Source organism: Cyanistes caeruleus, chromosome 1 (assembly GCF_971803275.1).
Source record: "Cyanistes caeruleus chromosome 1, bCyaCae1.hap1.1, whole genome shotgun sequence".
Lineage (NCBI taxonomy): Eukaryota > Metazoa > Chordata > Aves > Passeriformes > Paridae > Cyanistes > Cyanistes caeruleus.
In genome coordinates, this window is record NC_141701.1 from 38467325 (window position 1) to 38539413 (window position 72089).

The following is a 72089-nucleotide window of genomic DNA, read 5'->3' on the forward strand; positions in this document are numbered from 1 at the left end:
AAGTCCAGATTGTCACTTCAGGTAAAATAAGGAATGGCTCTGGAGATCCTGAGCCTTTACCACCTGAAGAATGGAACATCATCTACAGCCACCTCTGCATGGCTGAGGTGAGAGAAACACACTTACCACATAGGAGTGGGGAAAATGCTAAATAGAAAAATTGTGAAACAGTTTCATCTTATTCAGAAAGCCTTCCTTTTTTTATTTTTTTTTTTAATTTTTAGAGATTAAACAAGGCAGATGTGATATATCTCAGCCCATATACCACAGCCAGTTACTTTCCCTTCCTAATTTCCTCTTATACCTATTGGAGGGCTTTCAAGCAACAGAGGCAATATTTTGTGAGATGAGAACAGTCACTTAGGTCCCATTGCAGTTTCTGCAGTCATGAGTAGAAGAAGAATAATCCAGAACAGGATCTGAGCCCAATATGGTTTTATGTCTTTTTGTCTCAGGATTACAGCAAGCAAGTCACAAAAACTCTGGCTCTTTTTATTTTATGAATGATACTTCATAGCTGCTATTGTAAAAATTCAATATGTTGTCTGAACACACCAAAAATATGCATGATACAATCATGTATGTTACATTTTTTAGGTAAAGTAGCTGTAACAATCTTTTAAAAAAACAACAGTACATGTTGGTGGAAAAGAAGGAAACTGAGACATGAATTGCTCTGGTCAGGAAGGGTTTCTTGTCTATCCTGCACTGTAGCACATTTTTTAGTTAATTTTAAGGACATTTGCAGGGCCTGTGTGTTTCCATCTTTTCTCACTGTCTCCAGAAACTTTAATATCCTGGCCTGAGGATATAGCCCTGGATGAAACCAGAAACCTTAGGGAGCCAGTTGAAAACAGACTAAACAGGGAAATCACTTTCCCAAGCACACATTTCCTTTTATTTAGCCACAAAAACTTCACTTTTAATAGCTTCCCTGAATGCACATGTAACCCTCTCTTCACTTAGGCTGGACATACAAGCCAGTAATTTGATTTGTTTAGCTAACATTTGCAACCTTCACTCCCTGTGGCTCTCTATAAGACAGGCTATAGAATAACACTTCCTAGACAGGGGAGGGATGAGCTCTGGTAACTGAAGGAAGGAACTGGATGAGCAACATGCAGCCTCCAGGGATAAAGAGAGATGGGAACCTTCCTGATCTACCTCTCAAAAGGGAACAAAGTATAAAATCCCTATTATAGCAGGTTTCCTGAGTCAGGCTCTTGGGATAAAGCTGAAAGATTAATCTCCCACCACCTGCCTGCTGAGAAACTGCTCTGAAGTGTAAATTATGTGCTACCCATCCCCATTGCACAGTTATATCATGTTATGTTAATCATTCAGGGGAAGGACTAGAATCCATCTTTCCTCAGCTTCAGGTGATACCTCTAATTCATAAGCCAAAAGATTGCTCTTTCCTCTGTAGTGAATATTTTTTCTTATTACTTGTGAGCAGAGAGCTGAGAGTGCACCTGAGGATGCAGACCCATCCTGGGAATTAAGACTATTGCCAGGGGAGGCAGCATGGATTGCTGGGGTTCTATGCAAGAGGAGTACTTATCCTAAAGGTGGGCAAAAACCCTCTCCTTCCCTTTTGAAGTGGTGGGAAATATTTTCTCTCTTTGAAACAAAAAATAAATCTAGGCCTTCAATTTGGATCTGAGGTCTAAACAGCAGTGGTAAGTATGTCCCTATCTCAGAATAAAGTACAGAAATTTATAAGAAGAAAATTCTCTGCTTAGTTTAGCTTTAGGTCCCTTGTCTGTCTCTGTTATTTGCTGTGTACCTCACAGGAAACATTCACGTTTGACTCTGAGCCCCTTTCAATGCCAAGGGCGCTCTTATAGTCTCCTCCATGTCAAATGCAAATACTGAAACACTCAAGATAACCAGTTAGGGAGTTTCTCCCCCCCTGCAGAAGAGCTCCCCCATCTGTGGTGCACATATACACCCATTTGCAGATCTGATATGGAAGATTTCATATTCAGACATATCAGCAAGCACACTATGGGTATCCCACAGGATGTATGTCAGTGCTTCTGATAGCAGCGTTAGGTCCAAAGGGTCTTACAACATTTTCCTTGCTATTGGGAAAGCATAAAAATTAAATGAAATTACATATGTGCACACGAGAATGCAGAGGCAGCAATCATTCATGCATTGGAAAGTGGTCAAAAAAAGTTGTCCTCATTTCCTGCACACATGCCATTTCCAAACACAATTGCACGTTCTGAAGTCCTTGCTGTAAAGAGCCTGGCACAAGCTGAAGTCAGATAAATCACAAGATGTTAGATTATTTTTTTTTTCTCCTTACAATAGTGGTGAAACCTAAGAGATGCTCAGGTCCTTCAGGCCCAACCCTAGTGCTGTTTTCAACTGCACTATCAGACGACATAAACATAATGATACCGAATCTTCCTGTCTGCAGTATTTGCACTCCATTAGTGCCTGAACATGCAGCAGTTTCAGTCTAGTAAAAGAGATCCTGCCTGAGAAATTTTTAGTCTAAATAAACAAAGATGGAGGAGCTATTTCAAGGGACCTTGCTGAGGGATTAAGGGATGTCAGACTTTCTGGCAGGAAGCCTGTGGGAGGTCAGGGAACCAAACTGAGGGCTGCAAACCCCCAGCAGCATCAGTCTCCAAATTGCTCTTTACCTGGCAGCTGCCTGCCAGAGAGATCTGGTGGTTGCTAAATGAAAAGCAGATGGAGTTAAGTTTAGTTAAAGTAGACAGCCATAACAACAAAGGGCTCTCATCTAATCACCCAGCAGTAGTAGGGCTGAAAATGTAATCAAGTTGTTTTCAATAAATCATTTTCACAAGATAAGAGGCCTGGCTATACAGCATGGCTCACTAAGTATTTGCACTGTAAACTTTCCTGCCCTCAGCACCACCCCTTTGCTCTGAATTATTGCTTTAATGAATTTAATCATGAAATGTAACAGTTGGATAATAAGAACCCTGTAAACTTCCCCCTCCTTTCCTTTTAAATTAAATTATATACTGGTAGTAAAAACATGATTATTTGAAGGTTGCGTTTATGAGAATTCTTGCCCTCTGAGGAGGGTGGTGAGGAAAAAAGAAAGAATTAAAGTTTTTACTTACAAGAGAAAACAGCTTGTGGAAATAATTACACAACTTGTGAGCCCTGCACAGCATCTGTATTTAACTTTTTACTCAAGCCTTTAGAAACAGGCAAGTAGTCTGCATTTTAGTCTGTCTTTTAGACAGTTGAATATATAAAGTGTCTCGGTTATTGTGCTATTTTACTAATGTATTGCTGAGATAAAGTGGTTGAATCTTCTGAAGAGGAGGGGGAGGACACTGATAATGTCTATTGTAATGAGGAACAATAATGGGCATAAAAGTTTATTAACTCCACAGGTCACTGCACAGCAACAGCGGAGAAGCAGTAGAAGGGAAATTCAGCCGTGTTCTGTTGGAGCCCACAGCGTGCACTGAACCTCCTCATTAGGTGGGTTCACAGTCCTGCAAGCGGGAAAGGTCGCTAGCAGATGGGAGAGTAGGGGAACAGAGCTTTGTTGCTCCAGCTACACCCCAGCTTGTTCCCAGCATTCAGACAGCTCTTCTAGTTTCCTCTGATTGGGGTTTTTAAAGATTTTCAAGATTAACATGTTTTGGTTTACAGTCCATATTCCCATTCACTTCTAGGTTCTTACAGGCTGGCCACATCCACATCTTTTCCTGCAACCCCAATCCCTTATGCTGAAGGCAATTGAAGAGAATTATTCACTCCAATATTAAATAAACTCCTGTCCACTCAGGTCACTGCCGTGGCCTCTGGAGGATTTAAAGTAAATAAATGATGACAGTGCATTTTTTACTCACTTTGTTTAAAGTTGTGCATTTTTTTTTTTTTGGTCTGGAAAGACAAATCACTTTCCCTTATTTCTGAGTTCTTCCATTTCAGTTATGCTGGAAAATGGTGATGTTTGCCAGACTGGCCTGTTTCCTGCTGCCAGCATCTTCCTGACAATGTTTGAATGACTACAGGGACAGACATGTTCCAGAGCTGCCCTGCAAGCTCAGGTCTATCAGAAGACAGAAACAGGACTGGTACTTGTATGAGCTCTCTCAGATGAGTCGTTCTTTCTAGCTCATACACTAATTTTAATTGTACAACTTGCTGCATGGAACTCTTCAAGTGCTGGCAGCAGAAGCAAAACAGCAAAAGTAAGTGAGCTATTTTATCAGGGTTTTTTTTCTGAGGATTTAGATGCTTGCTTCATTTGATATCTAGCATCTTGCGCCTGTTTAAATAGATGATTTGAAAATAATATCTAAAAAGTCCTTGTTAAACCCATTAAAAAAACTCTGCAATAATGAAATTCAGCCATTCAGTAATGAATACAGCCTCATTTGTTGCACTAGTTTCTATTTTCCTCTCCTACAGTTTGAAACCTGACAATGCTGCAGCAAATAAACAGCAGATGGGATTGTAACAGGGCTTTTAAAATAATGAATATCCGTAATTCTGCACTAAGACTCAGCCTCTGCCCTTGGATGGCATCTAGGGTGCTGGTAATGCCACTAACAAAATAAGGCAGATTGCTGTTTTTCTCTCACACAAGTGAAATACTATCAGTACAGCGTGCAGGAGTGTGCTGATGTTGTACATCAAGGGCAGGCATTTGAGATGGAGGAGAGAGGGGGAGAAAGGGAAGTTCCATAAAGACATCAGCATAGTGCTGGGCCAGAGCTGTAAATCCCAAGGATGGGGTTTATGAGCTGTGGGGCTCCATGGTGTGTTACACACTCCCAAGGCTCTGAGGCAGCCCATGGAGGGGCCTGAGAGAGGTCTTGAGTTAGCTTTGAGCCCAGAGTGAGCCTGCCTCTGTCCAAAATCTAACGAGTCTCTGTCATCCCGCCAAGACGAAAGGAAGGAAATGTTAATAGATGCATCAAAGTCCAGTTCACACAAGCATCCCCCTGGGATATCAGACCAGCTGTGAGAAATGCTTCAATCAGTCATGTAGGGCTTGCTTTGCTCCCTCCTCACGGGGCTTCTTGTAGATTTTATCCTAGGGAGATTTAATATGAAAGGTGTATTGTTCAAGCTAGCAAAGCCAGGGTCTTCTTCCCAGTCCTCCAGGCCTGTAATTATGGGGTCAGTCTCCCCCAGGAACTCTCTGAGTGATCTCCTGGGTTCACAGCCTGCTTCTGTGTTTTACCTTCCCAGCTGCCAGAACCTCAGCAGCACAGAGGTTCAGCACACAGGCTCCGGCCCCTCATGCCTGCACCTCCAGGATGAGCCCCTGTGGGGGTCTGTCACCAGCTCTGGGGGGCTGTCTTCCCAGGACCAGAAAACTGTCTGAATAAACAAGGGAAACAACAAACTGGCCAAGGTGACTTTGCAGGTTTGTAGACATACCTGCCTTGCCCTAGGGGGAATTTAAACAATTACACTCAGCAAACTGGGCTGCTCAGCTAAAAATTTTCTCTGACCTGTTAAGGCTGACAGCTAAAATAGAGGGAATGCATCTCCCTGCATTATTAGAAGTAACAGACTACTTTGGATATATATTTTTTTTAATTTACTTTTATTATTTCCTTTGCAAATTGCTAGGCACTTCTAAACACAAACCAGTTTTTGCCCTTTCAACTTTCCTCACATTACAGCCTAGCTAACTCCATTAGCAAATAAAGTAAATAGCCAGAGCACTCATGAAAGTCTAAATTCCCCGAAGGTAATAACTGTATAAAACACATGGGAGTTGTTATTTCAAGGCAAGGAAATGGAAAGCTTTTAGTTTATCATTAAGCTGGCTTAGTATTTTGGTAGGCCTTGGCACTATTTATTAACAATTTATAAAGTCAAACTGGGGTGAATCTACGTAAGTGATACATATTTTTGTACTGAGAAGTGGGACTTATGCTATTTGTCCTGAACTCCATGTAAACATTGCTTAATAAGCTCTGACATGGCTTTTCTTATTAAACAGTTTGCTTGCATGAAGTGAACTAAAGTCACTGCAAATTCCTGCAAGAATTACCCTTCAACACAATACTGATGCCTGGTAACATCCTTCCAGGCTGCCATTAGTTCAAAATTCAATATTTAGAAACACTACCAAAAAGAGGAGTCTTTGAGCTCTCACAAAAGGATTAGAAGGTGTTATATCCTTATGCAGGCAGGGATAAATGAGTAGGAATGAAAAACACCCCACAAAGGAGAAGAAGAGAAGACACTGTCACAGATGTGAGTGATCCCATGGGAACCTAAGTCCATCAGGTTATGTTGCAAGGAGATGTAGGTTCCATCTTTTGCCTGACATACTTTCTAGCTCTAGCCTGACTTTTCTGTTCCCATCTTTTGGTCCCTCTAGTCTTTGTTTCCCTGAATGTTTTTTCCTTTTGTCAGTCCTAGAGTTGCAATGAGTAGACCAAGCCCGTGTTTGTTCTTTCAAGATATTTGCAATGCTCAGCAAAATGGTGAAAATGTAGAAATTAAAAAATCAGGTACTAACTTTTGTCACCAGCTAGTGAGATGGGTGCTTTCATTTGGAAAAGCTGTGTTTATGAGATGTCCACCTGAGGCCTCATTAATTCTGTTGCATATGTGTGCCACCTCAGGGGAGAGCACTGCACAGACACCCCGATGTGCACAGTGCTTTCCTTCACACATTCCTGCAGGGCTCATGTGCTTTCTGTAAACAGCAGCAAACTGACTGGCATTGCTCAAAAGTCCACCAATTTCCAAATGCTGATGACAGCAGGTTTCTAGCAGTGTAGATCGTTAACATTAATTTTATTTGTGGTACAACCAGACTGGCATTTTAGCTCACTGTTTTCTACTTACTGAACTACTCTGATAGTCTAAGGGCATCTTTAATAATAATAAATTTAATAATAAAATCTTTTATAATTTGGGCATTCACCCATCTGTGGTATCATGCAGCATCAGAGACTCTGGGCTTAATTCTGTGAGCTGCCTTTATCAGTTTTCCTGTCTGCAGTACATGTTGCTGAGACCAATGCCATTCTCCAGAGAACTTGTGGCAGAATTAACTCTTTGGAAAACCTTTTTTGTGTGTGTGTTGTCAGTTTTTGCTCAGGCTCACATCTTGATTTTGAAGAGCCCTGGGAATGGATAGCGAGCCTGAGAGACAATATGTAAAGTTATTGTGGGATTAGATGTAGATTAAACTGAAAAAGTAAAATCAACTACCCAAAAGCATCCTGTTTCAGATGATTTAATTTCTTATGCTTTACACTTTCTGGGTAGTGGGACTGCTCAAGCCTGAGATGACAATTATGAACAGCAATTAGTGGAATATGCTGCCTGCTTGTAACTTTGTACTTTGACACAGCCTCTGCTATGAAGCACATTCTTCATTATGAGGAAAAAGTAATAATTTAGTATCTTTTACGTGGCAGAGTTTCTGCAGTAATCCATTTCAGAAACAAAAATAGAAGTGGGATAAGTAGAGACAGGAAAAAACCCAACCCTGTTTGTTCTTCCCTTCCCGTGAGGCACTGGAAAGGCAGAAATTCTCACTATATATATATATTTAGTTGTAATATAAAACTTCTCTTTCTATTAGAAATCTCTATTTTAACAATCTATTTTTAAAAATGAATTGCAAATTTGAATTGCAGCTAGAATAAAAAAATTAATGTTGAAGGTTCATTACATCACTCATTGCCCATTTCTCCCTGATGACTGCTCAAGGAACCAGGATGATTAATTCCGATTCAAGATATGCGTTGTAACTCACATGCTTTCCAGCTTCCAATGAAATGGAAAAGATTGGACTGAGTTCATTGGAAACAGACTGTCTTCTACTGTTCTCTGTCACTGCCTGAACCAAGACTGTTCCACCAGGGCCTTCTGCTCACACTGAGAATTGGTGTAGTTTCATTGCTTTTTCTCTCTTTTTAAGAATCTGGCTCGTAAAGTAAGTCTCAGTTTGCTTGTTAACAGGTTTATTTATGTTTTTCTCAATACCTTCTATCAGATTGTACTCTCCTAAGGGAAAAGAAATATAATTTTTTTTTTCTAATCTGCTGTGCTAAACTGATTTTTCCTTTCCTTTCCTTTAGTCATTCAAGAGCAGGTCTAGATCCAGACAGCTGTTTTCAATATCATATTTTTGTATGATGCTTCTCAGATTACACTCAGTGGCAGTAAGAGGGGGTGAGACATGAACACTTTACAAAGTAGTTAAAGAATCAGCTTCATCTTTCTTGCATGTTGCTATAGCCAAGTTCCCAGAAATCTGTCCATTGCCAGCTTAAAGATCAGAAACCACTCTCTTTGGAAATGTTTGAAATATGGGTTACTTAGGTACTTTGCTCTTTACTGCAAATGTTTTCCTGATAAAATATCACAGACTTTCCATGAATGCACACAAAATAATGAACTCAAAGCTTTCTTTAGTTCAGGAGCTCTATTATCATGATTGCTTGATTGTTTTGTCTCTTTGGACTAATAAATATGCAATTTAATGTTCACAGGAGATAAATAGCTATAGCTCTGTGTCTGATTGTGTTGTCAGCTAATATGACATGCATGCTTTTGGGTACTCTTACAGCACTCAAAAAAGGCCATCACCTCCCTTTTTGCTATCCCTCTGCTAGTAAATACAAGACTGACTAGCTAAACCACATTAATACTGAGTTCTTTACAGTACTCTGGTGTTCAGGGATAATACTTTGGTGCTCTAAACCCCACCAGAAAGAATACTAAGCCTCACATTAAAAACCTGAAAATGATCTTAATCTGGATAAATAATTCATCCCAAATTTGACTTGATTTCTTTGTTATACAAATGATACCATTTTCTCTTGACCTGCAATCTTCTCTCCTGGCCTTCAGAGCAGCCACCTGCAGTTCTGCCTCCAGCCTGCCTCCCTGCTCTGTGGGGCTGGGCATGATCCCCTAAGTGTGGCCCTTCTGGAGCAGAGCACTGGACACTGTCTTGCACTCATTTGGCATTCATGCACCTCAGTTCCCCTGCTGGGAGGGTTACATCACATCACGATGTTTCTATGTATAAAGGACAAGGTAATGCTTCTGAAGTTTGTTCTACAAAAGAGGCAAAAGATACAAACCTCAGTGCAGTTTAGCAACACAAATATCCCATAGAGCCTTTATCAGGACTTAGAAACCCTGCAAGGCAGACTCTGACTTACAATCCCTCTTTCCCATCCTGACATTTCCAGCTTGGCCGCGGCAGTCATGAAATAATTATGAAAGGCAGAAGGATTGCTGTAAGAATTGATCTCTATTTACATGAGATTGGAGGTTTTTCAGATCAGAAATCAACTGTACACACAGTGAAACAAAATGATTTATTATTTAACCCTGGGATGGCAGAGGGGAAGAAAGTTCATAATTATTATTTAGTTCTAAACTAAGAAAAAGATATACTAATACTGGAATTTATTTTCTCCTATCTGCTACATCTTCCCCCATTTGATTGTCTTTTTTTTGGTGTGCTTGGCTTGATGTCAAATCTTTTTTCTTCCTGTCCTAAAATATCATTAACAAGAACTCAATCAGGAAACTCCGCTTGCTACACTGTATGCATTAATATATTATATATACACTCTACATACAATAATACATTATATAGATATTATATGCCATAATAATTGAGTGGCATTCAGAGTTTATAAAAATGCCAACTTCCATGCCATTTTTGGCAGCAGTACCTTTTCTACAAAATGTTATGATGCTATTTTGCAGCATCTATTTGGTCCTGGGAAGAAAGAAGGAAGGGAGGAGAAATGGACACACAACAGCTTTTTGGGCAGAGTCTCTAGTTTCCAATCATACAAGACATCATCACTTTGGGGACAGTAAAGACAAGGAAATATCCTTACTGTGTTACTTGTGGGCATTTGTGCAGATGTCTGGCTGCTCTGTTCCACTTCAGTCTCAGGTAGATACCTTTCACACCCTCCACTAATCAATACTAATCACAAATGCCATCTGCCAGATGCCCAGATTACACAGCAGGAAGGGCACGTTCGTCAGTGCTGGCTGAAGTGACACACTTCACTCGTGTCTCTGGAACTCAGGCTGCTCAACACCCTACACTTCCCCTGAGCACAGTAAAACCCTGTGACTGCTGCAGTAGCTGCCATGTGGTGTTTTGGGCTTCTTTCCAGCATCAAAGGAGTGACCTGGCTTCCCAGAAGCTTTCCAAGCTTTTGCAGTGGAAGTGTCGTCCGATAGCATCTGCTGCTGCTCAGATATGCCACTGACAGAAATACAAGAAGGTATAATGGCATTTTTGGAACAGGTCTCCGTTTCCATAAATGAGGCGCAGAAGAGCTATCTGCTAACAGAATATCTGAAGTTCCTAAACCTTCAGCCTGACCTGCGAATAACCTGTGTGACATCCCCTCTTAAAAAATTACTGATGCCTTAAAACAATAAATATAATTTATGAATATATTTTGGAGACCAGAATTCATAAAGTTCATCCACAGTCCTTTCAACCTTCAGCTCTTCATTTTTACCAATTTTACAAGACATTTATATTCCTACACATTCTGTAGAGCGATAAGAATTTTTTGTTGCATGATGTAATTTACAGGATCATTTTTCGATGCACCTGTGTTTCCATAATTGTGAGAGTCCAGAATTTCTTGTTTAAAGGTTTAATAACTTCATTTACTATGATTCTCAGATTTGAAAGTGCACATTATATGCAACTTTGAAGCACTGCATAAAATATTTATACCGTGCCTAGATGTGGCAGCTACATTTGCGATTACATTTTTATTCCTGTTAATTATAAATCAAACATGAAGTGGTGATTGCTTTTTTTGTTCCCTTGGCAAGAATATTTCCAACAAAACTATCTCTGTGCAAAGTCCTTTGGACAGCTCACTAGCACATTAAACTCCAAATTATGAAGAAAATTCCTGTATAAAATTCACAAGATATTATTCCGTGGAAGTTTTCAAGGTCTCCTTCAGGCCTACCACTTGACTTTGGCTTTGCATAAATTGTAAAGCTCCATCTGAGTGGTGTTTGTGACAGCTAATGGCATCATAACTCTTTATCAGTACTCTTCTGAATCATCCAGTTTTCCTGCTAGAGGCTGCCTGCAGCTCAGTCATCAGCACTATTGCCTGTGTTTGTGCAAAGATACACTGATAGAGGCAGCAAACCTTTGGGTGAAGGCTGTGATGGCATGCCACTGAAAACTAACCTGCTTGCTTTGCTAACAAAGTGGGGATTGTGAAACCCTCATGTAGAATAGTAATCCTGACTCTGCCAGCCCTGACAGCTCAAACTCAGCCATTCCATCTCTTCCTCTAAGGATCTGAGGGACATTTAGCCTTGTTAACACATATAAATCATTTTGTTTTGCTATCCTACAAGTTAAGAGTGGTATGCTCATGTAACTTTACAGTCTGTTCTCCGGTTATGACTGATTCAGCCTAGCAGAACTGCAAACTGCTCTATAAATTATAGAGAATGACATCTGTGGTAATGCTGGTGTACTTGTTATAAGTAAGTCAGCTGAATCTTCTGCACTGCCACAGTCCTATTTCTCCTTGCTCTAACTGCACCCTCGCCGACTTCACACTTGTACAGCTGCAGAACAAATTGTTTAGTCAGATTTCTGTATCTTTAATAAATTTTTGCAGATGGACCACCCTCTACTCACTGGTGCTGAATAGTAAGCACATAATTAATGCAACAGTGTTAAAAGTCTTGGCGGTACGCGTATGCAGGACTGGATGTCATAATTTTAGTAGCACACACTGTTTTATGCATCATTAACACTTCAACTGAAATCCTCATGTCTTAGAGGCCAGCTGAAAATTGTGTTCTTTGTGAGGTTGAATGGCCTATTATTTTAGGACATAATTCTATCAGAAAAATAAACTCCTAAGCCGAATTTTTAATGAGAGTTTCCATTTAATTGCATGAATTTTGTTCCTAAATGGAATCTTTCAGTAACTCATTTAATTACTGATACAGATCTCATTTCTTTCTTTTTTTTCCCAGTAGCAAATCCCACAAACATTGATTTTAAAAATTCAATTAATGATTTTTACACACAAATCATTCATCAAAAATTCATTATAGGTGTTTGCTACTTCAAAACCAAAATAGAAGTTGTTTTGATTAGAAAGATGGGCTTCTGTATGATAAAACATTTCTGAGCCTGGATAGGATAAGTCACATTCCTAATACCATGTGTCATATACAGATAGTAAAGAAAAAGCTCATTAGTGCTAGAGTGAGACCTTAATGGACTTTTTCTCCCCTAATACTATTGGAGTGTCACTGTAGGCAAGAGAAAGGGCAGTAAATAGGTGCCTGGTACAGGGATACTCCTGACTGCATTCAAATACATTCAAAAAGATGAAATTCCACTTTTTATTGTTTTAAGGCTAAAGACAAAAGGCCTTGCACAGCAGACATGCTCACTAACAAAAACCCAACAAACCCCCAACTCCAGGCAACATTGATACAGTGAGAACTATTTGGACAATCCAAAGAGCAGTCTCTAGTGAAGCCAGCTCTTGATGCAACTACAGTCTCCCTGCCTCCTTTACAGTTCTAGGCTGAGATTTCTAGGGTCCTAAATAACTGTGAAAATGGGAACAGCACACTCACTGCAAGAATTTGACCAAAATTCTCTAATGCAAATCAATGATCAAGGCTGGACTGCTTTTCAGCTGGTTTTAGGAATGTGTTTTAGTCAAGTTCTGAATTAGGATGCATTGACAAAATTCATTGAACCAACTTTGTTCTTCTCAGTCTCTGAAATAATGAGTCAGTGTTGGACTACAGGTTTATGAACAAGTAGCTGTTAGGCAGCAACATAGTATAAGCATTTATTCCTATAAAGAAAAAACCCCAAACCCAACAACAAACAGTCTGTTTAAAAGAAAGGAAAGAATAAATAACTATGAATTGAAATTTGTCTCCCAGAGGGAGCTAGCTCCTCAAAGTCCCCTTTAAAAGCATGATGTGTGATAATGCTTAATCATCAATAAAGGCAATAAATTGCAGCATCAACAGAGTTTTGAGTCCTCAATCCCAAGTTCAATATGAAAGATTTATTTTTATGGAGAAATCTAGGTGTTACCTCTTGATTTCCTAAGTCAATATTTTCACAGACATAAGTACTCAGGAAATAAAAGAAAAAAAAAGATTAATGAAAAACTCATGCTTAAAAGGTTATTTTGAAGTGTCAAATCAAGGAAACTTGCAGGTGAGGCAATCTCAGCAATCTGTGCAAGAAGTGCACCACACATGATCTCTGGGATGAAATCAGAATGGAAAGGGTCCAGGAGGACTCCAGGCTAAAACTTGTGCTTGTTCTTGTCCCAGACAGGCTGGGAGACAGAATTCCAAGCCTTCCCCAAGACTTTCCCTTTCCCCTTCCTGACCCTGCCTATGCTGAGCCATGCTGTGGCCCAGGAGAGCATCTAAATAACATGGATTTTACTGGAGAAAGGGGTACAGAAGTGTTTTAGAACAAAAAAAAAAAAAAAAAAAAGAAAAAAAGAAAAAAGAGTTAGCCTCATCCAGGAGGTGTTTCCTAGCTGTTGTGCGGTTGCTCAGCATGGGCAGAGCTCACCTCCAGGAAGTGTAAAACTGCTGTTTCCACTGAGGTCAGAGCTGTGCAGTTAAATAGAGCAATTAATCAAGAATGTATTCTGTACCTGGGAAACGAAAAAGACCATAAAAACTGAATTCACTGCTGTTAAAAAGGACTCTTTTACTCTTAGTATGGAATTGTCTTCGCATTTATTTCAGTTGGGAGTTTCTGCTGCTATGCTGTGAAAGGTCAGGATAATGACAACAGCACGAGGCTTTACCCTCTGCTCATTTCCAGCTACTGCCTTTGCCAATCTGCCACATTTATAATGCTGAGAAAAGGTGAAACTGTTCTTACACAGCTGAGGGAGGAGTGTTAACTACAGAAAATGAGAGATTTTGCACAGTGGTTGCATATTATCTTGGAGATTAAATGCTTGAAGGGAAAGTTGTACCCCAGGTGTTTGGGTGGGTAGAGAAATGACAGCCGCAGTTGTACTGGGTTCCAAGTGCATGCCATTCCAAGAAAACAGGCGTGAGTATTGTGACAGCTGCAGCACTCGAAAGCAAGGAAGTCTTGCCATCAGGGTGACAAATGGAACTTCTACTTTCCCTTGCTGAGGAGAAAGTCTGTTCTTATGACAATTAATTCCTGGATTTCTAAATAATAACCATATTATAGAAGAGAACAAAAAACTGTCTCTTCAGTGATTAAGTAATTAACATTTAAAGTATTGAGGGAAATAATAGAAGACTAGATTTCTGAGTCAGTTTTGATGGCAATTATTCTGGTGGGAAAAGGAGGTGGATTCTCAGCTTTCAGACAAACTCTGCTTGGGATTTCAGTGTGACTGCTCTTGGTCCTCCACAATGGAGAGCAAAAGGCATGGTTCCAACAAAGACTTCCAAAGGAATGGCAAGCAGGCTTTGCTTTTAATTTCAAATTCATACATTTAAGTTTCTTCTTTTAGGAAGGCAAGATGCACAATCAAAAAAAAAAAAAATGTGCTGGAATAGGCTAAGTTCACTAAAGGAGGCTAATGTTAGTGAGGAGAAGACTCACCAGCACTATTCTGAGCTATGCCCCTGCTCTGCCTCACCCCAGGCCTCCATGGGAGTTTTCCACAGGACAGCTCTAGGGCACAGTGTCCACTGACAGTGGAAGGACAATGCACAGCCCAGGCAGAGTAGGATTTGGAGATTGTCTGATCTGCTAAGACTTGAATAAAAGGACAACAGAGAACAACCACCAAAATATCCCCAAACAAAGTCAATCAAAGTCTCTTGACCTTGTAAGAGGTGGGGTATGGGTAAGGGGATAAAACCAGAGCTTACTGGTACTTACCATCTACCAATTTCTTTGCCAACAGGGTAATTTTGCCAGCAATTCCTAAACTTACCATGAGTGTAAAGCACTGGACCATATTCCTTTTTTGGGGACAGTTTGCTCTCCCCAGCTCTGGCTGTCAGCCACATTTTGGCTAAGCTGTTTCTTCTAACAGCCTTTCAGAAAGCTAAAGCCCTAGCAACAGCCATTAAAGCAATGTGTGTCAGCACTTGAGAAAGGGAGGACACATGTGAACTCTTCGGCTCATATTTAGAAATCACTTCAGCCCCCAGAAGACTCTTGTTATCCTACTCAGTGAGTCTGATCTCCTGCCACCCTGGCCAGCACATCGTGTCCTTTCCTCCAGCACATCCGTCCTCTTTCACATAAAACAAGGATCTGCAGTGCCAGATCCTGCAGCATCACGGGCACTCTACAGCCAAAGGTGCTCATTTCTGCAGCCCCCCACTCAGAGCCTGCATTCCAGACACACTGAGAAGGAGGCTAAGAGATAAAGCAATGCCTGTGAGGACAGGCAGCACACAGGGGCTGGTATAATTTGTATGACTATAAACATGAGAGTCTATTTTTCACACACTGCACAGAACAAATCCCTGAAAGGCAATGAAAACAAACACCTCCAAATAGCATTTTTGTTCTGTGTGGAAACACCTCCATTGCAGCTATTTTGATATATGAAACCATCACCAATAAATTTACTTATTATTTATAAAGAGCTTTTCAGGTTAATGTGGTTTTGTTTTGCAAACTCAGAAAAAGGAGGCAGAGACCTCCTGATACTTTTCCCCAGCACAGTATTCAGTGCTTATTACTAAATAAAAATTAGTTGCCCCATGATTTTGCCATTTCCATTATTTCACCTCAGAGGAAAGCAACCCCTGGATTTTTCTGTAGCGCCCTGTTTTCCAACAGTATTGATGAATCAGACTGTAGTGATGAAGACTGGACAGAAGATAAAGTGAAATGCCTGTCCTTAAAAGGACCTTGACATTAAAAGCAGAGACCTGCTCTAACATGTGTTATATCATCATACTCTCCTGAGTTTTGTGTCTGCTACCCATACCTGTTCCTCCACCTATGAACAAAATTAATTTTCCACTGCAAGGTCTGAGTAGCAGACAGGGACATCAGAGATTTGCAATGGAAAGGGAATCTTATTCCTAGCTGATTGAATTATCCAAGTAAAATGCCAAGTCAGTGTTTGGTTATCTGCTTGAAATTATCCAGCCAAAACCATTCCTAGTGCCAGCCTATAGGGAACACAAGGTCTGAAAGGACAGCAGAAGACTGGCAATCTAGGGGAGAAACAATTTTTGCTCTCTGATGCATGGCACCTTGCTGCACAGAGGAATAACATCCTTTCTGGGAAAGGGACTTTCTAATAAAGCTAATGGCCTATTTCAACTTGCCTTTAGAAAGAAGAGGCATTGCTGGAATGGGAGGTGCTTGTCAACTTCTATTTATTCTCTGGAAATTTACGCCAGGCAAGAAGTTTCATTGATGCTTATCATGGGTTTCCTTTTTGTAGCATGGTGCAAGTTCTTGACACCCATAATCCTAACACAGCACTTTCAGAATTACTCCAGGCCTATTAATTTTTTTTAATGAAGACTGCAGGGTATACAAGATGTTTTACAACACTAGAATTTGAAACTTCTGACCCAACTTATTCAAAATTAATTGAAAAAAAAAAAATCCAAAAACTGAGGAGCAACTGGCTGGGCTATCTAATCCTCTACTGTCACTGTCTAGACTCAAGAGTTGCTGTCCACCACATGTTACCAGAACATAAATTGCATATCTGGAAAAGTAAATGAAATCTCAAAATATGTGACTTCACAAAAGATGCCATGAGAAAAACTGAAGGAAACTGGTCAACTGCAGAAGTACCCAAATGCAAAGCTCTCCTGTAATGAAAGAAAAATAATTCAGTTCTTTCTCTCTTTTTCTACCGTGTGGCTTTAATAAACTCCAGGAACCTGTTGGGGAGGGGGAACTATCCATGTGCCCACACAGCTTCAAGCTTATCTTTCTGTAAAATAATGAATTGCTTTAAATCCATCCCCTACAGCATGACCCAGCTACCCAGTAACAAGGTAGGAGACTGAGTAGCTTTCCTGGGCCTGATTGCTTCTTAATCATATTCTGTGCACAAAATGCCTTCAGAAATCTATTTTACTTTGTATTGTATTCTCTGTTCAGAATGAGAATTCATTCAGCACCAAATTAGTACCTGAGCAAATCAGAGTCACAAAGCCCCCTGTATATAGCAGTGCAGACATACAAAGCAAAAAAACCAATCAACATATTTTGAGTGTTAAGTCCCACATATGAATCTGGAACAAAAAGTCGTTCATTATGTTGTTACAGAAGAACAAGTAGAAACTTACCTTTTCAGGTTACTAATTCTTTGAAAAAAGGAAAATAAAATCCAAGTTCATTACCTCATATATCCTCTATTTGTATGGTTACAGTTTTAGCTCTTAATCTGTGGCTTTTCCAGATGTATTTCAAGAACAAATGTGAAGCATCAATCATCTGGCAGTTAGCTATGGAAATCTTCCCCAAATTAAACACTAACAGTAAGAGAAATACATCTCATCTGTGTAAATGGATGCAGGACACTAGCTGATTTGAGTGCTACTTTTCACAATAGATCCATTCAAACAGTATTTCTTAGGTATTATTTAGTGGCATTAATTTGCTTAAGAACTTGACTTCCCTCAAGATCATCATAAAAAGTATAATTTCTGTTGCAAAAGGCGTAGTACAACATTAGTTATTTTTTTTTTTTGTCTAGCTAGTTGAGGTAAACTGACTGGTGTTCTACAGTTATTTTACTTTTTCTTCTATTTATTTTTTTTTTTTTCCTCAAATTTCAATCAGATTTGCCTTGCATTGAAGATGCTGATAATAGCTCATAGACTGGAAGAAATACAGTCTCCTGTTGAGCACATAAACTGCTTTCTAAACAGAGTACAGCCCATCCCAGGATGACAGCATGTGGGTTATATTGCTGTTCCAGCTCCACTTAGACAGAAAAATGGAAAGGTGGGAGTTGTGCATGGCATCATAAAACCTGACTCTCAAAGTGGCACATGAGTATATCCTTTAATTCTGATTTTGGTCAAAAGTTATATACCAGAAAGACTCACAAAAGCCTGAGCTGTAAGTAGAATCCTAGGAGTTTTCTCTGTAAAACCACTTCATCCCACTGCTTTTCCCAGCAGGAATCAAGCAGAAACAAGAGAAGACAGGTCACCTCTTGCCCCAGGGCTGCTGTTCTTCTTTTCTTATGACAAACACCAGAAGGCCTCCAGTGACCATCCTGACAGGGGCAGCGCTTTAACAACAAATCGTGTCACTCTGCTTAAGGGAGCTCAAAAGATTAAGAAGGAATAAGGGCTGGGGGACAGAAGGGAAGAAAACATTTTCAAGAGAGAAGTATGTGGCTGGGTGTGGAGAAGGGCAAAGGGAGCAGTTGCTGAGACCTTCCTGTGCAGCTCTAGTTTGGAGGATACTCATGGGTATGGGAGGGATGCGCACGGCACAGATGCATTACATGCTTGTACATCCATTTCTTAAAAACCAGAATTCAGGCAATTGCTGAGTGTCTTTCACGTTCACAGGACATTTTCTTTAACTTCACTTTTTCCTACGAGACTATAAACAGCTTATGGGAGTTTTAAACTGAGTCAAGCAGGACTTAGGTGTAGAGAAAGTGTCATATTAACATAAGCAAAAGAAAAGACTTCACTTTAGATTGAGGATAAAAGTGTCATAAAAATATATCTCTATGTGTGCATGTGTGTGTGGTGCATGTGTGCATATCTGTGTGTACAGATATGTGCACAAACATATTCACTTTATAAGCCCTACAATGAGTCTTGGAGATTAACAACACTTCATTCTCATCCCAAAAAGCGGTCCAGGATTTGCTGATGTAATTTTCCCATCTTTCTCAATATGGACTCAGTGATGATATATGTGTTATCGACATAGACCATGCAGGATTAAAATAAACAAATAAACAAACAAAAGTGAGATTAAGGAAAAAAAACCCAAACAAAACAATAAAGAAAAACAAAACAAAAACAAACAAAAACAAACAAACAAAACCCCACTAAAACCCTAACCCACTGAATGCTTATATTCCAAAAGAAATGAGGAATGGAGACAAACCTATTGCAAGGAGCATGCTTGACTATAACAAAAACACCAGGTTTCCTCATAGATTTTCTTTTAATAATAAATTTGATAATTTGTAGTCTCTGATTTCTCATATCAACTTCCTTATTGTCCTAAGGAGTTCCTGCACATAACTGACCCATCTCAAGGCATATCGTTGTGTCAGGTGTCTGATCTCACTCACTGAGATGGCAAGGGTCAACTTAAATTTACAAGTTCTTGCCATTGTCCTTATCTGTGGCCACCTTCTTCTGCCCAAATGCTGTAGTTTATTGTGCCTTTCATTTTCTGGTTACAGTCTGGCTTCCCAAACATTCACTAAACACAATAAAAGCAGGACTTCAATTTCACATGGGGAGGAGGTAATCTTTGACATCAAGGTCAACATATATATATATACACAACTGAATGCCCTCAGCTGCCATAGAAAAGGCATGTTAAACGTCAATTATTAACTAAAGTGCAATACCTGTGCTCAAACATTCCATCCTGACACCATGCTTTAAAAATAAAAAAAAAACAACCTTGCATATAGTACGAAGCGTTCAAGACATGCACCAATTCCTAGTTATTATAAATATGCAAAATTTGTCAATAAAGTATGGTTGAGGAGTCTGAAGGCCTTAAACCCACTTACATATTCAGCAGAGACACTTTTGCTAAGTTGCTGCATGAACTGGAACCCAGACTTGGATTTTCTGCTTGTCGTGTCCTCTCACTATGCTAGGCAGTTAAGTGGGCACTCCACTCAAGAGGATTTCTGCATGGAGTTCCTGAGGTCCCTCTTGGACTGCAAATTCCAACCAGCATTCAGTCTAGAAGGCTCCTTCTCACTGACCTTCTCTGCCCTACCTCTGCCTTAAAACCCTGTGGTGGAAAAGGCAAAGTGATTTGCAGAGTGAGTGAGTGCTGAGGGCTTGGTGGGGGCAGTGGGACTTCAGCCAGCCAGCAGCTGCTCCCTGATGGCTGTAAGGTGTTTTGGGGAGTGTTGTAAAGCAGACCTCACAGCAACTGATGCCATCTTGTGAGAAATTCAGAATGCAGTTTTGTTGGATTTTAAAACCCTTGTTTTTTCTCGTAGATTTTTTTCATTGTCTCAATAAACACATCTAGTAATGGTGTTGTACCATTATTTCGTATCTTAGTACAAAAGCACAGCAAATTAAAATTTCATTAGATGATACATCCTTTCCTCCTGAATTACCAACAAAAATATAAGGACAGTCTGGAATGTTGAGCTTTAATGAGATGATAAAAAATATTCAGGTTTCATTAGTCATTCCAATATTACAGCAATGAAATCCAAACAAACTCCACTAACTTTTATATAATGTATAACTTGTATATAATGTATCAGGTGATATGCAGCCAAAATACCTACAAAGGACTGTTTTTTTAAAGAGTGCTCACTCAGACTGAGTCCCTAATGAATATTTTAACAATGCTAATCAGAAGAATCCAAAGGAATTGTGCTAAAACTCACCAAAAAATCCCCACCATGTTTTCTGAAAGTTTGTATTTATTACTGAAACTCTCCCACATTTAAATATTCTAACAGTCCCTGTGAAATAATGTCAAATCCATCAAGATTATATTTGGATCCTTTCTTACAAGCTTTTGTTGATGAGGAGGAACAGCATAGGAGCGTCTGGCCATCATGGCAATGGCATCAGTCTGGTTCTCATTTGTTAAAGTTCACAGATAACTGAACACAGTGTAGCATTCACATGGGTACAGCAGTGGCTTCCAAGATCTGAAACAATAAACTTTCAAACTGTAAAATATTTTTCTGCAGAGAAAAGCTTTAAGTATCTGGGACTGAATGCAACCTGCTGTTGTCCTTGGAGAGGTGTATGATAGCGTGGAGGAGGAGAAAAAGGTTTCCTGTTTGGAGGAAAAACCTGTGTCTATTAATCTGCAGCTGCACTTGCTCACAAAACTAGATTACCTGCCAATAAGATAAATTAATGGACTGCTGTGCTGAGAGAAAAGGCAGTAGTGTAAAATCCAAGATAAAAGCATGATACTAAAAGCATGATACTATAAGGAAATAGCTGTAAATTACATGGCTCTGAAAACTGCTGTGTTTGGAGAATGTCTTTTTGTAGCACAGCCACCCTTTTAAAGCTCCACAACTAGGAGCCAGGTTAAGAGGTCTCAGCTTGGTGATGGGGCAAATGTCCTGGCTTCAGCTGAGATAGTTTTTTTCCTAGTAGTTGGTATAGTGATGTGTTTTTGGATTCAGTATGAGAATAATGTTGATATCACACTGATGGTTTAAGTTGTTGCTAAATAGTGTTTATCTGAAGTAAACATTATTATTACTATTATTATTACTATTGTTATTACCACCTTTATTGCACTTATTAAGCTATTCTTGTCTCAGTCCATGGTTTTAACTCCTTTTGATTCTTCTCCAAATCCCACTGGGGTGGGGAGCTGAGCAAGCAGTTGTGAGGGGCGGGCTTAGTTGCTGGCTGCAGTTAATCCAAAACAATATAGATTTAAAATTCCGGGGAAGAAGTCAGTAAAACAAGCTGGGGTATACAGGCTCCATTCAGGCAGCAGTAAACCTTTTTTACTCTTAGATCCCATGTAAAATATTATCCTTTAAGGGACCTAAACTCCACAGCAGCTTCTGTCATTCTTTGGCATGTTCTCGTGTTCACGAGAGCCACACAACTCCACTCAAGCACCCATTTAACTGAAGTGCTGGATAATATATTAAAAATTATAAAAAGTCTGCACTGTTGTGAAGGTGGAGGAAGAACAGATCCTTCAGTAAATGCTAATTGTCCCAAGGAAACTCTTTCTAGTGTCTCAAGGAAGGAAAGTTTATGAGCAGGTATAGTAAAAGCTGGCAGGAGGCACTTTATTTCATGTTTCCATCTGCCAGTTATATTTCATTAAATGGAAGATTGTCCTTTCACCCCATAAATTCACCTTTTTTACTGCAGAAATTTTACATTAAATACTAATAACATTGTTTCAGGGGATCAACCAAAGGACATAACTGGCAATTAAAGAGCTCCAATTATATCATAATTTTCTGTGTCGACTTGAGTAATAATTTTCTGTGTGTGACTGAGTAATCAACAGATTACTGAATTTCTATTGAAATGGTATTCCAAAGGGGCCTAGAAATATTTTAAGCATATGTTCAAGGGCTACAGTCCCAGCACTGAATACTAATACCCCAGTTTGAGATTTGTGCTCTCATGTGTCACAGATATCATAGTTTCTGTTCATTTTCCATGAATTATTGAAATGAAGAATTATTTCCTGTTTTCTTTATCGAATCAACACTTACTACCAGCAAGGCTGGAAGGAGTAAAATCCAGGAAATGTGCTGCAGTAGATAAGAATTGAAAACAGTGTGTTTGGGATGGTACCTGAATTTACATATTTGTATTTTATTAAGTAATTGAAAGAGCCTGCCCGCGTTGTATAATTCATGCATCATAAATAAACACAAAGCAGATAACTGGATGCAAAGGCTCACACAGTAGCAACAATTCATACCTCCCCTGCAGTGACTGTCTGGGAAATTCTCCACTTTGTCTTGCAAAATTCCCACTACCCAACCCTTTTAAGGATTATTTCAGCTCACTGGGAAATACTATATAATATATTCTTCTTAGGGTCAAGAATTAACAACAAGAGGTATGAGGGTGCAGACAAATTCAAAAGTTAAATTTAATCTTGAGAATTTGATTGGTGTACTGCATGGATTTCTGAATAGCAGGAATATGAGGAAAAAAACCAGTGAATAATGCTGGTTTAATAGGCAGAGTAAATCAGATTGTACACAGGTCTAGAGGCATTATGTAGCTATTTAAAGGTGTTTGTGGTTTTATATCACCTGTCAGTGACTTAAAAAGGCAGCCCAAAGCTAAGAGTCTAAAGCAATATGTAGCTATGCAAATCAGTGCCATTCCTAGCTTAAGGCACATGGAAGATGATGGAGGTATCTGCGCAGATATATTATATATTTATATATTTTTATATAAAAATATGAAGAACTGAAAGAGTGCAGAACAAAACCTTGCACTTTGCATGTTTCTCTTGTAGGGGACAGCATGGAAGGTGCCAAGAGGTAAAGGTGTTGGCCAAGTTTTCCTGTGCAGGGGGGTTTGGATGGAGATGGACCTAAATCAGTCTGGAGCATTCCACAGCTCTCTCCACTAAGCACCATCGTTTTTGAGCTCTCCATACTGCAAATACCTAGGCAAAATAAATTAAAATATGTTTTAAATTTAAAAAAAATTGAGCAAAACAAAACCTTGTTTTTTCCCTTATCGTGGATTTAATGCAAATTAGTTTTGATATTACACATGAGCTGTCTATGACAGACTGCATATACTTAAAGAATACTTATATAGAAAATACCCAAATCTTCAGTCAAAATTTCAGAAGACATCAAACTGGTGAAGAGCCAAGTTTAGAACCTGAAACCAAAGCATATTAAGGTGTTAAAATGTTTTTCAACAACAACTTTCGTTTCCAACAGCTGTCTTTGTTTCAGCTATTTAGTTTAGACCAGTGCAATAGCTGCATCATATGACATCCAGAAAAAAATGGGCAAAGACAATTTGTTTTCATCTCCCAGTCAAGGAAAACAAGATACTGGAAGGCAAGATACACTAACTCTAAAATTCTGAAAGTTGTAGCAACAGGGTCAAAAGGCCTCTGCTCACTAAAGAGCAGTAAAATCTATTTAATAAACAAAAATCTTTAACTGTAAAATGGGGCTTGATATACAGAAAAATTAATTAATCCCATATATTTATTGCACGCATGTCAATTATTTAGGTATATTTTAATGAATTTTATTTATATACTTTTTTTTTTTTGCTAGCTTTATGGTCTTAGTGTGTAGTAACTTTGTGTCAATCATTTTCATATTGCAAAATTAAATAAGTTTTTTTTTTCTTTTTTTTTTCTTTTTTTTTTTTTTTTAGTGAGAATGAACAGCTAAATATCCCAGATCACAATCTTATCCAGACAATCCAGAAGAAATAAAATATGCATGTTGATGAGAGACAACAGTTTTTAACAGTCTCTGGAGGCAAGAAGATTTTTTCCAGGCTGGTCTACATCAGGATAAGAAAACTTCCTCTCAGACATTCAGTTTTGTAGGCCTGACATGCAGAATCTGTGCTCCCTTTATTTTTCCTATGGCCAGTATTTTTGAAAGCAGGTTTGTTTCAAATGGTCTCTATGTCTCAGTTCACTCTTTTTCTAAAAATATAATTCCCATTTTTCTCACCCCTCATTTAGAAAATCTGACTCACCATTTTGCATTCGTTCATAACTCAGCATGACAAAGAACTGCCAGCAGGAAACAAGAATTAAGGGTTTGACTTTCCTTAAGTTAGCTAAAAGTGAATATTTTTTTCTCTCACTCCAAAAAAATCGAAGTGTATGCTACATATATTTCCAAGGACACCAAAATATTTCATTATGTGTTTTAGACAGCTATAAATATATTTTACTTTCCAAAACCAGTGGATGTTTCTTCTCTTAAAACCATCCTGGGCTCTTGGTTAAGCCTATATTCAGATATTCTTCAAGGAACTCCTTTGATTCCCTTTTTTTAAAAAGAAAGCTTATTACAGAGTAAATGTGTGCCCCAGTTTCTACATTTAAGTAAGAATTTTGTTTGAGTACAGGAATCCATTCTAATACAACCTACTGATTTGTGTTTCAGGGGATATTTTTTGAACGTTTGTACTACATTTGCATAAAGAAGTTGGGCCAGCTTTACAGACCTTGGGGCTTAGAAAGGCAAAAGCAAATATGACTAGTAGAGACAGAAAATAGGCATTTTCTGAAAGACTAGAGAACACCTGAAGTTTGACTCATACATCATAATACAGGGGTGCATAAAATAAACTTCAATTAAACCTTCCCCTTGCTCACACAAGGGTGAGCACCTGAGCTAATCCTGCACATGGATTACCTGTGGTACTACTGGCAAAGACAGCTGCCACAGGCAGACTGGTTAACTGGGAAAAGTCCATGCCACACCAGTAAGCCCCAGGCCTTTGCTGTAGTCTGCGGAGCATCTCACATAATCTTAGCCCAGTTAAAGACCTCAATGAAATGCTTGCTCAGACTCAATGCTGTCAAGCATATTTCTGTGCAACAGGAACTAATGAGGCCAGATTTTGGATCATTATAAAGCCAGTAATAAAAGAACAAATCTTGAAGGTTTTCTCACAAAAGCTTAATTTACCTGAGAGCTTTTTGTGTGAAAATAGTTATTTATTAATATTCTACAGCAGGGAGTTTGAGGTATATGCAGTCTTTGCAAACAGGACTCATTTATTTTTCACAGAGTGAAGAGAAATCTAAAGAAATTCTCCAGTGACTCTACTGGGCTTGGCTGGAAATACAGAATTGACTTTACCAAGTATGTTTCTGGAACAGAACTAAAGACGACATTTGAAATTAAATTGTTGCCAAAAACCTAATTTCAGACAGCCTGTAAGTCTTTCCTTGCAAAGTCTAACAATTCTCCTGTCTCTTTTCAATACAGCTTTTGTGTGTAGATTCAAGCTGTCTCCTGAGAACAAGGAGCAATGTTCAATTTGTAGCACCTGAATAGTCACTTCTCCATATCCCAAACACCTGAGCAACTCAAATCATCATTTCTCACAAGGATGTGAGAGAGGGGTGTCTTGGCAGAGTTTGTGGGACAAATGAGCACTTGAACACACTGCACCAGGGCTGTTAAGACCTTGAATTCCTACGTGTTGAGCTAACACAAACTGATAACACTGCCACTTTATCACTTGGCAGCATCTGCACACTTGATGTTCCACAATGCCATAAATTATCATACCTGTTACCAAAAATAACATTCACAGAACCAAGCATGAAAACAACACATTTCTGCACCATGCTTGTGACAATCCAATTGTGGCTTTGAATATTTCCCAAGCTTGGGACCAAGTCTTGCTGTACAACTCTCTTTCTGTTTGGTATTAGCTGGTGCCAAGCCAGAAGTCACTGCTGATCTACTGTGCTATTTGATTGCTGAAATGTGGTGATTCTGAGAAATCTCTTAGGATGGGCCACTGCAGGCAACCAGGGTTCTCAGAGAGCTTTAATATGTGAAATTACTTCATTTCCTGACCAGGATATCCAGGCTGCTGCCGACCTAGACAACATGTTCTCTGGATACGCAGCTTCCCTGAGGTCCGAGACTGATAACAGAGAGACATCTCAGCAGTGCAGGAAACCTGGATTTGCAGCTCAACAGCATTTCTTTTTCTCATTTTCCAGGGTCGAGTTTCAACCTCAGCTGGCTCAGAGTCCCAGATCTAACTCACAGTATCAGGAAGCCAGCAGGTTTGAAAACAGGTTCTGAATGGGAACCTTGGGTGTTTTTCCTCCTTTCCTAGCTCTCACAGATGGACTCACTCCATTTGCTTACACAATAGGGCTTCTTAATCCAGGAAACATTATTAATTTCTACTTTCTACAAGATGTAGAAGCTTGGCCCAATTTGTTTGGTCTAGTTTTAATTTTTTATTCACTTTATGAGTTAACAAATTCTGCATGTGAGTTTTACAGTGTCTCATTATTAGAGGTATATGGAAGTAATACATCCATAAACACAATTTTTATACGTTATCATCCAACCACAGGCAGCTTTGTAGTAAATCTTACAAAAAAACCAAAAAGTTAAATGCCAGTCTTACATTGTTAATGAGAAAGACAATCACTTTTCCTCTTCCAATTTGTCTCTTTTTGAAGAACTAATATACTGGAATGAACTAACTGAAACACCCCTCTAGGTATCTAGGTATCTAGGTTGTGAAACAAAAAAAATAATTATGAAAACATTAGCTTAAGCAAATAATATTTATAACATGGATGAAAAGTTGTTTTAATTTCCTATACTAATAATAATATTAGTATAATATATAATAATAATATAATATTAGGAATAATATTGCTGGTCCTCATTTTTGGACAGAGAAATAGAAACATGTGGCTTCTCAGGATAGAAGGAAAAAAGGACTCTTCCAAATACAATATTCATTTCAGTTCTAGCCATACCAAATAATAGTTAGTGATTTATTGTCAGTTTGATTTATGGCATGAACAAGGTCCTGCCAAATTACCAGTTCCTCGAACTGCAGTTTCCACTCAGCTCCTCCGCAGTTCACAGGAAAGCACAGCTCAAAAGATGTGATGTGGTGCCTAAAGGGGCTTGGTGTAAGAGAAACCTGGAGATATCAGAGAGCAATCTGCTAAGGAAGAAAAAATGTAGCTTGGCAGGAAATGCCCGGAAAATGTGAGGCAAAGGAAGACTGAATCAAACTGGAAGCCAAGGCTGTTATTTATGAAATCAAGCCTAAATTACTGCATAATGTTGTGTCTTCCAAACCAAAGGAACAGCACACACAAGGAAACTTGATCAAAATAACCTTGCTGCTCTGTTAGAGACTTCCTGTCCTGAATCATCTACTATCCTGAGCTAGTGGGTAACCTGAGGTATTAAACACACACCCATGCATTGTAATTTAGAGCTATAGCTACATCCCTTTGAAGATTTATCGCTGTTTGATGAGAGAAGGATCTGCAATTAAAATCTGTGTCAACAAGCAGGAGTCAAATGCAAGGATAAGGTCACACAGATAGAAGAAAACATCTGCTCTATACACTTTACAGAACATAATGTCACAATGTCTTGGAGAAAAAACAGTTTCTCTTTAATTTTATAAAATCAAAAAAGTAATGATGACTGAAAAGATGTAGCATGATCTCCTGCCACACCAAGGCAGGAAAGAAGAAATTGTTTCTAAGGCAGTATTAGGACAATACTTTGCCTGAAGCCCATGATCCACTTTCACCAAGTTGCTGTTGTGAAAATGTATTTAAAAGTAAATAAATGTTTATGTGGTGTTTGGAATCTGAGCAGATAAAAGCTGATAAACAAGGACTATATTACCAATATTTAAATATTGATAAATCTTACAATCAAGATGCCAGGGGTCCTAATTATATGTAGATGGTAGAGTCTTAATTATAAGTAATTTTAATTCACTTTCACATAACCACCAGAAATAAAATGCATGCATATCTGGTTTCTAATTGCATAAGCACATTTTTGTTGTTGTGCTGCTTGAAGTCAGCAGAGTTATGATCAGTCAGGGCTTATGAGAACGCTTGGCAGTTGTAAGAGACCTGTTCCTGCAAGAGGAAAAAAGTGGCAGAAGTCACTGAGCAGAAGTGACAATGGCAGCAGATTGGGAGCCCTGTTAGAGCAGGTCCAGGGGAGGGCTGTGAAGATAAACTGAGGGCTGGAGCACCTCTCCCATGAGGACAGGCTGAGAGTGAGAGCTGGGACTGCTCAGCCTGGGGAAGAGAAGGTGCTGGGGACAATTTGTAACCACCTTCCAGTACCTAAATAAGGCCTATAACAAGGGAAAGAGGGACTTTTTACACATGCATATTGTGCTAAGATAAAGGGGTAAAGGGCTTTAAACTCGAAGAAGGCAGGTTTAGATAGATATTAGGAAGAAATTCTTTACTGTGAGGGTGGTGAGGCACTGGAACAGGTTGCCCAGAGAAATCATGAGTACCCCATCCCTGGAAGTGTTCAAGGGCCTCTGAATAACCTGGTCTAGTGGAAGCCCCCATGGCAGGGGCGTTGGAACTAGATGATCTTTAAGGTCCCTTCCAATCCAAACCCTTCCATGAATGCATGAACGCAAAATCAGGAGCAAAACCTGACACAGCTCTCTATGCTAAGCTAATAGCCCAGTGTAGACTTACCCATGGTTCAGCCAGAGTTGAACAAACAGCACTTCCCTGACAGATAACATAAACTGGCAAAGGATCTGACAGAAAGTGCAGCAGCAGCATCTGCCTTTCCTTCAACTAAATTTACAAATGGGTTTCCCATTTCCTCACTGTACATGTAATTTGCAACCTCAACAGCTTTGTCCCTCTTACCCTACTTGTTTTTTTGGTTTTGGTTTTGTTTTTTGTTTTCTCTTCAGGTAAGGAATGAGCTGTCCATTTCCTCTTTCAGTTTTCAGTTCCCTCATACCCTTCTTGCACCATAATTTAGCTATGATTTATTTTGCGATCCTGTTCCAAACAGGTGTCTGTTTTCTGGCTGCCTTTGCAAATGTAGTTCCAGAGACCAGATGGTAATAGTTAGCTGCCTTCTGCACCTGCATGGATGAGAGCAGATCTGAGGAACCTCTGCTGTATGTTGAGTAGCTCAGAGCAATACTTAAATGACTGTGTGGTTGAAATAAGTAGCCAACTGTGTCTGGCTTGGCACTGAAATTGTTGTGATCATTAGTGGAGCTGAATTTAAGACAGAAAATGGGTTTGGGAAACTAAGATAAAGGCAGGACAATTTGTCACATCATCAGCCAAAAAGGCACCTCAGGAACACCAGCATGAATGAACAATACCTGCCCACATCCTTTCTGTCATGTTACAGGATCTCTTGCTGCAATCACACAAATAAACTTATTTACTGTATTTCAGACCAAGTCCAGCTGTCAAGATTCAGCTAAGGGTTTGGGGACTTCTAAATTAAGTACAGTAAAGCAGTGTTAATTTTCTGAATATGCAACAGCTTCAATTGGTTACTGGACCAGTCTAACCTATAATGCTCTGACACAGGATAAGGAAGGTGTGGGAGAGGGATTTGAAGCCTGAGGTTTTTGAAACAGATAATAAACCAGAAAACTAGTGAACTAAAAAGAGAGGGGGAGAGAGAAAAGAAGGAGAAAGAGAGGTGAGGATTAAAAGGGGAACTAAGGAACAAATCTTCAAAGTCCTACAGCATTAATGTGGGAGACAGTTACTGAAAGAAGATAGATGTTGGACAGGGCCTCGAGCCACCTAAAAAAAAAAAAAAATAGCAAAAAAACCCCCAAAACTAAATCAGTTGAGAGTAAGAAAAATCTGGAAATAATCATTAGAAATTTCAGTCCAGGGAAAAGCTGTACACTGGAAAACAGGTTAATTTATTCAAAAGCTGTTTCTAGACATGTTTTGAAACACAAACAGAAGCAAGATGTTTGTCTCTGACTGGTACAGATCAAAAGCAATTCTAGGCACCAGGTCAGGTATTCAGCTGCACAGCAGAAAGAGTCAGGTTCAAGGGGTTGGGAAAGTCCCATCTCTAAACCAGATCAACAAGGTTCACAGGAAAAGACTCCTACCTCCACAGGCACTTCTTTCTCCATGGAAGCCTTTGCCAGCTCTTCTGTGCTGCACATTCAGGAGGTTAATTTTTTGGTGGGATCCAGAGGGTTAACTTCTCAGTAGGATTTCTGCTCCTGGGTATTTTTCACCACATTGTAGAGCTTCCTGAGAGCTAGCAGCAGTGTTGGGTACCTCACTGGGTTCTCAAAGTCAATTATTAGAGGCTTCAGCTACTTTTCCTGGATGAATAAGAAGACCTGCATGTCAGCAGCTCTCTGCACGGAATGAAGGACACCTCCTCTATGGCGTAATTTTTTTTTTAATTAAAAAGAAGAATGCAGCATTAAAAAAAACCCAAACTGTCAAATAAATAATTTATGATCTTTCTAAGACACTACAAAACACCAGTAGCATACACCGGCAAAAGTGTGCACAGATTCATTAATGCAGGGTTGAACTTTATATTTCAAAGGGCAATTCCATAAAAGCAGGTACTTTTTCCTGACTGCTACACTTTAGAAATTCACTGCCAAAGTAATCACTCTTTAGATTTGAGACTCATATTATTCAGTGAGAGAAAATAAATCTCTCTAAGAGTCTTGTTAGCAGAGAGGAATTATGACTCTTTAGAGGTATTACTGATTTCAATATTAATAACACTATTCCACAAATCTATTTTTCTAATAAATTTCTGAATCTGTGATCAAAATTTTAAGTCAGGTATTTCTTTTCAGACCCCATAGTTTTCTAATTCCAGGGAGAGAAAACTCTGTTAACATTTCTTCAAATCCCTGTTAAGAATCACCTCACGTACAGAAAAAATAAGTGCCTTGTAAAGACTGATAGGTTTAAGTAGCTTTTCCTCTATTAGAGTTGAATAATATTTAAGACTTTCTTATCTTGAAATTACTCTGTATCATAGAAAATCTAAAAATTTATCACTGCAATTCTATTACAGTGGAAACAAGCAATTTGGCTCGATATTTTCTCACACACTCTTAAACCCATGCATTTTTCCACTTTTGTTACATGTAAAACTAATGGTCATTTTCAACACACTAATCACTTTGTTGGCACATTTGCATTGTAGGATTCCTGCTTTGGAGTTTTTTTTTAATGCTATCTTTATGCCAGAAAGCATGGCTTGAGGGTAGACACTGCCCAAGAGTGATTTGATCCTCATGGAATTTATGAAAAATGTTATTGGAAAGGACAGGCTACTAATACATTATAAGAATCTGTATAGACTGGAAATAGAATTGGTAGATATGTTAAGTCTCAGACTCTTGGGAAAGGACTAAAGGCAAAACAATTCATTCCTTTTAATTATTAAAAAACTACTTGGAATATTTTTTTTTTCTTTCTCCTTTGTCTTGTGCTGCCAAGAAATCTTGTGATGTTATGCAGCAAGCTACATCTGAGGATTCATGTTTTCATGGGAAATACACAACTGTGAGCCAGACCATGCATTTGATCATGGGTTAAACCAAATGGGTCATTTTGCCAAGTGCCTCTTGGAAGTTGTCAGCAGAAGGTTTTGTAAGGACTATGAAAGTGTGTGAAATGGTCTGTCATGCATCTTTAGTATATGCATTCAACAGGAATCTGGAAATGTCTCTTTAAGAGCCACCCCTATTAATGTGACTAATTTAATGAACCTTTGAATAAACTGATCTCCAGTGGAGAATAGCTATTTATCATGCATTGTGTGAAATACTAAATAAGAATATTATGCAAGAGAATACTTGTTGTATCTCTGCAATTACTCCATTTATCTCTAGGTCTGTATTGTTATGCCTCCTCTGTGTGTGACTCTGACATGAAATGGTCAAATGTAATTTTTAGCTTTGTGTCATTTGCTTCAGTTTTGGACTAGCAGGCAATATGAAGGTCTGTGTGATTGTCCCTCTTTTGCAGAGCTACTCAGATAAGAGAAGAATGAAGAGATCATCAATAATTGTCAAAAGAGGTGCAGAGTAGAGAGGAATTAAGGTGTAATGGAGCTTGGAAGAGTCCTTACTTTTCAGAAAGCAGTTTTTCCAAGGACCATTTTCTTCTTTTCCCTCAGCACTATGCACTCTTTTTTCCCCTCTTCCACATCATAATCATGAAGATCTGTATACCAAGGATTCAACATTCACAGAAGGAAAGAAGAAAGATAAAACAGAAGTTATTATTCCTCCCATTTCAGAGTGCAGAAGGGAAGCTGGACCACAAGCCAGAGACACACCTGCTAGAGTATCTTAAGCCAATGCTTTAAGGAGCCAAGGGACATTAGAGACACTGGCACATGCCACTACCCCTTTCCTCCCCACAGACTTCTCCTGGCCAAGGGACACTTCCCCACCTGTTCCAGATGAGGTTTCAGTAGCCATCAGTCTTTTCCCCCCACTACTACAGCCCCTTCCCCAGCCAATGGGTGCCTGAATCCCAGCTTCCCCTGCTCCTCACTCCAGTTATCACCATGTTTCAGTTATCAGCCATGAGGGAAACCACACCTCTGAAAAACGAGGCACTAGGTGTGGAGGAGAGCACTTAAAGTGCTATAAAGTGTTTGGACACAACACAGACCAAAATGCAATTTTTCCATGGTTCTTTCAGCCCAAAGATTGCTTTTGGCTGAACCAATATCACATGAGATCTATTCAGCTTGTATCTGCAGAACTGCTCCAGGCTGACACTGGTAGGACCAGAAGCAAAATTCATGGTCAAAATGTTTACTTTTCTGGCTGAAATTATTAATTATTTAGAAACAAGTCTATCATAGTCAGAGCATTTCAAGAACAAGTCTATCACAGGCAGAGCATTTCCTTCAATTCATTCAAATTAACATTTTGTTTATGGCACAGAGTAAGTCTTTTCCTTTTCTTAGTTCAAAGTGAACCCTGGGGGTTCTAAATATGCCTCCTGGTGATTTAATTAAAAGATAAATATTCATTCAAAAAAAAAAAAAAAGAAAAGAAAAGGTATGGAAAGAAGGAAAAGCTACAATTAAAAAAGTGATAGCTGTGAGGAAAAGGTGTTCACTGAATAAGAAGTGAAAAGGAAAACAGAAGTGACTAACAAAAGTGTATTAGTTCAGACAAAGAAGAAATGAAAGAAAAGAAATTCTGAATGTGAAGAGGAGATAAAGAGTTAACGATGCACAGAGAATATATTGTTTTATATATTGTTTTGTACACACAGGTGACGTGACCAAGTGAGGGACAAATACAACAGGGCTTGGTTGGCTTTGTAGGGCGGAGGAGCAGAGCTATGGTTCCCCAAATGGTTGCTGTTCCCCACAATACAAGACTTCAGCATACAACAAACCCCACCCTATTCTGGGCTAAAAGGCTAAGCAAAGCAAGGTTCATTACAGGAGTCAGGATCTCAGCTGATGAGCTTTGGGAAGCCAGTGCCAGGTCCTGATGGGTGAGCAGGTGAGCAGCCAGGTCTGATGCAGGTTGTGTGCATGAAAGCCTTATGCACTGATGGCCTCTACCCCACTATGATAGCAGTAGAAGTGGAGTATGAAGTGGATGTAGGTTGCCAAACACAGGAGATCAGATGGAATCTTATCTGAGTGAAAGTTACAGGTTGTGTCCTGATGCCAAGGTCTGTCCCTCGGGGTCTGCACATGGCACAGGTTAATCAAAGACCAGCACTGCGCTTCACAGCCTGCTTGCTGAGCTCCATATGCTTGTGAGGAAGCAGGAATGATGAGCAGCAGCCTCACACTGGTGTGCTGAGATGAAGTTGCTGTTGTGCTGCCTGAAAAGCTTTCCCTCCTCACAGTCTGTACCAGCGGCAGCATGGGGGTAGAACCCCTCCACTTCTGCCTCTGCTCCTTGGAGAGTTTCAGGTGCTCCATCGTGATGCATTTTCCTGGTGTCAGAGCCCCAGCACTACAGAGGTGCTGCCTCTGAGCCAGCCAGCCTGCAGTTCTCTCTGGTATCTAATTATAATTGCCTGTAATTTCAAATGACTGCAGAAAATAGTGTTTCTGCTGACAATACAGTGATGAAGTAAGTGTTCTCCTAGCTCACATTCTTTTAACTGCTTAGTTTAAAGATTTTCATCTCTTAAAAACCACATCTGACATCCTATTATTTCATATTGACCATTGAGTGTTCACAAAAACCTGTTCCATTTCACAGATTCCTGATGATACAACTCCCTGATAGCCTGTGTCTCCTTTATTTTCAGTCTCCAGATCCTAACCAGTCTTTTCAGCTTTAACATGGAGAAATGATACTGGCCCAAAAAGAAAATTTTCAAGCACCAGTGGTAGTAACAACTATACACTTGGTTCAAGAAATTATGACTGAAATATATTTTTTCTTTTTGTGTGGTGTTTGCTACTAGTTGAATTAAATAATGAATTGCAATTTAAAAAAATAATAAAAAAATATTATATTGCAGTGGTGAATATTAAATTTAAGTCCATTTCATTTAATACAGGCACTAATTTTTAAGGATGGGGGTTTCCATCCATCACCATGTCTACGGATGTCACTGACCAGACCCAGTGCATGATGTTGAGCTCTGCTGGACATGCTCCCTTTTAAGAGCAGCTGTGGTAAATACAGTGTGAGTAAAACAAATGGGTCCTGTGAATTTAGAAAGCTGAGGTATTTCTGGTCCTGTCCAGTGAGTACACACTCTATAACCGGTTTTGGATTAGGTCAGCAAGCAAGCTGATTTTCTCATTATTTCTTACAGCAAGAAAGGTTTCTTCTAGAAATGCAATAAAAGTGTTAACAGGAAGACCCTGCCTAGCTGAATCGTCCCTTCTCTAAAACATTCTTCCACAAGGGCACTTCCACAGAGCTTCCATTAACATCAGGAGCAGGTAAGCACATATGGAATCATACAGCTACAGTCTGTAGAACTGTAACATCCATATACACTTAAACAAGAATATACACTCTTCACACCTCCACCCAGAAAGTGGAAATTTAGCAGAACAAGGATATTAAAAATCCTAACTGATCTTGTCAGGACCTCCAGACAATTTTTAATTCTCCATCTCTTGGAAGAGAGGATTAGGAAATAGTTTTATAACTTGGGTGGGGAGAAACTGTTGGATTGCAACAAAGATTCTGGTCTGATTAAACAGCTCAGCGTTTCTGAGTTCCTGTCTCACTGGTTATGATGTGGTTCTGCTCATGAGTATCCCAGCTGAAGCTCAGGAAGGCAGCAATAAGCCTTAGGGTTGTTGCCAAGGAAGTGGAGTGTTCTCAGACAGAAAATGAGAGAACATAGCTGTCTCTAGTGTTCATATCTTCAGTCTTACTGCTGTGACTGCAGGAGCTGGTGGTATGGCTGTGCCTGAGAAAGCCAAAGGCTGGGACCCACTTTGAAAAGATTGGTTTGGGCATGAGGGATTAATACAAATGTAAGGTTCAGATGAATCTGACAAAAAATTATTATCCAAACAGCCTAGACCTGATTTTCCAATAAAATAAAGATTTTTTAAAATTATTTTTTTTTTTTTTTTACAGAAAATGTCGCTTTCTCATCCAGTAAACAAAATCTTAAGACCTGGACATTCCAATAGAAAGTGAACTTTAATTCCAGAAAATGGTGGTTTTCGTGGTTCAAGCTTTTATTTGCCTAGATGAGTCTAAATCTTGAGTTGAAATATGTTTCTTAGACATCCTGTGAGATTCTCCCAGAACATATGCTTCTTTTCCCTCTAAACAAGACAGTATTGCATCAAACAATTTTTCTTCTAAAATTTTGACCTGTGGGATGTAGAGTAAGCTTTTAGGTATTTGAAACAGAACTCTGATAAGCCCCATAAAAATCTTTTATCTTTCCACCAGAAGGCTGGATGATCAGCTACACAGCACTTTGGAAACATTCAAAGGCTTCTGCTGACTGGTAATATAAAGATCAGAGCCAGTTTGCCTACAATCATATTCAAAAGAGAAGATACGCATCAAATCCAGACAGCTGGAAAAAAATCTCTAGGCTGTATAAGTGGAAGCCACAATGCCTGAAGCAACTTTTCATATCTTTCACCTCTACAAAATTTTCTTGTCTTCAAAACTTCCATATGCTGCAGCCCCATGGAAACACTTATTTTCAAATACATATTTGTATACCTACCCTGCCAAGGGTAATGTTGGACTCCAAAAGAAATAGATAATCATACAAATTTGAATTCATTGCCAGTCTGCTGCAAGCATGAAAAAACAGTTTTCTCTTTTTTGGCCATTAGTGTTCTGGTTTTGTCTGGGGTAGAGTTCATAGTGGCAGTATGGAGCTATCTTTTGGGTTTGTGCTGATGTAACAGAGGCATGTTTGTTATTGCTGAGCAGGGCTTGCACAGAGCCAAGAACTTTCCAGATCCTCACCCTGCCCCACCAGCAAGAGGGCTGGGGCTGCACAAGGACCTGGGGGGGACACAGGTGGGACAGGTGACCCCACCTGACCGGAGAGATATCCCAGACCACATGGCATCATGCTCAGCACACAGAGCTGGACAAAGAAGGATGAAGGGAGGATGCTCAGAGTGTTGGCATTTCTCTTCCCAAGTCACCTGTACATGTAATGGAGCAGAGGCTTCCTGGGGATGGCTGAACACCCATAGGAAATGCACTCTTTGTTTTATTTAGCTTGTGTGCAAGGATTTTGCTTTCCACATTCACCTCAACTCAGGAGTTCTCTCATTTTTACCCTTCTGATTTTCTCCCCCATCCCACAGAGAGGGATGAGCCAGTGGCTGTATGGAACTTAGTTGCCAGCTGGGGTTAAACCACAACAATTGTGCTGATCTTTATCAGAACAATGCTATTTATCCTGAAGAATCAAGGTATCACAAAATACTACCCTTGCCTTCCTTTCGCCGTCACTTGCCTGAAAAAGCTATGGGATTACACATAAGGAAAAGTACAGGGAATTTTCATAATATGTCAGTGATTTAAAACACCTATCATGTACTTTTGACAGTAGAAATGAACGCTGCTAAAAATTGCATGCACATGATGTGTGGGGATACTGCTGAGTTTTGTTCGCCTGTGACCGCAATGCAAAGTATTCAAACTGCCTGACTCCTCTCAAAATGATTCACTCTATTTAACTAAATCTGAAAGAAACTGTGTGGCAGTACATCCATAATAGATATTTGTGCATTCAAAAAAGTCATGCATATACATTACCTAAAAGGCAAACACACATCAGCCAAGCAAGGCTCACAATGATTAATCATATTCTCATTTCCATCTATCTTCCAAGTTAATATGGTGGCAACATTGCTATTATCTGAAACTGAGCTAAGTCCACAGCACTCCCTGCTGTGATTATTGATGGGCTGTGGCTCGATAAATATTTTAACTCTTGATAAAGCCCAGTGCACCCTGAATTTTAATAACACTCAACCTTTCTCAAATCTTCACATGGGCAAGAAATTTCAGCTCATGAGACTATGCACAAAGTCTGATCTACTGGTCAGACACAGCCAAAGCAGTGCAGGGCAGAAATCTTCTTGGTAGAAATGCCACTGCCCCCTCCAAAGGTAATAAAATTGATAGTACCTTGGAAAGGACTACTTGTGATCACTATGTGCAAATCCTTGTCTAAGTGCTCTGGAAACATTTTAATGCTTTCCACTACCTTCCCATTTCCTGGATGGACAGAGAATGAAATATTCTCCCACTTCACTGGCAGATGTGATTACACCTCAGCACAGTGAGCACACGCTTCCTTGGCCTGAGTTGCTCTGCTCTTTTAATAACTTTGTGAACATCCTGGTAGCCTTCTGCAGATCGCCATCCAAGGACCATCACATTCCTAGCCCTGGTGCTGACTTCATGGATCACTCAGTAGCCTGAGGAAATCCCTTGTTGGAGCTCCACTTCCAGTCGTCTCTGTAGAGTGGTATGGTGAAAGAAAACAAACTGAGCAGCTCTGGGGAAGTTTGGAAACATGTTTATGCCTAATTGTGGCAGATACTGCTGACCAGATCTCCTTTCAGACTCCCACAGCTCTTGACTAACATGTTTTGTGCTGACCACATAACATGCTGCAGGCACCTCCTTCCCCTACAAGTTTCCCTGTGAAATCCTTTGCACATTTCAGAATTCTATTCTTTACTTCCTGTCTCTGCAAGAAAATGTCAGACGCCACGTAAATATCTTGCCATGGGTCAGGGACCATGACTTTACACAGTGAGTCTGCACATCTATATAAAATGCATACCTAAATAAAAAATAGCAGCAGCCTATATATGTGCCCAAGATGCATCAGACCACATCAGATTTCCAGAGGGAATTGCCCTGAGGCAATGCAGATTACTTCTGGAACTCAAAGTATTGTGGGAAAGTACTATATTCTTCCTATGGTTTTGCATTTTTTCTGAGTCCTTTCTAAATGATGGGGTATTGAACAAGAGTGGCCTGATGCAACTTTTCATTCATCACTGTTCTGCAGGCTGAGGACAGGAGATCACCTCTGTCTCTCCCATGGGAAAGAACCAGAAGATCATTGCTGGCCCCCTCACACTGAAATTGTCCTATTCTATTCTATTCTATTCTATTCTATTCTATTCTATTCTATTCCTAATTCTAATTCTACTCTGCAATTTGGTGTTTGTCTGTGATTCCCCTGGCTGATTTCCTCACAGTCCCTGATCCTCCAAATTTTGTCATCACATAGCAGGGCACTATTTATGCCTCTTCTTTCCCCTATAAAGGGAACTCATTTTTCAAATTCAGGTATTTTCAGGCAAAAGCCCCACAATTTCAAAACCAGAAATGAACCTCAATCAAAAATGAAAATGTGGAGATGCAACAATCCTACATAGTATGGAGCCCCAAGATCAGATGGCAGCCTCAAACACCTATTCATGGCACATCAGTTTTGCAGTATCGACAGAACTCCTAAGAAACACTCCAACTGTCATAACTCTCTCTCTTTTTTTTTTTTTCTTCCTCCAAGGGAGTTTAAGAGTTATGCCCCACTAAAAAGTTTAGCTTGTAATACTTCAAAGCTTTTATCTTCCCCCCTCTACATGAACAGAGTATGCCACATTTCCCAGCTATATAAAATAACTCCGTCTAGCAAAATGAACTATGTCTTCAGTAAAAATAGGAATTTCCCTTTGCTCTTCATTAATTATCTGAATCCTAACCAAAGAATCCAGTGGTTTGTGTAAAATGGGGTAATGATTGTGATTTGAACTCTATTTCCACACAGCTGGAGAACACCTTCTCTTTTCCTCATCCAAAAAAACAAAAGAAAAAATCAGAAATGCCATCTCTGTTCTGCTACTTTTTTCATCAGTCATTCTCACTTGTGTTAATTCTAGCTGACTTCTTCAGCACGGTTCAAACAACACAGCCCTGGCTGATTTCATTATTCAAAATTCACTTATAAACTCCACTTTATTCAGATGACAGGATGAGGTTGTTATAAAGTATTTATTTGGCCTTTGAACATTTATAATTCCATGGGGCATAGGACGGGCACGGACAAATCTGTGACCCCAGTTGCTGGCACAAGAGTAAAAACCATCAGGGGCCAGAATAAAGTGTTGCCAGATTGTGCTGCTCTCCAACAAAGAGACCTAGTCAGCAGGTTTTTGGTTTTTTTTTTGTAGAAGTGTCTCTGAAGAGAAAATATCTTTCTGGAAATGACTGGAGAGAAGTAATATTAATTTTTCTATAAATTTTGGCTCTACCACTAAGAAGTTATTTAGTCCCTAATTTTCCATTTATGCTCAGCGCTTTGGATTAGATGGATTAAAAAAATAGCATGTGCCTGCATGGGCTACTGTGGTACTTAACAGGGAGAGCAGTTTAGATCCCCTTGTATTCCCCTTTTCTCAAAAGCACAGTGTTCAGGGGGGGAGACAGTGTAGATTGCTTGGTCCACCAAGAGTGGAACGGGCATGAAGAACCTGAGCTACAGGTCCTATGCCAAAACTCAAGTGCAATGCACTTTAAAAACAGTCCAAACTCAAAGCAGATGTTTAAATACAATTTTTGAATGTTTTGTTGAGAGAAATGCCTTTTTATAATTTTTTTTTTCTTACACTGATGCTTTTAGAGCTAATTTTTGCATTTTTCAAATAGGTATGTTGAAGTATGAGGGATTTTTGTTTTTTGCAGATCTGTTGGAAAACCTCAGCTTCCTTACAGTCACTAAAGAGGATTATGTTTTACTTAGATCACAAATTATATTTCTTCAGCAGCTGTTGAAATTAGGAGATCATCCAAGTCAGTTAAAGATATCTTCCTAAGGTAAATTTTCTGTACTGAGCGGAACTAAATAGAATTTTAATGTTGAGTATAATGTAAAATGAAAAAGAATAAATCCTAATGACTTTTTTTCTCTCCACAAATATGCATACTATAGTGGCACATTTCTCCTAGTCTAGCTGTTTTCCAAAAATAAACAAACAGTTTCACACAGAATCTGCTTTGAATTTCAAAGGCAGTGATGGAAAAGAGAGGACTAGATACCATATGGTTTAGCACAGAATTGGTTGAACACTCTCTAAGAAAAAGAAAGGTATGTCATTAAGGATTTCTGCCCTTGAAAAATAAATACATTTTCAGACATTTCTAAACTTTGCTTATGTCCCAGACATGTCCAAGCTTTAATATGTTGATTTTTTTGGACAAGGGCATTTTTTAACATGGTTTTGTAATGCCAATCAGTAACTTGATAGGCAAATAAAGCTATAGGAACAAAATCATGGACTGAAATAAAGCAAGAGTTTTGAGCCTTAGAAAATATTTCCACACACCAGAATTCAAATTTCCCCTGTCACCAGAACAGCTAATGATGTGGTTAATTCAAAATCATTTTCATCAACCGCATGAACACTTTGATTTGGCTTCAGCATAACTTGAAATAGTTATGTCTGAGGGTCTAAAAGGTACTCTTATTACTATAAAACCATATTCATATCAGGCAATTGCCTTGAGTTGAATTGGATAAAGTCATCATATAAGATATTAGTAAATACAGCTGAAAGAAATTATGTTAATATAAACTGAAACAATAAACAAGATATCATGCCATTTAAACTTCTTTCCTGCAAGTTAACAATGCCACAAGAGAATGCAAGGGTTTTTTCACTGAGGTGATATTAGTGGGATGTGGGAGTTCAGATTTCAGACTTCTCATCATAACTTTCCTAGATTTATTTACATCATGGGAAAATTCAGGACCACTGAAGGTCACCTAGTTCAATTTCCTCCTCAAGCAGAGTCAGTTATGAATTAAATCAGGCCAAGTCACTCATGGGTTTGTCGTGTTCAACATTGTCCTACATTGATTAAATACTGTGTATAAGTTTAGGAAGTATAAGGAAAAAAAAAAAAGAATCTAATTGAAAAATCAGATTCTAACAAATTAAAAGAACCTCAAACCCAGCAAATCATGCCAAAAATTTTAAATCGTCAATTTATATTAAAAGAGGTGTTATTTAATGGCTGCTGCCTCTGAAATAATTTTGTGATGATGCCAATTGCCATTTCTTTACTGGCAGTGATGGCAGATCCTTTGCTGTCTGGGGCCTGAGGTGAAGATTTAAGCTACTTTTTTTCTATGCTGTCCAGGATCACCCACAGATAAGGTGCAGCTGAGTGGTGTTTCTTGGGAAAACAGCTTGAATGATGCTTACAGAATGAGAATGAAAGGAGAAAATTACATCAGAAATGCAGCACTTCTAAAACTTCTGATAGCATTAATTCAGTTTATCTAAGTCCTGACACTATTCAAATCCATGCTGACTAGGAGTGCATGGCACAGATTCCCCACCAAGTTCATTTTGCGGATTATGGGGACCAGAACTATAAACTTGTTCTGTTTGGGGCTTGGGGGGTTTCTAGGAGGTGCCCCCTTTCCTGATTTGATCAGAACTGACCAGGATTGGCCAATCTTGCAAGGTCAACAACAACATAAATGTTTAACTTGTGGCACTGTGCTCTGAGAAGTTACCAGGCCTACCTATGGGATACCAGAAACCTAATTCGAAACCTGAATTTCCAGTTTCAGCTCTCATTTGTCCTCAGCTTAGAGCCAAGTCCCTGTTCAACTCTAATCTATCTGAAAACTTTAGTTCTCTCCCAAATCTTTCAGTACTCTATCCACTCCTGAAATACAAGTTCTAGCTTTCTCATCTTGCAGCAATGATGTTGGTTAAAATGCGTGTTAGGCATTTGCCATTCAATCCTTCAGGGTGAGCAGATCCTGCAGCATTCACCCTGAGTTTTATAAATACAGCCTTCCTCTATCTCTTATCTACCTTAATACAATCCTGCAGCTTTTTGCAGCTCCAACAAGGATGCAGCATGTGACAGCAAATGGATTTCCCTTTCTTACTGCATGTGGGAAATATCTAAGTCTCCTTATTAAAAGTGTTGTCTTGTACTGTCGCAGGGGATAGGAGTAAGTCCCACTTCAGCCTGAAGCATTTCTTTCAGGTATAATAAGACATCTAAAAGTCAGGGTTTCAGAGTGGGGCAAAAAGCATATTTGTGCTTGCCACTGCTGTCTTTCACTCACTACAGATGCACAGTTAGCCCTGACAGTCCACACCGCAGGGGTTAAAATGCCACCCTGAGTGCAGGTGCTTGCCTTGGGGACACTGTGCATCACCCAGCCTGGATTGCTGACCAGTGAGAGCACCCACGCTGTCACTGAGCCAACAGATAAAAATCTCATGCCTTCTCTTTGCCTTGTCCTCCTTCCCAGACACGGGAAGCTCAGCAGAAGGTCTCAGCAGAGATGATAACATTAGCAGAGAGTGGTTCTCAAGCCATCCAGCTATGGGCTTTCTGAAGCACCAAGCACTTACTCTGTGCTGTGTGAGAGGTGGGAAGAACAAGTGCCATACTTCACTGTACCTTGGTATAATATTGGAAGAGAATTTTCTGTTAGCTCTCACTTCACTTTCTTGACAGGCTGCAGCTGTGGTATTGAGTTGATTTCAAGCTGAAAGAGGTGTCTAAGAGCATTTGAAAGTCTCAATGAGCCTTTATCTGCCTACCCTTAAAAATGTGGCCCAAGGTCATGAGGCCACCAAGCTAGCAGACTTCCCCTGGGGATCACCTCTGAACCACACTCATCAGGCACCTTTTCTGGAGAGGTATTGTGAGTGTTGTGCACTGTTAGGGTGAAACCATGGTGATCCTGGAAAAAGCTTTGTCCTGCTCCTATCCAGCTCCTCATTTTTTGTTAGAAAACACATATTCTTCTGGCTGGGGAAAATAGTTCTGAAGTAGTGTGGTAGTAAAAATGAGTAACAAATTGTGTGCATTTGTCAAAAAGCAGAGCTTTCAGTTTCCTTGGAAACTGAACATTTTGTGGGTTTATGGTACTGTACTCAGCAGAGACTGGCTGAGTCCTGTGTGAGTATATTCATGGCCACAAAGGCCAGGCTCTCTTGGCTGAAGGTTTCAGTGTCTATTACATGTTTGGTAAATACACAGCTAAAAGGACTTCTCTGACTGGGCAACTCAGAAACCATAATGATGGGAAAAACTTTTTTCATAAAAAATAAGTGCAGTTAAAGGAAGAGAACATTATTTGAAATCTTCTCTGCTTAGTCACTGGTGAACTTTGTATTTTATTTTATTGCAGAGTGAAACTGTGGTCAGAATCTAGGTTTGATAGTTCTGTGATCCTCCTCTAAGCAGCCAAAATACCAAACAAATCCACTCCTTTTTTCTCTGGACAGAAATGAAAACTAAGACTTTGTAATTGCAACATAACCATACTATAAGTAAGACAAAAAGTTATTCTCATTAAAACAGTATTTAAGAAACTGGCAAATAAAGTCCCCACAGTCAGGAACAGGACCTGAAAGGCTGACAGAAAAATCATCCTGCCACCCTTCATCTCCTCAAGGTCTCCAGACTCATAACATTTTTCCTTATAAATCTCTTTTACTTCCAGTTATCCAACAACATAGATCTAGCTTGTGAATTAAGCATTTACTCAGAACTACTTCTCCTTCTAAGGCTATAACACCTAAAAGCTGTCAGCAACACTTGTCACCAAATATTCACTCTACTCAGAGCCAGAAATCCATTCAGTTTTAATAGCGGCCAGCAGCAGTTTAGGAATACTTCTCTGGGCACAAGAACACTTTTCTCCAGCAGCTCTGCAGCCCATGGTGTCAAATAGTTTTTTCAGGCACCATGTTTAAGCCTGAAAAATACAATTTTCTTTTTCCATTTGTTGTGGTCCATTGCTCTGCCATACAGTATTCCAGCCCAGACTGCATGAAGATTGTTAACAGGAGGTTTCAGTGAAATTAAGATTTTTAAGTCTGAAGAGAAAAGCATGTACTTAGGATGTGACAAGGGAATCATATCACAGAATGCACTGAGTTGGGAGGAACACACCAGAATCATTGAATGCAAGTCCGAGCCCTGCACAGAACCATCCCCAAGAGTCACACCATGTGCCTAAGAGCACTGTCCAAATGCTTCTTGAATTCTGCCAGGCTTGGGGCTGTGACCACACTCCTGGGGAGCCTGTTCCAGTGCCCAGCCACCTTCTGGGTGAAAAACTTTTTCCTGATATCCAACCCAAACTTCCCCTGACACAATCTTCAGGCCTTTCCCTTGGATTCTGTCACTGGACACCCCAGACTTACCAAAGAGGAAAAAACACAAACCAAAATTAATTCCTCTTCTCTATTTTTGGTTTTGGCAGTATGTCACTGCTCCCTAAGGAGCAGATTGGATATCTGTTCATGATGATCACAGCAGTTCTGGAGTAAAGATCTTAGAGGAAATATAAAGAGAATTCTCTCAGATGCAATACAAACATACATGACACCTTCTACACTACATTTAGGGGAGAGAGAGAGGGACTCCAGCTGCAAAGCTGGAGAACAGAAGATTCAGCTGCAGTGTGGGCACAGGTATGAGGACCTATAACTGGAAAACAATGAAGTTTAAAGACAACATTTGTCCAAGTAAATTGAAGGTGTGGTGATTGGTAGACAAGAGATTTCTGACATCCTGGAAAATTCTTGCAGATGATACTGTGTCTATTAGGTCTGTAAGATTATTGCTAGCTTATGCTAGCTAGCCTAGAAGTACCACATGATTTACTGAAAGCTACTGCCAGGAGCAGTGCTCTGGGATGATTGCACAGCTCTGCCTGCTCAGCCAGACCCATCAGGTTCATACAGCTACAGCTCCTTTCCTTCAGGACAGAAGTCACATGAGTGGTGTCATCAGGTGTCAGGAGCTGTGTGAGAGGACTTGGTGACAGTTTTTATGCCTGAAAATAAGAAATCCCTGACGCATTTCACACCATCCTCACTTTCACCAAAAAAACAGTCAGACCACAGCTGGGAGGAATGGTGACTTTATTTAAGGGAAAAGAAATTGCTTTCAGCTGTGTTTCATTTCTAGGGCTGTCCTCTTGAGGGTCTTACTAGAAACATGAATGAAATCAAAGTGAAGTGTCTTGTGCAAGTCCCTGTAATGACAGGGAAGGTGGTTGTCACCCAGCCCCAGAGGTGGACCAGTGTTTGGAGGTGCTCCTCACATAGTAGGGGCAGTGATGGCAGTGGTGTCCACTCAAAACCATTCACAATGATTTTCTAGTCCTTCTCTCACCAGCAAGCATTGCCAGAGCAAGAGAGGCTCTGCCACCCACTTCCACAGACAGAGGAAGAGGTTTCCCTGGGCATTTCACAGTGCTTCAAACTGAAAAAGGCACAGGAAAAAAATACTTGTATTTTTAAACAAATAAATTGATCAGGATCTGAAGAAAAGATGGGCTTGTTTTATTTTCTCCAGGAAAACATTTAAAAGACTCCCTGGGCCAAGTAACTAAATTTCTCTCTTCTCTAAATGCAGCATTGAATTTCATGATACAAAGCTTCAATTTTTTTCCTTCCTGTGGCTAAATCTGTATGGCATTAAATTGGTTAACAGTTCCTGCCAGAAATCTTTGCACTGCAGGTGGCACAGAAATGTCAATTTGAATTCGGCATTTTATATTCAATAAGAATTCTAAGCTCATGTATGGGAGAAATTTTTTCTTGTGGAAAGAATCAGCAAAACGTGTATGTGGAGAAATAGTGTCAAGATGTGTACTATGGCCCTGAAAATCAGTCTCTACTGTATATGTGTGATGTGCATGTGTGAATATCACATATGTATATACTTGCACACGCAAAATTTATTTCCAATATTAAGGTCATCATGTTACAGTCATTTACACTTCCAAGACATTTAATTCTCTCGATGCTGTTTTTGTCAAGCCTCACAATGAACTTCAGAAGCCGTCAGTGCCAGCTGAACGATGCTGTTGAACCAGTTTCCAAGATGAATTCAAATATTCATGTGTGAGAGGAAAACTGAGATTCAAAGTCAGTTCCTAAATTACAAGATGATAGATATTTCTTTTCATAAATAGTCTGAACATTGCTGCCAGAGAAGAAACCAAAAGGGAACTGATAATATTTGTCAGTATTTTGGACCTTCCCTTGACACCACATTAGGCTGAAGATGATCATCAGTACTGCAAGGTGGATTGAGTCGAGTTTCCACTACACAGGCCGTCTTTTTTTTAAGGCACTGCAGGTCAAAAGCCTCTTTAGTAGGTGTTTTTAGGCCAACCCAGAGCTGTAATGCAGAGCTCTACAGAAAATCAGACCCAACACTTGACCTCAGGAATCCAAACTGGGTGCTCCTCCATACCTCCAGGTCCTGGTGCAGCTATGAAATGAGTAATGAGTTTTCTTTAATGCATGGAACAGGACTTTTCCCATCAGTTTAAGAGGTTTATTCATGTGCATTAGACATTTTGTCTACCAGTGCAGACAGTAATAGTAATATTGAAGTGTGATGCCTGTTGTGTGAAATTATGTGCTTTGAGCCTTGCCTGCCACCATATGCTTACCTGAACTCTGGGCTGCCATGAGCATCTTTCAATCCTGCCTTTTCTACTCCTAGCATTTGATTTTCTTTTATCAACTTGTCTAAAAGATCAAATGGCTTTGCTCCCTCTTAACATTGCTCCTTCTTGCTTGATGTCTCCTCTCTTGGCTCAAGGGCCTCCCATGAGTGCTGACAGAAATTCACTTATACTAAGAATTATTGCCCCAACTCTTCTGCCTCCTCAGTCTTCAAGGGTGCAGTGAGAAGGGTGTGTGGCATGAGGCTGTGTGGGTGCTGTAGTCCATATACCCAGAGCACTGGGTGAAAGTTTTCAAAATCCCTGTCTTCCTTCTTTTACTGGGAAAACAGGCAGCATCTCCAGCCCTGGTTTTAGCTTCATGTGACTAAATAACATAATCTTTGTGAAGGGTATTGTCAGTCTTACACATCTCTTCCCTTTCCTCTTTCAGCTATAAACCCAAGAGGACACAGTTTGGAGTGTCTTTGTTTTGAACAATGAATTTACAAAAGCTCTTTTCTTTTTCCTGACAGTGACTCAGCCCTAGGGAAATAAAATAGTGCAAGCAAACATTGAAAATTAATTTTCAAAGATCTCTACAAATATGACATGCAGCAGAATTTTGGCAATTTTTTTATTGTTTGTTGCATGCTACTCTGCTGTTGTCTTTACAGGATAAAAGCATTTACTTGATTTGCAAGTGAGCTGCATGTCTGCCAGCTTAGCATGCTCAGGTGGGAAACTTCCAGACATGAGTCTTGGGGCTGCTCCAGAAGGCCCATTTTTGAATGTTCTACTCAGCTTGGAAGGCTTCATGGCATGTTAGAAATGTTAAATAATGAAGAGCTCACTTATGTCTTGCTGAGGGCATCTCTGCCTTACAATCTGCAGAGTGAGCCTGGAAGAGTTTATTGAGTCATTTTGTAAAGTGTGTAGGCATCCTGTTTTAGCTTTTCTGTTTGGTTGCTTCTGAATGGGTACAAAAAGTCAGGTGCACCAGGAAGTGGAAAAAAATGATTCTTATGCCCTCCTGCAATTGAAGTGGAGGCAGCATTTGATGACAGTAATTACAGCTTAATATAACATTTGCCATGCACTCATATCTGTGAGTGCTTCAGCTTAGGTCTTGAGCATCAAACCAGTGACTCAAAACCACACAAACAAACAGCTCGTATTTATAAACATGGTTTATAATCCCATTGTGTAAAGTGATTACTACATTACACCAGACGCTTTAATGAGTGAACATCCCAGATGGGACAATTCCCTTCTCCACAGTGCAAACTGACAGGCCTAATTCTGAGCTCAGGTTGGTTTAGATGTATATTTTTCAGTGTATGTCCCAGTGAATGTCTCCAACAGCAGAATGAAGGTCTAGATTATTTTCTTTCTAATGCTTTAAAAAGTTTCCTATAAAGTGATTGTAGAATAAGCAGGCAAGATTATGCTTTGGGGATCATTAAAGACCTGCACCTCAGTTCTGCATCTCCAGGGAGGCTGCATATGGACCACCAAAATTTGTAACCAGCTGTGAAACAGGATGATACAGAGCGGTCACAGGAAGAAACAACCATCTTCCACTCTGGTATTCACTTTCTTTAAAAGAGCAGCAAGACCTAGAAGGCCTGCTTGTCGAAAGGCAAACCAGGGTGTCTGTTTTCAAACTTGTACATTTCAAAATCAAGACATTTCAGCACTGAATGAAGGAACCCTGCAGCAGCCTGAACTCTAAAATACGTTATTGGGTGCCTGGGGAGAAATGTTCATTCCCTGCTGGAATAACTTGGTCTAACTCTAGCAAAACGGCAAACATGAAAAAAGGAAAAACCTTTTTCCCTCTGAAATTGCAGTCTGAACACCAAAGAAAAATCCACCTGAAGTCAAAGCTCTGATGAAAATGGGTTTCATGTGGACTTTAACAAAAACCCTTCCTGTACACAACAAAATGAACATCACAATACTTGCAGTAACTGTTTCTTTAAAGACTTTACCCCAAGTAAAGGCCAAGAAAGTCAGCCAGTTAAAAGGATGTGCTGGAGGAGAACTGCTGCCATCACTCACACAATGCTGCGCCTAAGATGGTTGCTAAAAAAGAACAGCATTAGAAAGAATGGGGTAGACACATGGAGCAGATTTCAATACACTGGAAAGCGAAAAATGCAAGTGCTGTGGCATTATATTTGATATTTATAATGCTGTTTTAGGCTTTGTTTTAATACTGCCTTGTTTTACAAAACCCAGCACGCATTTTACTACTTCACCAAGCACGGACACACCTTTTGCAGCAGCACGGGGCTGCTTGGGCACTGTGTAGAAGGTGTGTTTGACCCTGTCTGACAGGCCGAGGATGCTCACAGGCGGAGCGGGCACCGTGCGGAGCCTCCCCCCGAGCATCCCTCGGGCTCCTCCCCGGGGCGCGCCTCCAGCCCCGGGCAGCACCGGCGCTCCTCACCCGCACCCCCGATGGGCACAGGACGGCCCTCCTGAGCTCAACCCCTACCTTTTTCACATGGTTGTTTTGTTTTCTTTTATAATCAAAGAATCGTACAACAGTTTGGGTCGGGAGGGGCTTTGAAAGGCTGTCTAGTCCAACCCCACTGCAATGAGCAGCACAGTAAGTCGATCAGGTTGTTCAGAGCCCCATCTAGCCCGACCTTGAATGTTTTCAGGGATGCGGCATCCACCACCTCTCTGGGCAGCCTGTGACAGTATTTTGCCACCCTCATTGAAAATAAAACTTCCTTCTGTCTTCTATCTTAGGGCATTAGTAAGGGCTGGAGTTAGGTCGTATGCAAAGCTGTATTAGTCATAGATTTGTGCCACTGCTGTGCTGGCAAGGACTAGGGGGTGAAACACACTTTATAGGCAGAAACAAAGGTGGGAAAAGGAGGTGGTAGGTGAAGGTATGGCTGGTTTCCTTTTCCTCATCTCCCAGGGGTCTTCTCAGGGGTCTGTACTGGAGGGTTGCACAGCTTGGTCTTCCTTTGTGGATGGTGGAGCACTGATCCACCCCAGGAGCTGTAGTAATTCACAGCACTTATTTAAAATGTAAAGTTAAAAGTTAAATTTTTGTAACTTTTTTTAGCAGAGTTATCAGAAGTTTGTGTAAGGATGTGAGATTCAGCACTGGAAATAAGCATTAATACATTGACTTCTTCAGAAGCTGAAAGTTCAAAAGCAGAATTCAGGCAGGTTCACTGGCAATTCTAGGAGCATAAAGGATTTTATTCTCCCCACACTGAAAATTTATGGAGACTAAACAAGTATTCTATGCAACTGGAACAGCCCCCCTCCATACCCACAACTGCTGAATGTACAAACCCTGTTCCTCTTTTTTTTGAAAGGGGACTTGCATTTTAACTGCAACTATTGGTGAAACACAGTATTCCTCCTTCCCACTCCAGTTCGGGATTTGTTCATACCTCTGGGCTATGCCAGCTACCTGAACCCTGATACTATGTAAATAACATCAAATAAGTTGCCAGTCACCTAAAGACACAGGATCTACAAAGGTTTATGCTTTGGCAGATCTTTCTGCCTCTGCTGATTAATCACTTGAAAGCAGTGGCAGAGGCCAGTGCACGATGCCAAGTTTAAGCATAAGTCTTTATTAGAGTGGGACCTAGGATGATCAAGACATTATATAAATGTACTAAATAACCTTTTAGCCCACTGAGATAGAAATTTATCAGCACTGTTTGACTGAGCACATACAGAGTGCTTTGCAATCGAGAGATGGCAACAGCATACTGGTGAAAAAGAGGAAGGAACTGACCTTAAGTGTCTGTGAGAATCTGTAGATAAGTCCATGACCTGCAGCTTCTGAAGAAAACAGTATTTCAAACACAGGGCAAAATAAGCTGAACTCTGGCATCAGCAAAACACAGATTAAATGCTTGACAAGACAAAAAGCCTGTGCTGGCAGTTCAAAGGAAATAAGCTGGACAATAATCAAAATTGAGCTTGGCTGAATACAAAAAAGCATTACTGGAGTCTGGTACAACCTCTAAGAGACAAGTTTTCCAACTCCCTTTTTTAACAATTAGAGGGATCCAGGAGTCATATAACAGCTGATCAGGTTTGGTTTTTTTTCAGGTGAGGCTGAGAGAGAAATGTTAACATTCACATTGTTTGCAGCTTCATTGCTAAGTCACTATTTAATGAAGCAGTGAACTTTTGCAAATTCAAGCATCTGTGCACTACTGTGCTAACTAGATAGTATTTTCCAAATTGTTTAACTGCATGAGTGACTCCAAAGCAAGCTTGTGTTAAAGAGAATCACCTGGAATATTTTTCTTCCCATAGACCATGCCAGATATTCACATCAATTTGTTTGGTGGTGCTCAGTTAATGTCTCATTCCTCCTTCATGAGCAGAGCTCCTGGCCCAAATTTGTTCATGCTCTCTGTTAGACTTATGTAACAACAGAAAAAAGCCCTTCCCACCAAAGTCACGTCACCACGGACAAAAATAAAGTTGTGCACCATCAGCAGAAAGTGATAAGTACCAACAAGTGAAAGGAGACAGCTCAGAAGAAGAATAGTGTTTAAAAAGGGAAGACAAAAGTCATCAAACAGATGCTCATGGAAACCAGACTGAATCAGTGAGGCAAAGGATGTCTCCAGAGTTATGGATTTCAGGGCATTTGTTTACATGAGAGCATAAATCACCCTAGGCCCCTCCAACACCCTAAGGCTGAGATGCTTGTGGTCCATTTCACAATGCACTACAGTTATTCTGCTGAAATAAGCCAAATAGACATAAATATTTCTGATCTATTAAGGGAATTTACAGTTCTTAGGATCTTCCCTTCAAACAGTCATGTCTCACTCGTTCACACTTGCTGGTTTCCTTCTCTGGACAGCTGAGGTAGAAGAAGTGTTTCAGGGTATGATTTTAATGATTATGGTAGCCTCATTATGGTAACTACTCAAAAAGTAGTTGGATGTACTACTCTTCAGTTTCACATGATTAGCAATAGCTGTTCAAAGAGTACAGGCTGGCATATTAAGGTAATCCACAATAACAAGAAGTTTCCACAAGGAACAGTGAGAACTGAACTCTCTGGATGGCCCCTAAAGCTACAGCCATATGAAAGCTTTACCTAAGGGAACACAGAGAGAAATAAAATGGAGATATATTCAGGTCATGCTTAGCTGATGAAGTAAGCCTTGCTTTGTAACATGGTGAAAAGGTCAGTACTGGGTCTGAGTTATGTACTCTGTTACTTCACATGGCAAGTACAGGTAGTTTTCACTGGAATACATACTGCCTGCCTTCTCCAATGTTCCCCCTAATGAGAAAAGCATTGCCAGCCTTTGAAAAGAAACAGATCTTTAATCGTATTTATAACTGCATCTATGGGCTATTTATAACTCAAGTGTAGACTTCTGCTTTTCACTTCTAGCCACAGATGTGACTCTGCTGAGTGCCACTGCATGAGAAGATGTTTGGGAAAATGGATTATTAGAGACTGAGCACTTTGTCAGGATTTGATGAAAACATAGTGATAATGAACAAATATCACTTAAGGGCTGTCTCATTTCTTGACACTGTGTCAGTTACACCAAGAACTGGTCAAGGAAATGAGTTAGCCCAACTGGATTGGTGGGTGGGAGTGGGAAGGAAGACAGAGACCCCTACTGAATGAGGGAAAAATACAGCAGAGTATTTTGTTTTCTTTTTTAAAAATTGCCACATACCAAAAAGAACAAAAAAAACCAATTCCAAATAAACTTTTTTTAGGTCAGCCTTCAAGGTTTTCCTCAGGCAAAAGAAAAATCACTTTTCAGTTTTGTTGTTCTTTTGTTACCGTTTCTCTTAGAGGCAGATCAATTTTAAATGAAAAAGGTGCTCTCTTGAAATGAAAATGAGAAACTTTTTATCTAGAATATGTTGATATAAATAGGCTGATATTTTTCATTATTAAAATGTCTAAATGAATGCTTCTGCTCCTTGGTATCTTCTCCCATTTTTTTCATTTTTTGACTAGAAATATTGACTCGGGTTCAGAAAAAACTGGTGCCTATGATACGTCTACAATATGTGTGCTTCTTTTTGCCAGGACGTAAACAGTGCATGACAGAGCCTGAGGGCCAGCAGAGCTCATAGCCAGCTGCTGAGGCCACCCCAGCTGATGGGAGCTGCCCACCAGCAGAAATCTGTGCACAAGAAGCCACTGCGACCCCCAGGCTGGGTGAGAAAAAAGACAGTGAGTGGGGGAAACACAGCACAGCTGCTTTTGGACCCTCTTTCTCTTTGGAAAGCTATCAGTAAGTGGAAGGAAGGAACATAAAAATTCCTAGTTTTGGCTACAGAGTTGCTAAAATAACTTTTGCTTTGGCTAATAAGCTGTTAGGGTAAGAATCAACCGACCTTTATTTTTTTTAATTCTCTTGCTCAACCCTTCATCTCAACTCCCACAATACCTGTAGTATGATTTTCTCTCAGTCTCAGATCAATAGTGCCCCTCGTCCCTGTGTGCTGAGGAGCTCAAAGTAGTGTGTGCAGGTCAAATCACCTGCCCTGGGTCACATCACCTGGCCCTGTTTAACCAATGGAATTACTGTCTACAACCCCACTCCTACAGGATGAGGAGCTTCCCAGATTGTCTCATGGAGGCAACAAAGAAAAAAACTGGTGAGGAGGGGAAGGAGGCTTGTCAAGGCAGACTTCTGATACTTCTGCAAGCAGCCTGAGGGATCTTTCTTTGTTAACCCACATGTGCTAAGCTCCTCAGGCTCCTACCCCACTCTCCTCACTCCAACGTCTCAAACAACATCTCAAACCCTTTCTGTTGACTTTGGTAGAAATTACTCCATTTTGCAGCAATTTTTAGTGGTGGAAAAAACTCCACATTGACTCATGGGTCATGCACCACACTTGTGAATCTCTGAAATTTTATTTCTTCACTTTGAAAAAAAGAAGGTTCAAATCACAGACTTGCACACTATCTGAGCACTGAAGCTGCCTTTAATTCTGACATTCACTTCACACTGACAAATTAGTTGAGTTCTTGAAATTTACATGAGGTCTCATCAGAATATAGTCCAATATTCAATTAGGAGCATTTTTTGGGGGAGGAGGCATCATGAAGAACTTTCAACACTGTGATCAATATATTAAAGAACAGGGAGCCTTTGAAGCAGAGCAACTCTAATTAATCTACTTTATTTTGCATTTTGCTTGTCTCAGAAAAATATTCTTTCATTTCCAGTCTGTTCCCAGTATTGATACCTGATCCTGCCCCAGCATGGAGGGACTGGATGAGCAACTCTCCCAGGTGATACTCAACTCTCCATTTCTAAGATACTTTAATGAATGAACTAACCTTTGTGCAGCAACCTGCAAACAAAACTGAAACATATTTGTCTCTTTTGCAAATGCATCCTGGTTATTCTACATTTATAGGCATAAGCAATTCTTAGATTTGTCTGCTTTCTTTAAAGCACTTACTGATGTTGTACCAGCCAGGCCTTGATCTTCTATGACATGCCAGACTGGGAATCCATTACAACAGAACCACTAAATATATGCTAGTAGCAGATGTGCTCAGTGGCTTGGGAAAAATAGATGTTATATTTAATTATGTGACATAGTAAAACAAAGCAGAAACAAAATCACATGTGCAGTTAATGAAGGAAACTTAGATTATTAGATTAATTTATTAATTATTATATATTTATATATTAATTATTATATTTAAGAGCATAATACTATGCAAGTATTTTGCTCAGATGAGACAATTTGCTAAATTCAAGTGACTGCTAAACTTGAACAGTCTGTCTGGATCCTACACTTCCTAATACTTAGAATCAGAGTGTAGAACATTGGGGTCAGAGTGTCTGAGGTCAGATTCAAATACCTCCAGAGAAGAGTATAAATAAATGGTTTAAACTTGCAGCCCTCTGTGGTGAGGGTTATCATCCCTTGACTCTAAAGAGAGAGAAATTACCAGTAGGCCTCAGCAATTATGAAGTGCAGGGTGATGTTGTTTTACTACTGCAGACTTCAGATACCATTATGTATACCTACATGACACTACAATTAGGGGATCCCCAAACTGTGTCCTCTGCTGCACTGGCAGCCCTCAAACTCTTCCTGTGCAGCCTGAAAAAGGATGGCAATGTATGAGGGATGACAGGAAGGGAGCACACACAGCCCCAGCACCCAAGGGAAGCTCACATCCCCCCTTCTCTCCCTACCCTGCACAGGGGCTGGGCACACCAGCAATGCATAGGAGACAATTGTGAGGACAAGAAATGGTGGCCTGTCCTCAAATAATGGGTTGTCACTGCTTTCTGTGTACAAAGCCCAAGGGATACTTCTCCAGGGCATCGCTTCAGGCAGGGCACTGGGGTGTGGAGTAAGTGAAATGGGCATATCAGCATTTCTGCCTCACCATCAGCACAGATGGCAGAGGGTTTGTCCTGGTTGAAACTCCACAGGGACATACTGTGCTTAGTGTGGGCCCTATAAAGAAAACAGAGCTCCCCATCCATCTCCCTCACTGTTTTCCCCACCTTTCCCTGATGTTCTCTGGCCTGCTGCACATTTGAGAGCTGTGCAACTGGATACAAAGCTAAGGGGGTAAAAATGATTGTTGGATACCACTTTGAGGTCAGAGCATGACCAATTTTGTTCTTCTTGATAAGAATGAGTGATTTGAGCGGTGTGATTATGCCATTATTTGAAAGACTGTAGTGCAGCCTCAGAATTGCAAAGTGCAGATCTTTGTAAAGGCAAACTTACCTTTGGCACTACATACAAGTGCTTTACCTTGCAGATCAACCACTTATTCAGTGGAGGTTTTGATGAAATCCTATTTAACATGAAAAAATTTTGGTACCTGAGGATAGCTAGATCAACAAATATTACTGAGAAAAAGTAAATAAAAACAGCTATTAGTATGAATAATACTCTTAGGCCCACTGTCCTTCACCTGTCTGAGCTTTAGGGCCACATTGCATTTTCTATATTTGCAGCCCAGTACCAAATTTCAGGATTTTACTAATAATTGACAACAGTCAATATAGTTTAAAAACAAAAGAAATAAATCTGTAAGATTTATGGAGATTGCAAGGCTTAAAACAGAGCACAAGTCATCTTCAACTGAAGAAAAACTCCCAGGACAACAGAGTAAGCTATAGTTAGAGTGGAATTTCAACTAGCTTTCATTGTAATTTGCAAACATAAACTGAAGTGGTTACTGTATATTCTATGGTAATAATTTACTTTTAGAGCTATCTAGCACTAAGCAATTGGCCAGGAGCACTGTAATGTATTGATAACAAATTATCTTTGAGCAGCACTTTGCATCTAAATGATGCCAGTGTACTTTCTAGATTAAATACCTGGCTGTTGTAACTCCAACACAGCTGGAGTGATTTCAGAGAATCCACACTTGTACACTTGAGTGAAGGATGCAATGATATTTTTCTTTTTATGCATGTTGACATTCAGCCATTGGCGAACAGCTGTCTTTTACCTAAAAACTCTGCTTCATGTGACCTCAAATAACAGTGGTATGAATGACACCTGGAGAGAAATGAGACAGCCCCAAACCACAAACTGAGAGGTTTGCATCTGAATAAATCTGCCGGGCACCAATTAGCAGCACTGTTATCGATTCACATCCTGGAACACATAAGACAATTATTCAGCTCTTGATTTTTTCCCCTGTAAATCTGCCCAAGAACAGACATTTTTGTATACAGACTTTTTAGTCCTTTTGATACCTAATCACTACCATTCCCATCACCAAACACTTCATGGTGGCAGTGAGATTCACCCCATGTAGTTTCTTTGCACATCAAAGTCCTTATATTCCTTTCACACGTGGCAGAAATCCCACAAGAAGTCAGGTAAAAATAAAAATAAAAGTGACTCAGAATCTTGTGATTAACCTTCAAGCAATTTATCTAGGATTGATCAGCTAGCTCCAGTCAAATATTAATTACTCACATCTGTTCCTGAGGTAGGTGGGCCTCCCAGAGCCCTCCAGAGCTTGGATCCAGAAGGCAACTTTCCCATATCTATGGGTGCTTGGCTCCAGTGTTTTGGCTGGGGTTTTGGCATCTCTCCTTTCTCTGACACAACGCTGAGCCATTATAAATAAAAAAACTCCATCTGCTGTATGGGAAACGGAATTGCAGCTAGTGTCGGTGTATTTCTCATGCCCGTGCTCAGGGAGGGGACTGCCATTCAGGCAGTACTGTCACAGGGCTGTGCAGGTTATTCGTGTCTCTTACACTCCTTTCCACTAACATGTAGTGACAACAGAAGAAAAATAGTTGGTCCTGACATGGGCTCTGTGAAGGTGGAGCTGCTTCCAGACAAATAACCCATCGGGATCGCCCCAGAGCTCTGTGGCCAAGCACAGGAGGGGAGGGACTCCCATTGATTTCAGGAAGCTCTGGGTCAGATCTGAGTGCTCTGCCCCACTTTTCCGTGCCTCCCGTTTTCCACAGTGCTTGGCACAGCTCCAGCGCTCCCACAGATCCACCTGAGGGCTCACAGCCTGCAGCAGGCTCCTGAAAAGCCTCAAGCAGAAGAAGGGCAACCCCTGCAGGAAGACACGGGGCTCCTGAACAGTGGCTGGAGCAGACAGACCACTGCAGAAAGTCTTTAGGGTGTTTAAGAGATGAGACTACAAAAGCCTGGAGATTTGCACTTCAAATAGCCGGGTCTCTGGTGCAACACAGTTCTTACCCAGTGACAGTGTCTCATAGCAACTCCTCATTAATTTGTCTGAATATTTTTCCTTTAATGGACTCCCAGCCTCTCCAACTCCTCTCACTTGTATGCACCTACCCAGACCCCTTCCTGCAGAGGCAGGTGACAAGGGACAAGGTGGCCATGACCACACAGCAGAGCAGGACAGTCTGCTCCTTGCCCCAGGCAACCAGAGGTGCCTGGCACAGGGGGCCAAGGAACCAGAAGGAGGTGATATATTACAGGTACTTGGGATGTCAACAGCATGCTGGGGCATCAGGAACAAAACCCTGATGTTGCAGGCATCATATTCCCTCAATAAATCTGCTAATAGAAAGGAAAAAACACTACAAAGTTTGGCATTAAAATACAGAACTACACAAAGACATCACAGTAGCAATTCCAGACAAAACTAAAGAAATTTTAACTCTAGTCAAGTTCAACTACCAAAAAGACCTTAACACATGATGAAGAGAGAGCTTACATGTTATTCTTTTGCTCTGGGGTTTTGGAAACCTACCTGACATTTGGAACATGCAAAACTTAAGAGATTTCAGAAACAGAAAAATACGATCAATGAACTTTATCCAGTTGTCAAAATGTCAAAGTTGTTTTTTAATGAATTCTCAACACTTTAGCACTTGCTTTCCGATGGTTTAATATCTACTCATGATACTTTTCTTCTGGTACATATTAAGGAGGGGATCAGGATAACTGCACTTGCATCACCAGGTCTGGAACATTGTGATCCCAAATTAAAAAAACATCAATTATTGTACTGAGATCATAAAGGCTGTTCTCAGATTTTACATATGTCTGAATGCTCTCCTTTGATGTCAGTGTAATTATAATTACAGCCTGTGACCCTTTACCTTGTTGTTGCACCCAAACTCATGGTAAAGAGTCACAGTGTGACACCTTCAGAGCCATCATGGCAACCCACCAGGCTACTGTGAATTCACTATTTTTAAAAGTCTACTTAAATATCCAGCTACAAGACTGTGAGACACACTCATCAAACACTTTTTCTGCGGCAGCAATTTTCTCAAATGTCATTCAAGCTGTATGGCTTTTTGTTGGTCACTGTTCCAGAATTAATTGTCAGGAGACAGCACTTGAGAATTCAGAGTTTCCAAAGATTTATAAAGCAACCTGGAAAAAAAGCCCACAGAACTAACTAATAAAAGCATTTAAAATAGATTCCAGAAAAAAAAAAATACCGCTCTGCTACAATAATAGCATCTCCAAACTATTTTTGTACACAGGATCCATCCTTGCCAATTAGACTGCGTTAGATAATCTGGAGAAGAAAATTGTTTTGTGATCATTTAAGATTAATATCTTATACAGAGCTATGCTCTTGTGTTTGCTCTTATGTCAAGCTGTCAGATAAAGTGATAAAGTAGAAATAAAACAAGTACCAGATTTCCTTTTTTGTCTGGCTTTAAGAAAAGTATGCTGAGTGCCCCAAATAAATGCTCATTATGTTACTTTTCTTAAAATGAGATTAGTTAGAAAATAGTGTAGCACATAAAAAAATTCTGCTGCTATCTTAGATTAGTTGACAGGCCCTGAGAGAGAGACTATAGACATTCCTTTTATCTGATGGAATAAAATCTTTCTTCCTGGACTGAGCTCTGGCAGCTTTATTCATTAGTATTTTTTTTTTTTTTTTCTGTAGAAAAATGCTGGTGGATGAAGGAAGAAGACTATCTTTGGTAGGACATTATTAACCTAAACTTTGGGAAGCTGCAGTTTGCTGCTCCCTGCAGTCTGGGAAAATCCACACTTGCACTGAAATGAATTCTCTGAAGGGGCTGGGACATAATCTCTCCATGCCACTGTTCACAATCTGGAAAATAAGGGTCAAGTATTTTGTCACTTAAAAGGACTCATGAAAGAATGTCACTGTTTGACTTACAGGTAGTCTGTATACAGATATCCACTAGTGAATTATAAAAAAGTATTTATCTCTGAATTTCATCTTTTCAGCCAAACATAAGTGTCACCTGTAATAAGTAGAACATCTACCACCATGTACTGAAAAATACTCAAGAGCATGCATAGCAAGACATAAGTAGACAGAAACCTGTGCTTGGAGATTTCACTTCCCTGGGCTGAATGGAGGTTGGTGCCTTTGAGATGTGTGGGATTGGGAGTCACAGAGCACCTTCCTGTTTGGGGTTTGTACAGTCATCAGTGCTGTAAGTGTGCTGATCAGTGACAGGTGCTCACAGGCTTTGCAGTGCCACAAACAGCACTGACAAAGAACACGCTCAGAAACAATTTGAACAACCACAAATCTTCTGCAGGTTCAGAGAGATCAGAGATCTAGGGATGCGCACATAATATATTGCAGGGTTTTGATTTCTTTTCAAAATGTGAGGCTAGGGAATGTCAGTCCCTGAGCCTTTAAAGGTTTGATCAAAATAAGCAAACACAGAGCAGAGGAATGCAGCACATTTGTCATGTGGGGTATCATGATGTCTCTAGGAAGCAAGTTCCGTCAGCTGTGGCAGCTTCCTGAACACTGCTAGTGTTTAATTAGAAATATTAGCATCTGTAGGAGGAAAAAAACCCCTTAAAATAGGGGCAAAAACTATTAACTGAAGTTTTGGAAATTAATGCCATCTACAAGCCAAGCAGCACAGATTTTTCCATTGCCCAGCAAGGCTGATTCACAAATCAAGGCATTAAAAATTATGTAATATTGTAGCAAATGTCACTTCTGACTTCTATGTTGAGAAACTGTGGAGAAAGAGTTTTCCTTGGCAAGGCGAATCAATGCCTACTTTCAGCTACAGCCTACCTTAGTCCTTGTTGATAGACATTAGCACCTGCTTACTTTGGTTTCTGCGCTAGCGATGAGCGATATCCCACAATGTGTGGTTCTCGCTACCAACACCTTCCCACCAAGAGCAAGACCATGGCAGATTCTCCCAACAGTTACTCCTTGCACCATCTTCATGTCTGTTTCAATAGCTTTTGATCAAAACAGCCTGGAAATTCTGGACGCAGTGCAAGCTGTCAATGCACACATAGCTTGAACAGTAACCATGGCATTGCTTTGCCACCACATCTAAGCCTAGGCAAAACACATGTGAAATCTCCAGATGTACAACATAGTGCTCTGATGAGCTTCTTGACAAAAACTGCCAAATTATCACTCTGTTAATGATTTAATCTGGCACTTACACACTGAACTGAAATTGCATAGCTTATGAGAAAAACTAGATCAAGACTAATGCCTCGATTTTCTTATTCAGGAAAACCTTCCAAAATTTTTTAGACGATAGGTTAAAAATTTCTTTCTTTTTTTCCATGTGAGGACAGGCTGAAAGAGACAGGATTCCTCAACTGAGAGAAGGCTTAAAGGCACCTGATCAATGTACATTGATTAGAAACACCTGACAGGAACAAATGATGATGGGGAAGACAGACTATTCTTAGTAGTGGCCACTGACGGGACAAGAGGTAACAGACACAAATTAAAACACGTGATATTCCATTTGCACACAAGAAAACAATTTTTTACCATAAGGGTTGTCAAACTCTGACATAGGTTACCCAAGGACGCTGTTGATTATCCACCTTTGGAGGTATTAAAGACCTGATTGGACCTGGTGTTATTAGGTGACCCTGTTTGAACTGTGGAGTTGAACTAGAGGACTAGGTATCAACACAGGCTGAGGATGGACAGGTCAAGAGAATCCCTGCTGAGAAGGACGTGGGTTGCTGGTGGATGAGAGGCTGGCCATGACCCAGCAATGTGCACTCACAGCCCAGAAAGCCACTGTCCTGGGCTGCATCCAAAGCCATGTGGCCAGCAGGGACAGGGAGGGGATTTCTGCCCCTCTACTCCATCCTGGTGAGACCCCACCTGGAACCCTGCATCCAGCTCTGGGGTCCCCAGCACAGGAAGACAGAAAGGACATGGAGCAAGTCTGGAGGAAGCCACCAAGATAATTAGAGGGATGGAGCACCTCTCCTATGGGAAAAGGCTGAGAGAGCTGGGATTTTTCAGCCTGGAAAAGAGAAGGCTTCAGGGTGACCTAATTGTGACCTCTCAGTACCTGAAGGGAGCCTTGAAGAAAGGTGGAAAGGGACCTTTTACAAGGGCATGTAAAGAGAGGACAAGGGATTTGGTTTAAAATGGAAAGAAAGTAGGTTTAGACCACACATTGGGTAAAAATTCTGTATTTTGAGGGTTGTGAGGCACTGCACAGTTTGCCCAAAGAAATGGTGGATGCATCATCCCTGGAAGCATTCAAGGCCAGATTGGATGAGGCTTTGAGGAACCTGGTCTAGTTGACTGTGTCCCTGCCCATGGCAGGGGGTTTGGAAGTGGATAATCTTGAATATGCCTTCCAAATCAAGCCACTGTATGGTTCTACAATGACTTTGAAAAGTCTCTTCTGACCCTAATCATTCTGTGTTTCTTTGATTCTGTCTTACTCATAAAGCATTGCATCTCAAACATTATGTGCACTGTAAAGGCTTCTGAAACAATGGGTGATCCCAAACTGCTCTAGTAGGATTCATCACAATCAAAAACTATGCATTCCAGAATATCTTATGGCAGCCACAGTCAGTCTTCAACAAACTTCTGAAATATAAGAGAAAAAAATACAGTGCCACTCTGGACACAAAGTACAAATTGTGGGTCATGGAAATTGGTATCTCTTGTAGGTGTTGATGGAAGTTTTTTCAATTTATTCTAAATTCTAAATTTATTCTAAATTCTTCTTTATAGCAGTTGATCTCAGAAATGTAATTCTCTCCGATCTCTCATGTTTAGCTTATCAGGAAATTACTTTGCTTCTCAGACCCAGAAAGAGTTGTTGTTACCCATTAGAAATCAGATTATTTTCTGCAAGAGGATGTAACTGAAAAGTCAGGAACATGACTAGGCTAAAGGTATTCTGATGGATCATGCTTCATATGTGATTCATGCTAAAAACTAAAAATTGACACCAAGAGAAAGAAAATATGGATTTTCCTGACACCGTATTTCATCCTTCATTGCTGAAAATAACATGTTTACAGTCAAAATTAGTGAAGAAGGCTGAATAACAGTAAGGAAACTAAGTAATATATCTAAGGATTTGGGGCTCTGTTGCTGCAAATGCTTCAACTGGTAATTAGTTTTCTTCTAATAGTTTCATTACCGCTGGTCAAACTAATTATTTGCATGACTGGAACCATAAGTCAAGTTCCAGTCTATTAGTAAGGTAACCCTGAAGGCACAGACTCACCAAATAGGGATGGGGACCAAGATGGAATTTGGTTCGTGTGATCTGAATCTTCATTAAATAATTAAATAAAATGAATCATGAATATATCTTCATTATATAGTTCACATTAAAATGTGAAACTATAACCAATAAATGTAGTTCATTTGAAAATTTATGTCTGACCAAGCCTGATTATAGTGTAAGGCTAAGTTCACATCTTCTGAATGTTCTCTCCATCACACCTCAAATCCACAGGCATCCTTTTTCACTCTTTTTAAAAAACAATGTCATAGTCCTGGCTTACTTCATAATAACATGTAGAGTTACAACCACCAATTCTTTGACCCAGAACAGCAACTTGGGAACAGAACACACACATTTTATGAGGAAAATGAAATAGAAACAGGATAAATTTAAAAATAAAAACAAATCCACAAACAGTACTTTTTCACTTTTGCTGTTTTAGTTGTGTCATCTATATAAAAGATTTGCAAATGGTAAGAGAAATGTGGCATCTGGCTGTGAACTAAAGAGTGTTTTTAATAGATTTCAGAATCATACCAGCTGCAAAGCAAGACCTTAAGCTCTCTTATCTAGCACCAAATAATTAGCCTCAGTTGTGATAAACTGCTTCCAAATAAATAAGATTTTGATAGGAAATGATCAAATTTCAGTGAAAATTTGATCATGGGAAAATTGCTCATGGGAAGAAATGTCTTGATACCTGTTGCATCCCTTAAAAACAAGGACTCCTTGCTATTATCTCATTTTATATAGATATTGCAAAAAATAAAACCCCCAAGTGTTACTCATACTTAGCAGTTGTGATTATTTGCAGTTTTCATCTGATTAAAATGTATTAAAATTTAAATTTAAATTTATCTAAAGTTAGAGCACTAGTCCATGTTTGTTTGTTTGTTTGTTTTTTTGTGTTTTTTTTTTTTTTTCAATATTGCAATCTGGTTTTTTACTTCAAAATTGTATTTGAATTTATGCTAGACAATAAATGACGGGCCTGGGAAAAACTTAAAGCTAATAATTTTATTTTGTTTTGTTTTGTTTTGTTTTGTTTTGTTTTGTTTTGTGTGAAACACCTGTCTTAAGATTTTCCCCACTGTGTAATATATTTATTCTCCTGTCTTAATCATAGGTAGTTAATGATAGGATCTTTTCTATGAAGGCAACCAGTGGAGGGCTCATCATTTTGCAATATACAGCAGCTATCGTTGCTTTTAATGGGTAAGAGTTAGGGTTAAGGACTTTTGCAGCTCTGGTCATTTTCTTTAGTTACCTAATTGCCAAAATAACTCTTTGTCAAGACCTGCACTTCTCAGATTGGGTGGAAAAGGAAATATTGATGAAAAGTTAGGAGTATTGATGGGATGCATGAAGGTAATTGAAATGGAAATGCTTTCTAATTAAATATCTGGTTTAGGATTTGAAAAGGTACATTTGTCTTATATAGGTCATTGATCTGAGACTATTGCTCCTGCAGAGCACCGTGTTCTGCAGGACAAGTTCTTGGGACAGGAGAGAAATCATTTATTCATTAAGGATTTCAAATTTCTAGGCTATAAAGAATCCATTCTTCCTTCTCCTCCAGCCTTCTCCAGTGCCCAGCTTCCACTGCTCTCACGCACTTACCCCTGCCTAAAAGCTTCACACATTAACAAATGAGATTAATAGGTCAAAATCCACCGAGCATTTTCAAAAACCATAGGAAAAAATCCCAGAGATATTTCATACTCTGTCCAAAAGGGATGAAATTACCTTTGGTGGCCTTTTCCCCTTCTCACCTATAGAAAGCATCCTATTGCATTATAAAAACCTCGGGTCCTTTGGCCATGGGTGCCAGACTCTGCGCTTGGCACCTGCCTTTTACACAGGGTGGAGGAGGGCATGTCAGAAGGAAAAAAGAGAGGAAATTTCCCTGGGAAAATTGCCTTGCTTCTCTTGAACTGATCCACAAACTAACACAATTCTACAGGGTGCTTTGATTTCTTTCATACTGACATTTCTCAACAGAAATAAAAGGGTTTTTTTAAAAAAAAAAAAGAGAAAGAAGAAACAATAAATTTTCTCTAAAAACCTCCACGTGACTGCATTCAAGATCTCATACACTAGCAGGTTCTCTTGTTAAAGGGAAGAGCACAGTGATCAATAGTTTATGTTTGGCTGATGTTAAAATAGGTTCCGGAGATCTCCCGACAATTTTTCTCAAAGCATAGAGTGAATTGCTATAAATATCTTCACTGACATCCAGCAGTGTTGCTCCACTGTGGGAACTCAAAGTAATCCCTCTGTGCTGAGCAAGCTCACCCTTCAACCGGGGCAATTACCACACCACCCACCTCTCTGTGTGGCCTCTTTCTGCAGGAGGACAAGCCCTCTCCGCCAAGCACAGGTTACCCACATATTTATCTGGAGTTGAGCAGATGAAAAAAGGTTTTATCCAGGATCTGCCATGTTCACTAAATAATTCAACAAACTAGTTTTTCTTAAGATTGCTGCCTGAAGGTACATGTATTCTGAGTCTGAGCACAGCAATTTTTATTTGGGTTCATTAAGTTCCTGCTGAACTTGTTACAGGGTTTTGGGTTTTGTCTTCCTTTTTTAATTTGGTGCTTTTGTGTTTGTTTTATTTTGTTGGTTTAAGTTTGTTTGGTTTTGGTTTATATTTTGTTTTATTTGGGGGACTTTTTTGAGCATAAGCAGCATGATGAACCATTTTTTCCCCAATTAATATAAAATCTCAAATCTTAAAATACAAGCCTGATCCATCAAGACTGCTTTGAGGAAATAAGCTGTTACTTGATTTCCTGGTGGGATTAGTTCTTGTTAGATACATTTTTAATGTACTTCTGGTATCTAATGAATTATGTAGCGTGCCCCTTTTTCTTCTGTTGAAGGAGGTTTGGAAGAAAACAGGTCAAGTCCAATGGCAAAAAAATTAAATAGTATTCTGAAATAACCCCTAGTCAGAGTGAAAGAATCTTTGTGATAGAAATTAATTCCAGATTAAAAAAAAAGAAAAAACATTACAAGCAAAACCCAGGCCTCCCTATTTTTGTGGCCACCACTGCCCCCAAAATTTCTTGCCATAGGGCACAAGTCAGGTACAATTTTTACAGGCCTTAAAGGAAACTAGTGAAAACCAGGTTTGAAATTATCAAAAGAAAGTTATTTGTCCATTAGTGTATAGCAGGCCTGTGGCATGCCTAAAGTGGAGAGATTTCTGTGGATATAAGTAGAGCCTGGACACAAATTTAAAGACATCCATTGCCAGTTATTAAACAGAACAGTCCTGGAATTCCCAGGAAATTCTCTGAGCTCAAAAAACTCTGATGCAGGAAGAGCAGTAGCTAAAAGTTACATGAGATTGTCCTGTTCCACCTCCTTCCTGGACACCCATTGTCATCACTGTTATGATAATTGTGTTCCCATCATTACTAAAGGGTAAAATCCTAGAACAAAAGAAAAATTGCCAAAGTTACTTAAGTTGTTTGGTCATATGATTTTGTGATTTAATCCCAGCCAGCAACAAAGTACCATGCAGCTGCTCCCCCACTGCCTCTCACCCCCTGATGCCAGTAAGGTGGAGAATCAGAAAGAAAAGGTAAACCTCGTGGGCTGAGATAAGAGCAATTTAATAATTGAAACAAAATACTGTAATAACAATAATAAATATGCTCATAATAGTGATAGTTGTACAATAGGGTAATAGGATAAAGAGAGGAACCCAAGAGAAACAAGGGGTGCCAAACACAGTTGCTCACCACTTGCCAATCAATGGCCAGGCCATCTCTTAACAGTGACCATCCACCTTCAGGTAGCTCCCTAGGTCAGTCTATACACTGACCATGACCTTCTGTGCTTTGGGATACACATTTGGCCAGATCAGGTCAGCTGTCCTGGCCATGCTCCCACCTGGATTCTTGTGCAACTCTTCATCTACAAATCACGAGACACTAAAAATTCTTTGTCTTAGAGTAACCACCACTTAGGAACAGCCAAAACATCAGTATGTTATCAACATTGTTCTCATACTGAACCCAAAAGACACAGCATTGCATCAACTACTAAGAAGAAAATGAACTCTGTTGCAGACAAAACCAAGACATCTGTCCAAGCTCAAAACCAGCTCCTCTTTTTAAGAAAGGATTGACTGTTATTTCCATGGAATAGCACTGCTAATGCAGTAAGGGCATATGTTTTTCAGCATGAGGTATGGGGATGACTCCTAACATCTCCCTCCCCTCAGGTTTGCTTCCCTTGTGCTGACACACTGATTCACTCCAGGATGAGTGATGGAATCTCTGGCTAGAACTGAAATTAAACATGTGTATTCAGTAAAGCCATTCTACCTATTAATGTCAAATTTTCTGAAGTTTCTCAGGTTTTTTTGTTCTTTTTTTTTTCCCCCCCCTTGTCTACATTTTGGTTATTGTCATCAGAAACTGAGCAGGTACATAATTTCTGATTAAACTTTGACCACTACATCATTTGTTCAACTTTTTTAAAAATTGCACTTCTGCAATTTTCCTGACAAGAATCAAATTAACAATTTTGAATTGCCTTGAGCTAATACCATCTCAAAGTCCTGCACACCTATGTGCTATGTTTCGATTGGGATAATTTTCCTTTCCAAGATAATTTGCCTTCTAGACTTAGAAGATTATTTGTCATGTGGGTTTTACACTTAATTAAATATCAGTTACCTTGCTTTTTGACTGAAGAAATTTGAACTCAAATATTCCCTAGGAGATTCTGAAGCAGAAAGTCATTCTTCTACCTCCCACTTTCAATGTGGTGATTTATTTTCCAAAATTTCAGTTGCTGAGGTAGCCAGTGTCACATAAACCTTGAAAGAAGAAAAAAAGTTATTTCAAACACAGGGCTTTTACTTTTTATTCCCCTGCAAAATACTATTGTTTTTAAATTTTATTTTTCTTTTTACTGAAAAGTTGTCATTAATCACTACTGGAAAAGGTTTTAGTTAATCAAAACCTACTTTGACAAAACATCTGAAATTTACCTGCTAATATATACTCTCCTACAGTTACTCTGCTCTTCTTTCATCCATTCAAATTCCCTCTGTGTGACTCAGAACTGGAACATGAACTTGGCTTATGCCACGTCTCACAATAAAAGTAGTTTTGTCAGCAGTTTAGACCATCTGAAACAGGTTTCTCTTAATTTCTTCTTTTGGAGCTCTTCCTTTGGATACACTTAATTAAATATTTATTGTCCCCAGAGGAAAAAAAAATGGGGAGAGGGTGACTTCTGCTGGGTGGAAATGGGAAAACCATGTTAGAGTCCCTGCTCTGAAAAGCATGTAATGACACATACAAAGCAGATCAGAGGGGTTTTTTAAAGGAAAAATACCAACAAAAAACCTTCTTGGACACCCATAACTGCAAAAATTTATCTTTTGACCAGTTTTTCTCACTGGAAATGTTTTCAACAGTGAAACAACTGGAAGGTATTAATAGCATGTCTCCCTGGACTTTTTCTGCAGGGCTAAGCATATCCTGAGACTGCTTATCTTGAGACAGCCTGGTACACAAGATGAGTACAGAGGTGTGTGCTGGGCCACAAGCTAGCAAAACTGGAGTAGTTTTTTGCATGTACACAATTTATGAGCAGCCCAGGCACATAGGACTTTATCACCCCATGTGAGTAGCAGCCCTTCACCACCACTGAGTAAAGGACACTCGCTGCCATCACGCTGTGAGCATGGAAATTGGACAGGGAATTTCATGTCTGACAAAAGAGATGGGGTTTCCTCACCAGCAGTGCAGACAAAGCCATGGATGTCTTTATCCCATCTGACCTTAGTCTCTCCGAAGGGGCAATGAGAGTTGCAAGACATCTGGACAACAGATGTGAAATGCAATGCACCCTTGTCTACTGCGTTCGTACCATTATATTCTGAGCAGAGCTGAGAGAAATGTATCATCATTGTAAATGACTACACAAAGTGAAGGAAAACTGGGACTGGCAATCCACCTCCAGATGGGCAAGGAGATGTACAGGATCAGAATAATCAGGCAAACAAGAGGAGGTAGGAGTGAGTCTGATAATATATGAAAAGGAGAAAAAAATGTTTCTGTAATAAGAAGTAAATTGAGTGCCTTTGGACAAACCTTGCTGAAGTGATCACTGTCCATGCTGTTTGTACTCTTGAGTGTTTCTTGGCTTCTTGCTTCCCCTGGTGGCATAGGTGCAAAACTCTTGTGACCTGAGATTGTTTTTGGAGGCTTTGAAATTTATGCAGTGACATGACTGGGAAGAAGAACTGTTGCCTCTCACTTGGGGCTGGCTAGGAGCGATGACAAATTCAGTAATGCAGCATGGGAAATTTATCAAGCTAAACTGAACACAGTGTAAAAATTGAGACCATAAATAGGGCATTTCTAACACTGGGTTGGAAATCCCAGTCTTTTGTTTCTTTTTAGGTAGACACACAAGCCCCAGTAAGAGAACAATACCCCATCTTTCTGTCTGCTATCTAACCATGTATAGAGAGCTCTGCTTCAAAGAGATAACAATAGAAAGACGAGATAAATGATGGATAACAGAAAATGCACCAATGAACTCCAGCTGACTCAAATTTTCCATAGAGCACTTTTCACACTGGAAAGCATATGGAAAGACTGATCTTGAACAGTTTTATTTTGAGTTTATCAGATTGGCTTGACCTCCCTAGAACTGAAATACAACTTCAAAACAAATTAAAATGTGCCAGTGTGTCTTTTTACATTTTTCCCATTGTTCTTCATTCTGAAATACTTAGTTTATATTTTTTCCTTAGATATTAAGTTAATTTCAGGGAACACAAGCCTCTTTTATCTTTGTTTTCCTAGAATTACCTGAAAACCCTTTTACAGACATAAAATGAGTTTTGTTTTGTTGTTGTTCAGAACAATTAGAAAGCTGTGGTTTGTTTTTTCCTTTTTTTGTTTTTTTAATAAATTAATCTGGGAAACTGGAAAGTCAATTGATTACAGAGCTACAAACCAAGATGACCATGCTTCTACACCCCATTAACCACCAGCAGCAGCTCAGCAGTCTTGCTTGCTTAGCAGGTATCACAGAAGAAATTAGCTTTCAAGAAATCTTAGAAGAAAAGTGATATAGTGACTACTGGAATTTTGCATGGAAAACCATGAGAGAACAGTGTGGGGATTTAGGGGCTGGCAGGATCTTCAGGAAAACAGAGGAAAAGGGGAACTTATGGGATATAAATGGATTATTGGAGGCTGTCTTGATGCAGTATCTCTGTTCGCTGTTCCTTAATAGCCTGTGTGTTTTCATAGATACCTGTCCTTCTGGGAAGACAAGACCTTGAAAGGACTTGAAGTTAACAAGTCCATAGACACTTTTTAAGAAGACAAAATGCACATTTGTTATCTCATAACAATTTGATGTATGCATTGAGCATTGTACCTGTCCAAGATACCTTTCTCTATCTTCAATTCTCTCTTCAGGGGAGGGTCTTTCACAAAATTCTGGAAAGCAAATTAGCAATGTAATAATGAGTTGTAATGTTTTATTGACTTCCATATGGCAACAAACTCATCTGAATTCTCACACAGACAATATTTGGGGATAAAGGTCAGAAGTTTTATATGACATTGCCTGTCCTGAAAGTTTTAGAAATGAAGGGGGAAATCCCCTATTTTTTATTCTATGTACTGCACTTTTCTACAAGCTATTGAAAAGTATACAAAACATCTCATTTTTTTTATTTGAATGTCACATCTCTTCATACTGCTGTTATGTCGTGTGTAATGGTAGATCAGGCTTTACTCTCACATAGATTAAGAGTAGATGTCATAGGCTATCAGAGAGAAAACAGCAGATTACCTGCATTCATTGAGCTTGTATCAGTAAAAGAAGCTTGCATTTATCACCTCAGCCACAGGATAAAGATCAAATGTATCTATTGAACTTGGTGGGTTATTGATCAGCAGATTTAATTCAATGTTAAGAAAAAAAGTTTTACGAGAAAGGCAGATGCTATCATGTCTACTACTACAATACAAGTTTAAGGAGGTAAAAAGATAAAGCCTTCACTTCTCTCCACCCAAAAAGCCCCCCAAAAATCCATTAGGAAAAAAAAAGTTTCAACCTCTAGGTAATTAGGCTTTTATTCACCAAGCAAATCTCCTTACATTATTACCATTCAATAAGCCACTTTTTCTGACTTTCTGCCTCTAGCGGGTACCAATATGGAACTCTTCCAGGAAAAAATGACAGAAAAAGCTTGTACAGCTATTTTCCCATGCTGTGCCACAAAAGATATAGAAATCCTTCCTGACACAGGTTTTTTTCACTTGCATCCAAAAACATACAGCATATTGTCACTTGATAATCTAAAGGAGCTTATAATGGACAAAAAAACATGTGAGAACGAGCAGAGTAGGTGGCAACTCTGCTTCAAAGTCAGGAAAGGCTGATTAAAATCCCCTGTGCAGCTTTCCTGAAGCCTCTTTCTGTGCACTTTTTTATGACATTGTCTCTCATTACATGCTCACATACAGCTCTTTTCACAGGGCACGAGTGCACTCTGTGCCTCGGATGAGCAATGATCACTGACAGAGGAATTACTTCATGTTTTCTGCATTGTTCAGCATGCATAGCACATTTACTGCATCACACCAAGGCAGAGAGCATCTCTTCACTGCTCATTTTGGTCTGCTCTCCTTTGCATCAGATTTCTTATCCTATCCACTCCTGCCCCCACCTTTTAATCTTCCCATCCATCTTAGCCTTGATTTCCCAGGTCAGGCTCAGACTTATCTCGTCTCTGACTCCTGTACTTTCATTCCAGGCTGAGTGACACTGCAGTTGCTTCAAGCAGATGCAGGCTTTGTTAAGACAGCAGAGCCAGCTTTAAGCTAATTGACACAGGAAGCATTAAGAGTGAATCCTGGACTGACTGAAACCTGCTAAAGCCCTGAGCAAACACTTGGTAGCCCCATAGGGCTGAGCCCATGTCACCAGTG

General features: G+C 39.8%; 3 long non-coding RNA genes across 4 annotated transcripts in view; 2 read left to right on the forward strand and 1 right to left on the reverse strand.

Annotated features, from left to right (window-relative positions):
• LOC111924759 (uncharacterized) overlaps nucleotides 1-3783 on the forward strand; it is a 16332-nt gene extending 12549 nt beyond the window's left edge. For both annotated transcript variants that reach the window (XR_015279144.1, XR_002861848.2), the window contains 3 exons: nucleotides 1457-1568; nucleotides 3387-3477; nucleotides 3675-3783. This is a non-coding gene — a long non-coding RNA (uncharacterized LOC111924759). The remainder of the gene's footprint in view (nucleotides 1-1456; nucleotides 1569-3386; nucleotides 3478-3674) is intronic.
• A 32015-nt stretch (nucleotides 3784-35798) lies between these two features.
• LOC111924760 (uncharacterized) lies at nucleotides 35799-36494 on the reverse strand. The gene is made up of 2 exons (XR_015286362.1): nucleotides 36362-36494; nucleotides 35799-35994 (listed from the first exon to the last, which is right to left on the reverse strand). It is a non-coding gene; the product is annotated as an uncharacterized LOC111924760 (long non-coding RNA).
• A 3874-nt stretch (nucleotides 36495-40368) lies between these two features.
• Nucleotides 40369-57229, forward strand: LOC111924761 (uncharacterized). Its single transcript, XR_002861850.2, has 4 exons — nucleotides 40369-40494; nucleotides 53196-53403; nucleotides 54348-54413; nucleotides 57112-57229. It is a non-coding gene; the product is annotated as an uncharacterized LOC111924761 (long non-coding RNA).
• The last annotated feature ends 14860 nt before the right edge of the window (nucleotides 57230-72089 follow it).